This window comes from Rosa chinensis, chromosome 2 (genome assembly GCF_002994745.2).
Source record: "Rosa chinensis cultivar Old Blush chromosome 2, RchiOBHm-V2, whole genome shotgun sequence".
NCBI lineage: Eukaryota > Viridiplantae > Streptophyta > Magnoliopsida > Rosales > Rosaceae > Rosa > Rosa chinensis.
The window spans coordinates 8,630,354-8,702,442 of NC_037089.1; the positions used below are offsets into that span (position 1 = coordinate 8,630,354).

At 39.1% G+C, this 72,089-nt stretch overlaps 4 protein-coding genes and 1 long non-coding RNA gene across 7 annotated transcripts; 1 reads left to right on the forward strand and 4 right to left on the reverse strand.

Annotated features, from left to right (window-relative positions):
• The first annotated feature begins 18,882 nt into the window (after positions 1-18,882).
• Positions 18,883-21,478, forward strand: LOC121051436. Of its 2 annotated transcripts, XR_005805701.1 has the most exons (6): positions 18,883-19,027; positions 19,148-19,228; positions 20,450-20,519; positions 20,629-20,910; positions 21,011-21,046; positions 21,242-21,478. It is a non-coding gene; the product is annotated as an uncharacterized LOC121051436 (long non-coding RNA). The 2 variants fall into 2 exon arrangements; XR_005805700.1 differs by having other exon boundaries at positions 20,629-21,046.
• A 1,175-nt stretch (positions 21,479-22,653) lies between these two features.
• Positions 22,654-23,976, reverse strand: LOC112183620 (F-box protein At3g07870). The gene has a single exon (XM_024321989.1). The coding sequence runs from the start codon at positions 23,974-23,976 to the stop codon at positions 22,654-22,656; it is 1,323 nt and encodes a 440-aa protein (XP_024177757.1).
• An 8,544-nt stretch (positions 23,977-32,520) lies between these two features.
• On the reverse strand, positions 32,521-33,703 carry LOC112183622. Its single transcript, XM_040513231.1, has 4 exons — positions 33,515-33,703; positions 32,935-33,393; positions 32,579-32,760; positions 32,521-32,527 (listed from the first exon to the last, which is right to left on the reverse strand). Exons 2-4 carry the CDS (start codon positions 33,388-33,390, stop codon positions 32,521-32,523), a joined length of 645 nt encoding a protein of 214 aa, XP_040369165.1. The 5' UTR covers positions 33,391-33,393; positions 33,515-33,703.
• A 626-nt stretch (positions 33,704-34,329) lies between these two features.
• LOC112186603 (RRP12-like protein) lies at positions 34,330-42,122 on the reverse strand. 2 transcript variants are annotated; one of them, XM_024325066.2, is made up of 18 exons: positions 41,486-42,120; positions 40,747-41,266; positions 40,364-40,624; positions 40,152-40,243; positions 39,812-40,021; positions 39,337-39,741; positions 38,777-38,916; positions 38,561-38,654; positions 38,396-38,452; positions 37,946-38,080; positions 37,768-37,839; positions 37,226-37,339; positions 36,911-37,072; positions 36,625-36,753; positions 36,401-36,502; positions 36,230-36,312; positions 35,330-35,476; positions 34,330-35,155 (listed from the first exon to the last, which is right to left on the reverse strand). In XM_024325066.2, exons 1-18 carry the CDS (start codon positions 42,014-42,016, stop codon positions 34,576-34,578), a joined length of 3,834 nt encoding a protein of 1,277 aa, XP_024180834.1. In that variant the 5' UTR covers positions 42,017-42,120; the 3' UTR covers positions 34,330-34,575. The 2 variants fall into 2 exon arrangements, with proteins under 2 accessions (XP_024180834.1, XP_040370211.1); XM_040514277.1 differs by lacking the exon at positions 34,330-35,155 and having other exon boundaries at positions 35,344-35,476; positions 36,123-36,312; positions 41,486-42,122.
• Positions 42,123-61,984: 19,862 nt separating this feature from the next.
• Positions 61,985-62,888, reverse strand: LOC112188617 (pectinesterase inhibitor 3). The gene has a single exon (XM_024327770.2). The coding sequence runs from the start codon at positions 62,760-62,762 to the stop codon at positions 62,178-62,180; it is 585 nt and encodes a 194-aa protein (XP_024183538.1). The 5' UTR covers positions 62,763-62,888; the 3' UTR covers positions 61,985-62,177.
• Positions 62,889-72,089: the final 9,201 nt, after the last annotated feature.

A 72,089-nucleotide genomic window follows, 5' to 3' on the forward strand; every position in this document is an offset into this window, starting at 1 on the left:
GCCAACTGCCAGGCTATCCTCCTTCGTTGAGCTCACGACCACCGCTGACTAAGAGCTCCGCTGGCCAAACACCACCGCTTGTCAAAGCCTCCACCAGCCAATACCGCCGGTCAAAGCACCACTAACTTCCCTCTGCCACGCTTCATCGGCGGACCCGCTAGGCTCACCATCGAGCTTCCCCCAGCTAAGCTCTATTAGCGGCAACCGCTAGCCCATCACCACACCTACACTTTATCTGGGTTAGGCCGATCACCTGATCATCACCCTGATGCTTGTGGATCTCTATGGCAGCGTAGAGTCTTAACGCATGACTCCGGGCACTGAGATAAGTTCCCTCCAATGTCTAATCTTTGCTTTGTAAGTCAAAGCATGTTCAATATATCCTTATCAACGGCCTATCTAATACACATACTACTAAAGTGCACTTGTCATGTTTTAAGCACACATGGTCTGCCACATATAGACACTTGTCTGCTTTGCCTCTTAGTTTATTTACATATGGTCATTAAATAACTTGGACACATTTATACTCATGCACACCTTCACAGTTATGCTGCACGTGTGTTCATTTTATGCCACATGCATAGCCTCTCAGCTCGACCACTCATGTGTACACAGTTGCTTACAGCTATGGCTTATAATCCAAGGCCACCCATCAAATGCACGATGCCTACACCTGCCACTTTGCCTACACACTGTGAATTCCATATATACACATTACGTGTGTAGCTGTCACTCCTTATCTGTAGTTCATAATTGCTGAGCATTAAAAGTTACACTATGGCATGGTTAATCACACATTCATATGGTGTGGTTAATCACACATGCATATCTTTCTTGTCTTCTCCTGCCAACAGCAAACATGTTTAATTCATGTCTACTAGCCGCGTGTCCCAATGCCCAGTTCACAGACCCATAAGTTTGTTAGATAAGCACCATGTACCCCTACAAAGTGTGATATTATACATATTGCACCCACATCTATATGTTGCCTTATCAAATACAATGATCAATTTAATGCCATATATAAATCGATGTGCATGAACATGCTAATTAATATCCCTCCTGTTGTGTATTAGCTGCATGTGCCTTGTTAAACATGGACACCTATGCATGTGCTATTGAGGTAGTTATCACACATAAGTACGCATGTTTAACATCTTTGTCAATTGAGTCATGAGACTGGTAAACCCAACCTGTGCATACATCCTCCAACTCAACCGCTAGCATTACTTGCTTATCTGTACTTCTCCTACGTGATCTACTGCAAATAAACATAAATACTAGTGTTGATTTTACATACCCATGTACTAATCACCTATTTTCGTTGCAAGGAGACGTGATCACCGCTCACCTTCTAAATTAGCGAAATCATCATCCTTCGACTAAGGTGTTTCGCCGGAGCAATAGCGCGTCATGCTCCGCTAGCCCCCAAATCGGCACAAGATAAGTCACTATATCTTATCTCTTACGCTCTTACAATTAGAGCCTTTGCCATGACTATACATATCTCCATGACCCTTAAACATGCCTACACAATGTTATTAGCAACTTTACTACAAGTACATGCTATACACATATGCCATGCTTCTATATTAATTGCAACTCAATTAAATCAACATGTGACATTCATCTAGAAGCTTGTGACACTTACGACTTAGTTAAACATGCTCGGATAAACGACTTGTTCGGATTACGACTCACTTGGGTATCGAGTATGACCATGACTTGCGCTAGGGCTACCCCCCGCATGCTCGCACAACGCCTACACACTCAACTACACTCAACTTGCTCGATCATATCCAACATGCTTTACTTAAGCCCCAAGTTCCCAAACGCTTCATACTATGTCACCGGGACTACTCCCACAATTTTCTTTGGACACCCATTACATTTGTCACTATCTATTGTGCGTGTTATATGGCCATAAGATCCACATTTACAAAAACCAATATTTTACATGTTCATACACATTAATGGAATATTGAATTCTTCTACCATTTGTCGCTTGCAACAAATCGAATTCTTTTTGCGTTCCATTAATACGAGCGGTAACCAATACAACAAAGCATTCTACATATGCTCGTTTTTCGTCTCATTGTGCAGGTTAGACAAGTCCCTTCTTGCTTAAGGAGTTCGGGGACTTGTAGGGGCTAGGTGCCTCTCGGACATTGTTTATGTTTGATGACTTCATGATTATAACTCCCCAACCAAGAAGCTCCTCTCACTTAGGGACTTCGGGGACTTGTAGACACCTCTCACTATGAATGGATAGTTTGCTACCTCACCAAGCATAAACAACACCCTTATGAGATCCAACCACTACTTGCATCTTATAGCCCTATATTCAAGCTACGCTACGGTATCCGGAAGTGGCAAATACGTCGCCGGGAAGGTGGCAAGTTGCCCTCACAACTAGGCTTTTTAGACTACAAATGGTGGTTGCTTGTCCCACATCGAAAACCATGTAAAGGAGAAGCATTCCTTCACCTATAAAACGAATGCCTCCTCCCACAACTCAATTCGTTCCATATCATCCCATTACACACTTTGTAATCCCCTTGGGCCTCAAGGCCCAAACACACATAGTACAATATTCAAGTAGACGTAGTCTCCTGCTAAGGCGGGAGACGAACCACTATACTTCTTTTATGTGTGTCTCTCTCTCTCTCTAAAGCTAACTAGAGACCCCCGCGGACTCTAACGTTAACGCAAATAAATCACAAGATTCATCAACTAAAATAGAAAATACAGTATCTCCCATGTCTCTAATACAACATTAATTGTTCCAACCACACATGCATTTACAATATTTTTCTGGATCATCAGTGGATTCAATCTAAGATTTTTAGGAGCATTTTTCAAAGCAACAACTCTAACTTCTGCATTTTGATTAGTAACAAAAGTCAATAATTCAAGAAAGTTACCTTGGTTACTTAACTCTTTGGACTTATCATGACCATCAAATGCAAGACCTTGCCGTAAAAGAAATCGAATGCAATCAACTCATGCAATTAAGCGAATGTGGTAGCTAATTCATTCTCCAACGGTCTTCTTGATGACAATATTTTGAATATGTTGCTTTCATTCATTAAAGCTTCACACTTCTAGTAAGGCTGATTATGAGAACTTTTTTGATTACCAACATATTCTCTAGGTCTTTCGCTTTTCTTCCAGTTATTAAAACCTTTGCCAACAAATGACTTCCCACCAGCTTGTTCACTAATGTTTGGCTTGAAAAGACAGCAACACAAGCAAAATGCAAAATCTCGACCAATGCTATATTCTAACCAATTAAGAAATTTATCAAACCAAGCAGGGTTGAACCGCTGTTGCTCTTTCCCAAAAGTAGTATACAAAAATTCATGATCTTTTGGTTGACAAGGCCGTTGTTGTAAATAATGTCTTCAAATTTCATATCAAATATTTGGATCATAATATAAAATTGGAGTTCGTAAGCCAGGATCTAAAGGAAGATCTGCCATGTTGATTTCTATATGACTTCTCTTTGAACTACCAATATCTGTTTCTTTAGGCTATGGCCAACTTCGATACTCTTTTATAAAACCTTTCCATGTCTGATTCAAAAATAAATTTGATTATAAAACATGATAGTTTCATTAGTAAAACGACCTAAAATAAGACCACATAAACAAGTTAAAAATAAAATTAATCGATAAACAAATTCAACCAAAACCTTGACCATTCATGCAAATTGTAAATTGCTAACTAAAGGCTAATATTTTATAGGGGCCGTGACCACTTACGCAATTTCAGCCTAAAAATTACCCACTTACTCCACTAAGAGTTTTTTACTCCCATTTACCCAATATATCATATATTGACAGTATTGCCCTCATTTTAATTAATAACTACTCCCCTCAGCCTCTCTCTCTCTCTCTCTCTCTCTCTCTCTCCATCCATAGCACGACTCTTTCTCATCTCATTCATGTCGAAATTGAATCGCTCCGTCAGAACCAGTCTCGCCAGTGGACATAACATGAAGAACCCGAACACGTGGTCGTTGCCGTTAGCCTCAATCTACGATTGGCAGCGTGCTAGCTCAGTGCCCGTCGCCGTAGAGACCAGAGACCACGACAGAGTTGAGGTCCTGAGTCTCCGGAACGGGATCGGGAGTGATGCTGGAGAGGCAGCCGGAGTTCGAATTCGAGTCCGGGTTGGGTCCGAGATCGAGTTCGTTTTCGAGGGGTGAGGCAGCAGAGGTGGAAAATGAAAACGAGGGTCGCGGCTCAGTTCTCCAACCCAAGCAGGTCGCATCTTCCGCTATTCAATCTTGTCACGACCTCCAAACCGCCGCCGCCGAAGCACTGGGGAAAAAACGAGCCGGCCTCGCACTCCGGTGGGTGCCCAGAGCACTTTTTTTTTTTTTGCTATACTGTGAGCTCCGAGAATGGGGAAGGAAAAAAAAAAGTGAACGTGTACAATTGAACATAGAAATTGATCAGCTGTGTCTGTAGTGTATTCATTTTGGTTTTGGGAGTTTATGCAATTCACTTAAGGGCAATAATATGATTATTGGAGAGTAATAATATGATTATTGGGGTAATAATATGATTATTGGGAGGCAATAATATGATTATTGGGGGGCAATAATATGGTTACTGGATATTATTAGGGGGCAATAAATTCAGACGCCGGAATCCGGTCACCAGTCCAGTAGCAGGATTCGGGAGTCCAGTGACTGGTCGCCGAAGTCCGCGGCCGGCCACTGCTCACCGGAGTCCAGCAAGGTCTCCGATGACTTCTCTCTCTAAGTGACAAAGAAGAAGAGGGCAAAATTGTCCCAAAAATAAATAAAAATGAATAAAAAAAATACTTAATTGGGTATTAGGGAAATGATCTCTTAGAGTGTTTAGGTAAGTCGGGTTAATTAACCCCAAAATTGGGTAAATGATCATTTTTCTTATTTTATAATCCAATTAACTTATTAAAGCCTTAAAGCATACAATACAATAATAATCAACTTTTTTTTTTTGATGATAGAAAAGAGAAGTTTTAAATACACACCCCTAACTACTTAATACACACTCCCTACTCAATAATCACCCATTTAATTTCTCATTCTAGTGTTTTACTAAATACACAACCCAAAGTACCTAAAATATCTTTAATCTTAAAAACCATGAAATATCATTAAGGCTACTATTTAATATGATCTGTATGTATCCGTAAATTGACGTTTTGTAAATGGCCATATTGATTACTTATGTTAGTTATAGGAAAATCCATAAAGATTTTTTTGGTTCCCTTCAAATAGATCGATGCCTAGAAATAAGTTTTGTATTATTTCGTTCTCATCCACCAAACACCTTGTTGATCAATTATAAAATTATGAGTTGAACATTCAACCAAAACTATATCAGTCGTTTCTCCACAATGGCGGAAGTACGAACTTGTCATTGGAGGGGCCAAACAAACTAACAGTTACAAAGTTTTCTACCTGTGATATTTTATATTAGAAAATAAATTGATTAGTCATAGCTTTAGGGAAAAATAAAATTAAGTAAAAAATGGGAGTAAAGCAATCTGTTTTAAAAACATTTATTGTTATTGATTTCGAAATTCTAAATATTATGGTTTCTCACCCCATTTAATTACAATATATTTAAGAAAAATTAAATTAGATGGTTTCTAACTTTATTCTTGTATTAAATGGAGAGACCATGTATAGAAATTATCTAACTATTTATACATAATTCTATAATAATATAAAGAAATTATAATTTTTTTTTCTTCTAATGCATAGATGTCTGTTTTGGTTATTTAACCTACCTATAAAATATGATTTGAAATATAAAATAGGGCTAAATACTATTCACTACTATGTGATTTGGGTCCAACATCAATTCAGTACCTCGACTTTCAATTTCATCAAAAACACCCCCACACTATCATTTCTCGTCCAATAGGTCCATTCGTCATGATTTCGTCAAATTCAGCTGTTTAGCTGCTAACGTGGCATTCTGACTCAGCACAGGTGAGGCCCACATGGAAGACAAAATTTCAAAAATGTCCCTGACTAAATTTAATAATGGCTTCTTACTTGCCCAACTCGGTGAGGAACCTTCTCTCTCACAGCCCAGACCGACCTTGGTCTGGAGCAGTTTTGTAGCGAGCCCTTTCTCCGTCATTCGGTCGTCTCATGGCATCGAACCGGTGGCCACGGCTTCCTCTTGACGTCGCCGTCTTCCCTATGGTCTTGGTTTCTTCATACATGATTCGGTGAGAGAGAATCGAAGCAAAGTAGGAGTTTGGGGTTTCTGGCGAGTTTTCCCAATTCCGGCAATTTCGCGGCATCAAAACAGTGGCCATAGTTTCCTCTCGATGTTGCCGACATCTCTGGTTGTCTTGGTTTCTCAAATCGAGCTGTAGTGAGAGAGAACTGAGGATTCGAGGCTTCTGAGTTTCCGGCTATTTTCTGGGTGTTTTCTGGCGTCCTTCGATTTCTACTCAGTTATAGTTGGTCTATTTGTAGAGCTTCACATGATGATATACCTGAAATCGAGTTTTGGTTAGGATTGAAGAAATTGGAAATTTTGGGATATACATCTACTGCAAGTTATTGTTCAGAGTGGTAATGATGGCTGGTGCTAGCTTAATCTGGGTTTGATTATATATTGGATATTTGTTAACAATTGAATCATTGTCCAAAAAAAAAACTATATTTTTTTGGGTTAGGGGGGGAATAAATTGTGGTGATGAGAGAGAAACGAAGAAAGAGAAGAGGATCTAAGGGTCTCTATCTCCGTCGGCGCTGGCAGATGAACACTGCCGTGATTCAGCACTGTCATGAGTATTCCTTCCAAGCTCCGATCTACACGTCTATGGCCAACAGCACCTAACCAAGTCCCATATTCGATTTCTCAAGCAACACCCCTCAATGATATTCCTCCAAAGAGTCAGGGAAATTTTTGAAATTTTGTCTTCCATGTGGGCCCCACCTGTGCTAAGTCGGAATGCCAAATCATCAGCTAAATGACTGAATTTGACGGATGGATTTATTGGACGAGAAATGATAGTGTGGGAGTGTTTTTGATTAAATTGAAAGTTGAAGGACTGAATTGATGTTGGATCCAAACCACTAGGTTTTGAATTAGATTTTCGACTATTGTTTGCTAGGAACAGTGATCACTTTTGTGACATTGTTTTGAGTAGTTAACCCATAGTCCTCTGCAGGAAAGACCCTTGTTTACCCTTGTTACAATTGACAATCAAGTGTGAATAAGGAAAATCAATAGCCTATAAATTTAGCTATCAGAGAGTCATTCATCTTCGTGGGTTAGCTCAATTTCTAGAGGCTGAGATACCAATAACCACTACCCACATGAAAAAAAAAGTTATCTTCTTGGCCGGTGGAAGTTTCTTGATCCAAGTAATATGGCTCCCGATCCTCAAGAATCAAATAAATACCTGAAAACAAAATGCCAGCTGAATTGAATAGAAAGAATTGATGGGACCTAAGCTAACCATTGCACATTTCTCTTGGAAGCTCCAAAGCTTACATCTGTTGCACAACCTGAAATTTCGATCAGAGCGTTCCTAAGTTCTTCTTCTCTCTCGAATCAGTCTTCTCCTTCAGTTTGAGATTGGAAATCATATCCTTCTCTCTCTCTCTCTCTCTCTCTCTCTCTCTCTCTCTCGCTCTATGTCGGCAGAATCCAGAACCCACTATGCCAAAATGTGCTTCAGACGACATAAGTTTTGTTTTATGTCGTCTGATTTTTTCAGACGACATAATTTTTTTTTTTGTTGTCTGAATATAGACTAAAACCATACTCGTTCAATTTGAAAAAATGGTGAGCATTCAGACGACACATTTGTGTAGTTGTAAAAGATGATGATTTCCTATCTCAAAGATCGTTTCATTTTGAAAATATGGTTAGATACAGACAACACTTATATGTTGTTGTAAACTATGGGGATATTTCAAATCTAACCCTAAGAGAATATTTGGAGTTCCCTCCAAAAAGTTCTAATCCTTTCCCTCTCAAAATGCCGAGACCCTAGCTGACTAGTCAATGGGGTGATACTCAGACAACACAATTGTGTTGTGTGAAGAAGGTGAGTTTTGTTAAAGGAAAAACATATTGTGTGCCTTCGTCAAAGTGATTGACGGAGAGGGAATCAAGCAATTACCGATTAACATCAATCAGCATGGATTACGAACCAATCAGTAGTTAATGTCATCATTGTAATTGTTCTTTCCATTGTAATTCTCTCCCTATATAAAGGGACTATGAAATGAAATGAGTAGACCATTCCAATCTCAATTTACTTTTACACGTTATCAGCACGCTCAGAGCAAATAGCCAAGAAAAAATTCTAATTTTCTAATTTCTTTCTGTCAAAAAAAAAAAAAAAAAAACCCCGAGTTTCAAACGGAAAAAGTTTTTTTTCTCTCTTTCCACCGGCAAACCCCACCGGCCTCTTCTGCTTGCAGGTTCTCACCCCGTGCCCACCACAAAGCAGCTCATTGCCGGCAAACCCCATCAGCCTGAGCTAACTGCCCGCCTGCTCATCCTCCCTAGCAGCCCCGCCTGCTCATCCTCCCTCTGCACCCACAGCCCACTGCCCCAACGCAGCCCCTAGAAAAAAACAGATCGGCCTCCACAGACCGGCCTCATCTTTGCAATCCTCCAGCGCCGACCTGATCTGGAACCCGACCTCACAACCCGCCTGCGTAGCCCAAGCCACCTGCAGCGACGGGCCCGTGTGTGAGATCCCAGCAGCATCGTGGCCAACCTCGCATCCCCGCCGACCTACGCGCATCACCGATCCCAACCGCATGCAGCACCGCCTCCGCCTTGCACCAGAGCCTCACCTGCTCCCCTTCATAGGAGCGTCATCTGCAGCGCCGATCTGCAGCACCGCCTCCGCCTTGTCCGCACACACCTCTGGCCCAGAAGAAGAACAGAGAACCCAACGAAGACGAAGACGCGGAGAAGAGAGAGAGAGAAAGAAAAAAAAGAAAAAAAATTAAAAAAAAAAAAAAAAACTGGGACCCGGCCCAAAGTAAAGAGCCGGCCTGAGGTCCGAAAGAAAAGAAACAGGCCTGAGGCCCAATAAAAAAAGAAGAGAAACAGAAAAAAAAAAAAAAAGAGAAAACCTGACCCGGGCCGAAATAAAGACCCGGCCCAAGAAAAAAAAAAAAGCAAAGAAAAAAAAAGAAATAGGCCCTGCGGCCCAGAAAAGAAAGAAAAAGAGAAGGCTAATAAAAAGAAAAAAAAAAAACAAAGCCCACTGCTGAAAAGGGAGAGGAAGCGGTCTAGTTTCATAAGCCCAAAAACATCGCTACGCACGCCTGCATCAACACGCGCGTGCGCTAGGATTGTTTTATTTTTCGAAACCAAGTATGTTCTCTTTAATTTGTTTAATTTCATACTATGGTAAATTCTCATTATTTATTTTCTTGAGCATGCTATATATTTTATTGTTTATGCTTTTATTATAAATTTTTCGAGCATGCTTAGTTAGATTATATTAATTATTTTACACATGCTTTGTCATTTATGCTTTATATAATTATCTTTAAGCCATGATTATATATTTGATTTTTGAGCATGCCATATATATCTATATATATTGTTATATATTATGTATGAAATTTGAGCATGTTTTTATTTTATTCACGCTTATATAAATTATGTCTACGCATGCTTTGTATTTTACTATTGTTTACATTTTATTTTACGCATGCTATATTATTGCTATTATTATGTGTAGTATATAATTTGTTGTATATTTGTGAAATTTGAGCATGCCATGTAGTTTATTTTTATATGCTATATTTAAATGTGCTATGATTATTTTTAATGCAACATATGAATACCGTTTGGCCATGATAATGAAAATTCATGCGTATTATACACACATTTACTGTGATAAAGTATTTTCACATAGCATCGAAAAAAAATGTGACCATTACGAATCTTGGTCTTGAAATCTAATTCATACGTTTGGAAAATAATTTACGTGGATGTCTTTATGACTGCGTAATTTATTTCTTCTCTCTTGTTTATGTAGATGGCTGATCCAACTCGATCTGAGTTTGATATCTTGGACTCAGAAGGACTTGAGTACCATCGTTGGGTTTTCAATATGGAAACTGCCTTTGTGGCAAAAGACTACACTGCCACCATTACTGATCCCAAAGATGATGAACTATCTAATAAGGTGAAAGCAAATGCCTTAATTTTTCTGAGGCGACATATTGATCCTAGCCTACGCTGGGAGTACCTTCAGTTGAAGACACCCAAAGCACTGTGGGATGCCCTTAAAGGACGTTTTGGGAACATTCACGATACTTTGCTCTCAGAACTAGCTATTCAGTGGAATGGAATCCGCTTGCTTGACTATAGAAAGGTCAATGACTTCAACAAGGACATGTTGCGCTTAAAAGCACGTCTCAATTTTTGTGGAAGGGAAATCACAGAAGATGATATGATCTACAAGACTCTTACCACCTTTCCTAATTCAGCTTTTATACTAGCGAACCAGTATCAGTTGGATTATGACAACAAAAGAATCACAACCTTCAATAAGTTGATAAGCCTACTGCAAGTGGCTGAGAGACAAAATAAGATTCTCTTGAATAACAATGCCAGGCCCACTGGGACAAAGAAAATTTCCGAGGCTAATTATGGAAAAATGAAAGGTGGAAACAACTCCAATGCAAGGGGGTTTGGACGTGCTGATCCCTACCCACGTGGCAACAATGCACCACGTGGAAAGGGACATGGGGATCATGGAAACAAGATGCCAAAGGAAAGAGTTGACAAAGAACCATGCTATAGGTGTGGATTCATTGGGCATTGGTACAAGAACTGCCAAGCAAACAACAAAGTAGCAGCCAATTACAAGAGGTATAGAGAGTCTAAAGAACAAGAGACTCACTATATGGAAGAAGGAGGTCATGACCTAGACGTCAACCTTACAGTTGCAGACTCCAATGGCAAAGAGGAACTTGCTAAGTCAATGGATGCTCTCAATCTTGACTGATCTGCTTTATTCATTTTATTTTCCAAAGACAGTTGTGAAGGCATAATGCCCCATTTTTAATTAGACTATTGTTTGGTCTTAAAGTTTATTTTCAATCATGGATTGATGAATAAGATTTCTGAACAAGACCTTGATTTGATTATCGTTGGCTTATTAATAAATTTTGAATTTTATTCTGAAGCACTGAATTTATTCAAATTTATTTACTATACACATATTTACATGGTTCGACATAGCACTATAAAGATGTAAAGCAATACATCTAGAGAAAAATTATTAGAATGAAAAGAATACCATTCTACGCAAATAGAAATACTCTAAAGAACATGAGTTATATTTTCTGAATACCTCCCATTTATTTGTAGGAATGAATGGAGAGAACTTGAGTGCTTAATTAATAGTGGGACTACCCACACAATATTAAGACAGAGGCAATTATTCATTGAACTAATAGCCTATAATTCCTCTGTGACTACGATGATTGGATTATCACAACTAATAAAAGGGTGAAGAACTGCCAAATTTTTGCTGCCTAATGGCTCAACATTTCAAGTCACAGACGCTCTATATGCACCAAGAGCTAATCGAACCTTGTTAATGTTTCAAAGCTATTTGTGCCAACGGTTATCATGTAAAAATATACCGTGAGAATGGAACCGAATACCTTGATATTACATCTAATGACTGTGGAAGGAAACACATCTTAGAGAAACTTATGAGTCAATTTAGTGGACTGTACCTCACTACGATTCGGATCATTGAATCTTATACTATCACCAACAATGAAATGTGGGACACTGACTCATACAGGCTTTTGCATGACCGCCTATGGCACCGAGGTCGTGTCATGATGATCCGTATTTTTCAAGAACTCACATGGACATCCCTTCTTTCGAGTGAAAAAAATAGGAGAAAAATCCGCCACACTGTAAGGTGTCGGTTCTAGTATTGCTCAAATGCAGTCATTGCCTTCTGAAGTACCAGAAGCACTACCTCCCTCCCATTATGCCTCATTGACTATTTCAAAGGTACATCACTCGTTTTGCAAAGCCTGCTCTTTAGCAAAAACAGGATCGAGACCTTCCTATGCTAAAGATACAAAACAAAACATTCCATTCTTACAAAGGATACAAAGAGATGTCTGTGGACCTAGAATGTGGACCATTCAAGTACTTTATGGTTCTGGTGGATGCTTCGACAATCTGGTCACATGTCGTTTTATTGTCCACAAGAAATGCTGCAATACTCCTAGCACAGATTATACGTTTAAGGGCTCACCACCCTGATCACCCTATCAAGTCTATACGGCTTGATAATGCTGGAGAGTTAACATCAAAAGCATTTGATGATTATTGCATATCTATTTGGATCGATGTAGAGCATCCTGTACCCCATGTGCATACACAAAATGGTCTCACAGAAGCCACCATCCAAAAGGCTACAGATGGTGGCTAGGGCATTGGTTATGCGCACTAACCTGCCTATATCTTCATGGGGTTATGCAATATTGCACGCAGCTTTACTTATTCGTTTCAGACCCACAGCTAGCCAACCATTATCTGCGTACCAGTTGGTAACTGGATATGAGCCTGACATTTCACACTTACGCATATTTGGTTGAGCAGTATATGTGCCTATTGCGCCCCCACTGCGCACCAAAATGGGTCCTCAGAGACGATTAAGTATTTATGTTGGATACGAATCCCCAACAATTATACGCTATTTGGAAACCTTGACAGGCGATCTCTCTACCGCTAGATTTGCGGATTGTCACTTTGATGAGACAGTCTTCCCGTCGTTAGGGGGAGATAGGAAAAAGGATTTTCCAAGGGAACGACAGGAATTGTCGTGGTTTATCCCCACTCTGTCTCATTTTGATCCCCGCACTTCACAAAGTGAAAGTGAAGTGAAAAGAATAATCGATCTTCAGAACGTAGCAGATTCGATGCCTGATGCGTTTACTGATATCGTAAAAGTGACGAGATCACATATACTAGCTGCAAATGTGCCTGCAAGGTTAGAAGTCCCCAACAAGGAGCACGGTGCCGCAGATAGAGGCACTGCAATTGCACTTAGTGGAGGTGTGGTTGAGGCCGTGGCTCCCCAAGGAAGAGGGGGAGGTCACTTGGTTCGATTGACACTCACCCAAGGAAGAAGAGGGTGAGTAAGGCACAAACCAATCATCAATGTATAGAATCCCTCTCATGAGATTGTCTCTGATTATAGTTATGTCCATGAATCAATACTGGAGGACTCTCCGATGTTTGAAATGATTCCAAAGAACAAAGAAATCTCAAAGGATTACGAGAGTACGTATGAGTTGATAGAAAGATCTTCCATACACATTGATGATATATATTGTTGCTCAAGGAATCATGGAGCATGATGATATCGAACCACGCTATGTTGAAAAATGTCAACAAAGAGCAGATTAGCCTAAATGGAAAGAATCAATCCAGGTAGAATTAGATTCTCTGACAAAGAGACAGGTATTTGGTCAGGTAGTGCTAACCCCACCAAGTGTAAAGCCTGTAGGACATAAATGAGTATTTGTCAGAAAGCATAATGAGAAGAATGAAGTCCTGAGGTACAAGGCTCGCCTTGTGGTGCAAGGTTTCTCACAACGCCCTGGAATTGACTACGAGGAGACATACTCTCCCGTAATGGACGTTATAACATTCTGCTACTTAGTTAGCTTAGTAATTTCCGAAGGACTGGAAATGTAGCTCATGGATGTGGTTACTGCATATCTCTATGGGATCTAGATTCAGAGATATATATGAAAAGTGCCTAATGGCCTTACATTACCCAAGTCAAGTGACTCTAAACCACAGAGTGCGTTTGCAATTAAGTTGAAACGCTCACTTTACGGATTGAAACAATCCAGACGATGTGGTACACCCGTCTAAGTGACTACTTGATTGGGAAGGGATATAAGAACGATGAATTATGCCCCTGCGTATTCATAAAGAAAACAAGTTCCGGATTTGCAAATTGTAGTAGTATATGTCATAACTGGTACTCTTGATGAAATAAGAGAAACCGCAAGCTACTTGAAATCCGAATTTGAGATGAAGCATCTTGGGAAAACTCGATTCTATCTAGGTCTTGAACTAGAACACCGAGTTTGTGGAATATTAATCCACCAGTCTGCATATGTCCAAAAGTCAGGCGAAATAACATGGACAAAGCACATCCTGCTAGCACTCCCATGATCGGTCGAAGTTTGGATGCAAGGAAAGATTCATTTCGTCCAAAGGAAGATGACGAAAAGGTGTTGGGAGCTGAAATTCCCTATCTAAGTGCAATAGGCGCATTATTGTACTTAGCCTAATTTACTCGACCAGACATTGCATTCTCCGTGAACTTGTTAGCTAGATTTAGCTCAGTGCCAACGCAGCGTCACTGGAATGGTATCAAGAACATTTTCGATACCTAAAAGGAACCATTGACTTGGGACTGTTCTTTCCCTACAGAGAGACAAGAGGGACCACAGATGGAACTGCAATCCCTAAAGGAAATGTTGATGGCGAAAACGCCACTCACTACACTAAAACGCCATATGACGTTTTGGTCGGTTTTTGCTGATGCTGGATACGTATCTGACCCACATATCGTTCCCAAACTGGTTATGGATTTACCAATGGGAACACGACGATATCTTGGAGATCAACCAAGCAAACCTTTTTGGCTACCTCCTCGAACCACTCAGAGATCATTGTTCTACATGAGGCGGTTCTTGAGTGTGTATGGTTAAGAACTATCATTGCACATATTCGAGGGACTAGTGGTTTGAGTTCTACCACTGAAGAGCCTACTTGCATTTACGAACACAATGCAGCTTGCATCGAACAGATGAAGCTAGGTTATATTAAGGGTGATAACACAAAACACATATCGCCAAAAATTGTCCTACAATCAGCAACAACAGACTCTCCTCAAGATTCAAATGAATCAAGTAAGGTCTGAGGAGAATGTGGCAGATTTGTTCACCAAATCATTGCCTAAGGACACATTTGAGAAACATGTGAAAAGCATAGGAATGCGAAGATTTTCCAAGCTCCCTAGATTAATGTAAGTATCAGGGGGAGGTGTAGACGTCAGGGGGAGTCTAACACACACATGTCATACTCAAATGTAAAAGGTGTGTTGTGCTCTTTTCCTTCGACCAAGGTGTATTTTTGTCCCACAGGGTTTTTATTGTTACTTGGCAAGGTTTTTAGTGAGGCAACAACTCATGCACCATTTCGTCTTTGACTTGGCACAAGGGGGAGTGTTAAAGGAAAAACATATTGTGTGCCTTCGTCAAAGTGATTGACGGAGAGGGAATCAAGCAATTACCGATTAACATCAATCAGCATGGATTACGAACCAATCAGTAGTTAATGTCATCATTGTAATTGTTCTTTCCATTGTAATTCTCTCCCTATATAAAGGGACTATGAAATGAAATGAGTAGACCATTCCAATCTCAATTTACTTTTACAAGTTTCACTTTTTTTTTTCAAGTCGCTTTTGGCATTACTACACATTTACTCCTTCCCATCTCGGCTCACTCTTTCAGCCACATAAAATCCCCATTTTCTCTCTCCACCTCTCGTTTGCTTCCCCGAAACCCAAAATCCCTAGAATCTCTCAATTCAGAAATTTTGTTCAGATGCAGTCCCTGGAACCGTGAAATCAGTTGGAATAACACCATTAGTGAAATCAGAGGACTGAAAAGGAGCGTAAGACTGGCCTGTGAAATCAGTCCTCTGTATTCATGTCTATCTCTTAGAAGCCAATCTTTTCTTCTCTCATCTCCCCTCTCTCTTCCGCTCCCTCACTTCTCCCCCACTCCCCACCACCGATTCTCCCCACCCATCATCTCCGCTGTCCAATTCCGCCACCCTCACGCCCTCCCCGCCGTCCAATTTGAGGCGGACGAATGTTGAAAAGGTTTTGTTGTGAGTTGTGACTTATGAGTGAGTGGATTGAGTTTTGAGGGAGTGAGCAAATTGCAAATAATGTTTAGTGGTGGTGGCTCTTGTGTCTCAAATCACCTACGGCTGCGAGACCGCAACCTCCGCCACCGCCACCAACCCCAATTTGGTTTTGGGTTCATCTTTGGCTTTGGATTGGGTACTCGAATCGCTGGGCTACGAGTACGACGCTCTCTCAAATCCTTGTCTGCTCGTAGAATCTCATCCTTTCGCTCTATCATTCATTCCAAGTCTCCTCCCGATATTCCTACACTCTCCCACTGTTTCAGGTACTTAATTACTCCTCCATCCCTTTCCACTATTTCTGTTCCCATTCAACCTTTGCTATTATTTATTCTGATCTTTCTTCGATATATATAGTCTATCAAATAATGAAATTGACAACTTGTTTAGAGGTAAGACTAGTATTTGTTAAAATTAAACTATCAGAACATGTGGATATAGCTTCAAATTAAACTATCAGAACATTTTTTTTCTTCTCTGTTTCTGCTTTTGGAATTGCGTTCTTGACATTTCATATTTAGACATGGATGCCACTGCTAACGACTTCTCTTCTTCAGCTCTTTTTTTTTTTTGTTGGCTATTGCGAATGATTAAATAGCAGCACATGTAATTGGATTTCCCCTTTTAATCTGCAATGACACCACTCATTCATTCTTTTTTGTTTAGTTCACAAAATACTTTTGATTTCTTTGTGAACATAAAGACACTGCAGCCCAATTGTATTACAGAATACTGAAGGCTGTAGCTAACTGACCTCTTTTGTGCAGGTTTAAAACAGAATGTTAGCTAAAGTGTCAAAGCTCCAGAATTTAAAGTCAAGGGTGAGGCATTTTGTTTTATATTTCTTTCTTGCGCCTGTTGTTTTGTTTGTCTTAATCTTTAGAAAGGGAAACTATAGATTAGGACAAGTTTTAGCTATATGGTTTTGGGAATTTGGGGTCACCAGTATATGGTTTTGGTTTTGTTTGGTACTCTGGGTTTTAACTTTTCAATAGTTTCAAATCCAACGTTTTTTCGAAGATTCTGAGGGAAAAGGATTGGGTTGAAAAGAAATGGAATAGGTTTTGTTTTTAATCTTACTCATCTTTGTTATTGTTTAGTGAATTGTCACTGGCTTGCATGAGTAAAATATTTTCTTCTGCTGATAAGTGATAAGGTTGTGAGTTACAAGTAGTATATACTTTATAGTTAGCAACTGATGTATGAATATGACTGAAGAATGGATCAGAATATTGTGAAATTGTCTGATATATAGTCTAGCACACCTATTTCGATCAGCTTCTTGCTTCTCAGTTTGAGAGAGAAGAACTGTGGGCTGGAGAGTATGGTTGTTCAAAACACTATTACTGATCTCCAAATGTCGTGAAATTTTGATATATTTATGTTCTGCTAGTTAAAAAATGATCTGGAAAGTTTCACCTTATTTCGATGTATAATGAATCTTCAGTGATTTTTTTTTTTAGTCTGGTCTGCTTTGGTAAAGTTTCAGAATTTTTAGTGTACCCTCTAATTTTCTGCTGAGATTTGAACTTCTATTTGAATTATTTAACCTATGGTCTTTGTATATATTGAACTAGACATTCCAATAGTTGTTTCAAAATTGATTTCTTGTCAATTGGTCGTAAAATGACTTTTTGGTGGATTTTCTATTTTGACTTTGCTGCTGCTATATTTCTCTAAAACCTGACAGTTCAGTCTATTTGCATCCATCGTTTCCCTTACTTCTTGAACTTCGATTAGTGTGAAATTTTAGTATGTAGTACCTTGTTATGTCAGCTTTCATTCTGAAAAATTTCAACTCCATTGTTGCACAAATGAATTTTTCGAAAATCCTCAAAGCCAAACTGTTCTTGCCTAAATGTTACACTTTAAGTTGTGTCAAATTTGGTCATTTTCTGAATTTCTTTTGCACGAGATCATTGTGGAATGGAGCCTATGAATGCTGGGGCAAGCAGAGCTAAGGTGAGTCTAGTAATGGAGCCTTTTCCAAAATTGATGATGAACTGTTTGATTTATTGTCTTTGAAAAACTGTGCAGCCAAAAATTTATTATGGTTCAGTTTCATTGTTCTATATCCCAAACGGTGTGTTTTGATTCTCTTCCTTTGGTTGAATTTTGTTGCAGAAGGAGTGAAGCACCTAAAGGTTTTGAGGATGGCAGTGATTTACATGATGATGTATGTGCTGAATCTGTACGAGTACGCGAAGAAGAACTTGGGGCCTCTGAGATCGATTGTGTGGACTGTGGAGGTTGCTATGATCAATATTGTTGCTCCAATCTACTGGAGATTCAAAGGAGTGCCTGATGATTTCCTTCGTTTACTCAACATGAAGGTAAATCACTTTTATCCCTTCTTACAAGCAAAAGAAGAAATACAAATTGTATGGAAGTAAGGAACGAGAAGTTTCTCGGATTCATTAGTTTCTTTGGGATGAATTAAGTGCAGTGTTAGCTTTTCACACTTCTCCACGCTTTAGGCAAAACTAAAACCGGTGGTGAACTGTAATTTGCTGGACTTGATGTGAATGCTGCTATATGAGAATACTAATCAGTAACTAGTTTCATATTTACCGGCATAACAGAATTCAGCTTCCTCTACTTGTTAACCTCTTTGCTCAATCTGCCAGTTTAGATTTAAAGGTTGTTTTGTTGTAGGAAAGGATGTGCTTGTGACTGCTATGTTTGGATATAAAATTAGACCTGGATTATGCTTAATTGCAAAGTAGAAATGGGACATTGATTTTCGTTTGTAAATAAATTTTGGAGCATATTTCATTAACAAAAGTCTATTAGTCTATGTTTATTTAGTTTTTTTAAAATGTCGCCTATATATTCATTGCTTAAACTCTTTTACAGCCAAACACTCGGTTAACAAAAACGAAGCTACTTCTGTTCTCTTTCCATTCCACTCTCACTCTTCTCTTAAGCTCAGAAACACTTGAAACTGCTTGGTTCACTTTCATCAAAGGTTGAAAATCAGTAGGTACTATATCTCCAAGTCTTGCTTCTCATCATGTTAGGAGGTATGAAGCTAAGGGTCGATCAAACCTTCTACTGCACTTTTCCAATTTCGCAGCTCCAGGTCTTCTATTGCTTTGCATGTCATGTATACCTCCTCTAATTCATGCATTTCACTATGACAGAACAAATGGAAGACTTTGAGATTTCAAACCACTGAGCTTCTCTCTATTTTGCTTCAATGCTAGAAATTTTCTTTCATTTCGGTAGGAACTTCTACTTTCTATTAAATTCCAGTTCTTAAAGCTATTCAAGGTTGTAATGGATTGCACTTTTGATTATTATGTTTTGGTAAACCCATGAGGATGGATAGGACTAGAAAAGACCAAAGTTCAATTACTGCACTCCAAGTGTTTGATGTTATGCCTCAAAGACAACACCCAAGCTGAATTAGTGGGCTATTCCATGGTTTTCAAAAAACCTATACTCCTTGTTTTACTCTCAGTTTTTGACAGCTTAAAGTAGACTCTTCAATGATCATTTTGAACTTAGTTTCATGAAAAACGGAGTTACAATGAGATACTTGTGCTATTTTGAAGTTACTGCACTATTTCAGGATTTCTGCAGAATCAACATTTCTGTCAATTTTATATTCTTGTTTGACCCTCCATTTGAACTTCGATTAGCTTGAAACTTTGCAAAATAGTAGCTTTGCATGTCTACTTCAAATCTGGAAAGTTTTGCTTGAAATCACTGAAAGACTAATTGTTGGTGAAATTTTCTTGCTTGTTACCAGTTTTTTGAAACTTTCTCAAAACTGGCAGCTTATTGTTACAAACAATTGATTTGAGAACCTTTACACTTGTTTTCTGTCCTCGATCTTCAGTAAGTTAGATTAGACATGCAAAGCATGCCTTGAAACTTAACTTCAGTTCGAAAGGCTTAGAAAAGGTTTTGTCTTTGTTTGAAAGTGAGTACAAACCAGTGTTTTGTATGCATTCTGATCAAAATATTCTGATCAATGTTTTGTTTTCAGAATAAGCCCACGCAAGGTGAAGCTCTAGCTAGCTATTGCCCAGTCTCTAATTGAGTGATTTAGTCTAATGGAGAAATGTTATTAGGACTGAAAGTGAGTACAAAGTGTAGTCTGAAGCCTCAGATTTCAAACCTCTTTGAAGTCTATTTAGTTTAGCTACCTCGAGTTTATTTAACATCAGACTTCACTTGAGTTTATGTTGTTTCTTTTCTTTAACCAAAGGTTGAGACATGTTGATCCCAAATATCAAGTTTGCAGCTGCCCAAAAACTTAGTTTCGTTATCTTTAGCCTTGCGCATCTTAGGAAGTTCGAGTATTACTTTGTCAATACTTAAGCTTCATAAGATACACGGCGCTGTGACGTCAACCATTTTTGGGATGTTGTAGTAAGCCCTTATTCATGGTAATAAATAGGATTCATACTAAGTGTAATTTTCTGGTGATTGTATAGGTGATCAAGATGGAGGTTGACTATCTCTGAAATTTGAAATGGGAAATCCCATTGTTCATACATACTTGAGGTAATGATGGTTCTGAAAATCATACACTCACTTCTGGTTGGTTATTATAGCTGCTCAACAAGCCTCAGACTTTGACTGATTGTTGTTCATTTGACATATATTTTGGCAGAAAATTCATTGATCTTGCTCAAGAGAGTTACTAAAAACTAAGTTTCCTTTGTACCTTTCTCTTACATATTTGGATTTGCCAAGTTGATGTTATCTGATATTGACTGCTTGGCTTTTCTGTGTTTTCTGCAGAATCCTAATATGCAGTTTGAGGCTTTGATTTACTACCTCACAAATCTAAGTGAATTACAGATAGTTTTAGTTTTGGCTACTCTTTTGATTTTTCTGTGTTTTCGCTTTTGCTCTATTCCTCCCTGTAACACTACGTTACTCATCATTCAAGGTAAACTCATTCCTCACAATCTACACTTGACTAGAAATTTAACATTATAACCTACACTTGACTAGAAATTTTGCACTCCTCACAATCATTTTATCTGCAGGCTCACTAGCCATTCCCTTCAAATCATATTATGGAGGTAAGAAAATGTTGTTCTAGTTGTTGGCCTGTTGCAGTGATATTATTGTGTTCTTGTCCTGATTTCTGGTCTAGTTCTTCATAAAATTGAGTTAAATAATCTTTGCAACTTCAAGCAATGTGATAGTTATCTAGACATAAAGGTACTAAAAGCACTAGCAAATAATACCTCATTCTACGTGCATATTATCCGCAGGGTTATGCATATATGCTCACGCACCACGGAATACCTTCCGTTTTCTATGACCACTTCTATGATTCGGATGATTTCATTCATGATTAGATCGTGAAACTGGTACAGCAGTACAGCTAGCTAGTTCCTTTATTGACTTGTGTCTAGTAGAAGTTTTTCCTTCATTAAGCATTTGGACTTCCAGATTAGTATATATGGGCCATTTTGAACTGATGCTCATGATTAGGTTTGTGTACATGAGACGATGGTGGATTAATGGAAATTGCAATGAATGATTTTGGATGTCGATTTTATGGTTTCATGAATGGGCAATTTTAATTTCCAAAATGAATGCATACCAATTGTAACAGAGGACTACTAATATATGTTATCTCAAATTGCAAGCTACAACAAAAGCACACTAATGTGTGGTTGCAGCTGCACAAAAGCAACACAAAAACCAATTAGAAGTCTATTGTCTTTTTGGCATTGGGACGACAAAAATTGTAGTCTAAATGGTAAAACAACAACATAAGTTAGATGGAATTGTTGGCTAAAGCGTATAACAACAACAAATAAGTGTGGTTGGACTTGATCACAGACAATATAAAACACGTACTATTAGTGGTCCTTTTTATATTCAGACCACAAATATTTGTCGTCTTAATAACCTCAAACGACAATAAATTGTCGTTGTAATGAGACTGACATAACAGAAAGAATATGATATCTATTGTTTAAACCATTTCCCAACATCACATAAGTACAATTTCAAAACCTTTCATACAACACTTAAATGTCATATAAACCTACCATAGAACGACACTTAATTGTCCTCTGATGCACTTTACGACCACAGATAATTGTTGTTTAAAGTCAATTTGCACAACATTTAATTGTTGTTGTATGCTAGAAGACACAATAGTATTTACAAAAGACTATGGTTGTTTTGTTTATCAGACAATACAAAACTGTTGTTTGAATGCTTTTAAAGATACATATCACAATGTTCCCAAAATGCAAAACTCATCAGACAACACAAGACTTTTATTTTTTTATGTCGTCTGATGCCCCCAAGAGACGACACCGTACTAGACGACATATTTTTGTTCGTTCAGACGACAGAACAGTTCTGTCGTCTGAAGGCCTTTTTGGCATAGTGACCATCCGTCTCCTTTCTGTTTCTTTGTAAATCATGGGCACAAACAGGGGCAAAATCGGAAGTTTGAAAGTTTCCCCCAACATGGACAACATAAACAGTAAACGGCTGCTCGCTTTATTAATAGAGATAGAGATGAACAAAATACTATGAAGCCAATTCTTTCAACAAACAAAAAAAAAAAACAATGAAGCCAATAACACAAAGGGGGAAGCTATTTGACTTGTAGACTTCAAAAACTTGCAGTCTAAAAAAGAAGTAAATGAAAAGAAAATAATCAATCAGAAGTTGAACAGGAACGACATGGACATTTGTCTATATATCCTAGCACTCTCTTCATGTCTGGAGTCATGACGAAGGGAAAGTCTTCAACTACTATTTCAAAATCATTTCGTGCATTCCCTGTCACTGAAACTAGGCTCTCTGAGTAGATACAAGATCGGATCAATTGAAGCCCTTGACCAAAACAAAGCTGCTCCATCTTTCCGGCGCTTGGGTCGTAAGTGATAGTGCGCCCCGAACCATCTTGTATGAGAAACTCGCCATTTCGCCAAAAACCTAGTAGTATGTCAGCAAATGCAACTGGTCCAACTGTGAATTGCTTAGTCCAAGATCTGTCATCACCGTAGTCTTTCATAACCCATATGTCAAAACATTTGGTGTCACTTTCTTCCAAGAAAGAAACTAGCGTCTTTGGATAAACAATAAGAGAAAGAGATTCATTAAACAGTGCAACGACATATGCAGTTTCGCGACTAGTAATCCTCAATTCTGGAAGCTCTATCTTTGCAAACACTTCACCAACCATGTCAAAAGAAAGAATATGCCAATCACTGCCACTAGGGACGCCATCATCATAAGCCAACCAGTGAGCATTTCCGTTGACATTGGTGTCAGTAATACAATCTTGAAGATCTAGAGTAACATGGTCAAGCAAAGGATCACTAAGCTTTTTCCATGAATTAGAACTTACATGATATATTGCAGCCTGGCGTTCACGTTCCCTGGGAAAAGTGCAATCCTTAAAAAAAAACACCATGTAATCGTTGGTTTTAGGATCAAAACCAATTTCGACAAATTGTCGTGATAGAGAACCTGTATGCCAAATAATCGATTGTTCTGGTTTTGGAACTAGCTTGAATTCTCTCAACGAAACATTCATCAGCCCAATTACATCGCCGTGAACTCTAGATGATTCATGGAGGCAATATATGCCATTGCGTGGACCAAAAATTATCACATCTTTAGTCCAATAATTTGAAAACTTGTTTTCTTGGTCTGAATTATCCGAAAGCTTAAGCCAGTCGATAGAAACAATATCATCTGTGGTTTCGTCTAAATTGACCAAGCTGAAACAAGTGTCTTTTCGTTGATCAATGGGCAACTCATTAATATAACGGAGATCCAGGGAGTGAGAAAGCAGGAAGGAACGAGTATTCTTCTTCTGTCCGCTGTGAAAGTGGAGGTGTTTGGTGACAAAACTTGGGTGCATAAATAGAGCATACCAAGATTTGCACACACATTGGAATCTCTTCAAAGATTTGACACGCAATCTACAAAGAATGTCCCACAACACATCTTGGGAGCATGTTCTCGCCATATATATGTACTCAGTCCGATCCTCGGCTCACAAATCTAAACTGATCGAGGCAAATAAAATAAAAATCACAAGAGGTACTTTATCATCTTTGAATGAAATCATTCGTAATATGTGTGCGCATGACAATGTAATTGTGTTCTTCAATCCGACACATTACTTCCTCGTTTCTCAGTGCTCAGAGTTTGCAACGATCATGATAGGTAATGAATATAAAATAATTTTATGTATATTTCTCATTGTCAGAGATAAAAAAAAAGTCAAAACCTTAAATAAACAATATTAACAAGAAAATTACTTTCATAAACTAACTACCCACTTCTCCGCACCCTATGCCAACGGAAACTCATCAGCTGTGGTCTTTGAAACATTCTTTTCCGACTAATAAGCGTTAGCGTTGCCGAAGTTCTCCAAACTAAAGAAGCGCTTCTTGCCGATGAATGTCTTTGCCGAAGAAGTCTCAAATAAAAAATGCTTATAGGACAACGAAAATTCTTCCACCCACCTAGGTGGGTGGTCACCTCATGTGCTGTCAAGAGATCTGGCCTCCTTACGCGACTAGCCAATGTCGGCCATTGGATCAGTCGTTAGTTAATAGACGGAGATATGTTCACGGTTTCGAATATTGTTGGCCAAAAACTCTTCAATAAATGCGGTAAAAAATCAATGAATGGGTCACGATTAATTCGGGTCTCTGTTTCTTCTTCCTTGTTTACAAAGAGGTCACGAAAAGTTTTGGGTGAATCCAAGCGTGAGCAGCGAGAGCTTTGAAAGAACCCAGGAGAGAGGCTGCCAGCATGGTGAAGTGTCTGAGACCAACCAATGCGGTGATCCTCCTCCACAGTCGCTACGCCGGCCGCAAGGCCTTCATCGTCGAGGGCGTCGACTACACTGCCTCATCGCCGGAATCAAGAAGTAGCCAAACAAGAAACAAATCGTGTTTGATTTAGAATATATGGGTTTAGGAACTAAATTTCAATCGTGTTAATTGATAGGGAAGTCAACATATAATCACCATTGCCGCCTGCAAACCTAACCAAAAATTTCTTGTGCAGCCAAGCAATTTAGCGTTTCAAACTTTCAATCATTAGATTCAACTGTTTCGAATTTGTCTGCACCTAATTAGATGAGATTGACCTGGAAGTTATAGTTTTTCAACCTCCTTTTTCATTCATAATCCCAAGGTGGAATTGATTTTCTTTTGTTGTCGAGTTTGGGTCTGAGAATGAGAAGAGCTGCAGAGAGGGGGAACAGAGACAAAGCGAGAGGATATAAATGTTTAGAGTGAAATAATTAGCTAATGAGCTTTACTACTTCATTTCGATTGCTGTATCTATGAAAGGTAAGGAAAAAGAGGAAAACATGGCCGTTACCAGAGCCAAAGAGCACCGCCAATGGTGACTGAGTCGCCGGAAAACTGAATCGTAGAACCACCGGAGCTGCGGAAGTTTTCAGCCTTCGATTCTCCCTCCAAACTCGACCGATGGACAAACTAAAGACCATAGAGACATCGGCGATCAAGAGGCAGGTCGGAAGGGACTGGTTCCCCGCCACAACATGACCTAACCTGGGAGATACAGTTGTTGCTTCGCGGGTCAAGAAAACGGGTCAACAGGCTCGATGCTTCTTGGCTCTTCGATCTGAATTGGGTATATACAGCCAAGAATTATATTTTGGTCAATGGCTCATGTCAAGCGGTGAGTTTATAGACGGCTCAGATTGCACCGTGTTGATTTCCTTTTCTTTAAATATTTTTATATAATTTTTGAAAATTGTAATAAATAGCTCAAGTTCCGAAAAATTTTCAGAAAATTCTCACGGATTCGTCACGTCACGTCTTTTATTATCGAACCTATAAAATGGAGATTTTACATCAAGAAAAATTTAGAAAATATTTCCGAGATCTCTAAACAATCACCGAAACCATATACTCAATTTCTAATAATTCCTCTTTAATTCGTTAATTTTTTTTCGAGTAGTGATATGTACCCATTATTTGACAGTAGTAATATTTGATATTACCTTACTCATGTATTCCACCTTAAATTTTTCCTAGTAGTAATAAACTTTTTGTTAAATTTATCGATTTTCAATTTCATTCTTAAAAAATGAAATTAATAAATTTGACATTATCCATCTATTTATAATGTATTAGTACGTCCTGTGTGCAAAATTAACCTGATCCACGTTATTTCGGCATCAAACAAAACCATCAACCCTTTGAACACTTATACTTCCCTAAGGGAAACAATACCACGAGGAGATAAACTTTCCAAAATTTTTACATTAATTGATATAGCTCAAACCCAGAAGAGTGTGAGAGCTGATAGATAAAAAAAAATTAAAAAAAAAAATTGTGAATGACTGGTTATGGGCATATTAGTTTTTGTGGTATTTATGGTTTAGGGTAGACCTAGTAAATCGAGATCCAAACGATAACGAAAATAGCTGAAATTTTGACGATACCCATTTCTTCTTATCATGATAAAATCAGACGGTCGATTTTAATAAAGTTGATTTCCTCCACCTTGTTGCTTGTGAAAGGTTTATATTTTTATACACATAATAAACATGTTGGACCACATTTGTAGGCATATATAAGGATTTTGTGCGATCCAAAAAATCTAAACTAGAAAATCGATAAATGTGACATTACTCATCTATTTATAGTATATGAATAGGTATTATGTAAGAAAAGTATCCCGATCCACTGTCATTTTGACATCAAACAAAGCAGTCAACTCTTTACACACTTACACTTCCATAAGGGGAGGTATACCACGAGAAGATAAATTTCTCGAAAGTTTTACATTGGTTGATATATTTCATGCCCACGAGAGTGTGAGAGCTGGTAGATTGAAGAAAAAAAAATTGCGAATGACCGGTTACAAGCATATTAGTTTTATGTGGTATTTCTGGTTTAAAGTTGACCTAGTAGATCGAGACCCAAACGATGACGAAAATAGCTGAAATTTTGACCATATCTTTTTCTTCTTATCATGATAAAATCTAACGGTCTATTTTAATAAATTCTATTTCCTCCACCTTGTTGCTTGTGAAAGGTTTATATTTTTATACACATAATAAACAAGTTGGACCACATTAGAAGTCATATAAGGATTTTGTACGATCCAAAAAATCAAAACTAGGAATCGATAAATGTGACATTACCTATCTATTTATAGCGTATCAATAGGTACTGAGTAAAAAAATTAATCCGATCCACCGTCATTTCGATATCAAACAAAGCGATCAACTCTTTACACACTTATACATCCCTAAGGGGAGCTATACCACGAAGAGATAAACTTCCTGAAAAGTTTTATATTGGTTGATATATCTCATACCCACAAGAGTGTGATAGCTGACAGATCGAAAAAAGAAATTGCGAATGACTGGTTATGAGCATATTAATTTTATGTAGTATTTATGGTTTAGAGTTGACCTAGTAGATCGAGGCCCAAACGATGAGGAAAATTGCTGAAATTTTGACCATAACCATTTCTTCTTATCATGGTAACATCTAACGGTCGATTTTGATCATTTCTATTTACTCCACCAGTCCACCTTGTTGCTCATGGAAGGTTTACTTCTCGATATAACTACTAAACAAGTTAGATCACATTAGTATGCATATAAGGATTTTGTGCAATCCATATAATCAAAATTGGGAATCAAAAAAATGTAATCCACTCATCCAATGGTCGGCTTCTCGAAATTAAGTTTTCACCACGCAATCGATTTTGAAAGTCATATTCCTATATGTAATGAACAAGTTATATATACAACAGTACTAGGCGTATTGATATTATTTTCTAATAACTAAATCAGTTGATAAAGTTTGTTTTCAACTCTTTAGATGTATCCATCGAGTAGTTACATATGTCGTGTGAAATTAATGGCATGGTTGTTGGTGGATACATCATTAATCAACATAATAGTTACAAAACTTACATCGGTTACAAACCTAATAGTGACATCTTAAATTTTTCAAAATTTTTATTGAGGAGAAATCTCAAATTTAAAAGTTTGAAAATAAATTGTGTGATGAGCTCATGGGAATTTTTGGAAACACATAAAATATTTATTATGAATTTATGAAACTTAAAATTATAAAAATTGATTTAAAAAAATATAGAAAAGTGAGGTTGGAGAAATCTCATCCCCTTTTGGTTTTCACTTTGTTTTGTTTTTTTTGTTTTTTGGTTCAATTTATAATAAACTGAATTTATTATCTCAAATTTGGTGGCAATTAGTGACATGAAAATCAAATGGATTTAATTTGAAAAATATAAATAGGGTTTAGGGTTTAGGGTTTACCGTTGACCACAAAAATCGAGACCCAAACGAAGACAAAAATAGTTGAAATTTTGATCATAACCATTTCTTCATGTCATGAAAACATCCAACGGTTGAATTTCATGAATTCTATTTCCTCAGCCTTTTTGGTTATGAGATGTATAAATTGATAAATTTGAGATTACACATATATTAATAGCGTCTTAGTAGGTATTGTGTAAAATTATCAACTTGAGCTATTCATTTACTATATTAATACATTATTCAAATGATTATTACCTCCACTTGAAAAATAACTTAACAATATATTTTCACAAATTTTTTTGGGGTTAATTGGTCTTTTTTTTGACATGCAAATGTTTATGTGACTAATGTTAATTATTGACATAAATGTTGAGGTATAACTTACTAAAAAGATTTCAATAAAAAAAAATAAATATGAGGTAACTTAGTGGTAGTGGCTTGGGAGGACTGAAGCCCACCGGAAGAATTTGGGCTTGATTTTTTTTTTTTTGGTTTTACCAATTTGGTGTAGGATTGTCAAGCCCACCCCAAGTAATAAACTGCCGAAGTGGCGAACTGGAACCCCGTGTGGCCTAGTGTATGACCTATTCGCCGGACGATTCCTTTCACTTCTTCTCAGTCTTTCAGACTTTTACCTTCTCTACTTCTGTCAGTCTCCCTCTTCAAAAGCAGCTGAAGAAAAGGAACAAAAGCAAAGCACCGATGATCTGACCACAATTACCTTGATCAAAATCCAAATTCGCAAATCGCAAGCAATAAAGCTCCGTCTGATGCCAAAAAAGAATTACAAAACCCCAGAAAAAAAAATGGTGAGAAAGAGCTTGCAAAGTTGCAAGAATAACAGAACTAGAAAAACAACACACCAATCACAAAACCACTCACCCAAACCACAAATCAAACCGGGAACAACTGCAAATACAGAGAACTACAAATCGGAAGTACTACACTCACAAAGTGTTGGAATAATAGCAGTTGAAAATCCATACCTATTGATATACCCGGTGAGATGCAGCGGCAAGAGTCCATATATACCTATTGATGAATAACAACGCCTGGGAGCAGGAACTTACTGCTGAGTCACTTCTTCTTCCTCTAGTCCCTTTGCTCTCTCTCTCTCTCTCTCTCTCTCTCTCTCTCTCTCTCTCTCTCTCTCTCTCTCTCTCTCTGTGTGCAGAGGAAAGAAGAAGACCCTATATCTCACCATCAATCAATGTCTACCTCTATTTGATCAATTACCCCTAATCTTCTTGAAGGATGAAGTTCCCTCTTTAGTCCAATATTAAAGTTACAATTTTTATTTTTAAGTCAACTAAGGAACCTAATCAATTCAACCAAGTCATCTCCAGTTCTCAACAAAAACAAAAACTTAGAAGCAATAAGCAATGTGCAAACGTACTGAATTCTGCTTGGTCAAGAAAACCCAAGTAAATAAACGAAAATGGAACCCAGAAAACAGAGGAATATCTGATCCTATATTGTTTAGGACTTCACCAGAGAAGTGATATACATTTATAAAATTATAGTAAAAGAGTTTCAAGTCAATTGCGTAAAGTAAGAGTCAATATCAATTTCCAAAGTCCAAACAAACAAAACAGTGAAAAAGCTCCAACCCAGACCACCTTATCAACCTAAATTAAAATGGAAACAGGGAATACTAATGAAGTTGTAAAAATTGCAAGATTATATGCAGATTAGCATCACCTTAAAAACTGGAAACCTTAACTTCTGACGGAATTCCTATATTACTATTTACATCGTCTTAAAGCTTTGTAGTAGTGCTATCCTTGACTCATACTTCTCCTAACTTCAATAGCTATATATAGTACCTAAACATAACCCAAACAGTTCCATTATCAAACCCAAACTGTTATATCAGATTATTCACAATACAAAGAGACAGAAAATGCACAAAAAATGGAAAAGCAGAAATACTAAAAGCAAGAACCTAAGAAGATTGTTCCTTCCAAAGTCCATGAAGCATCAGTATTTATTTTTATCTGGGAAGGCAAAGGAGGGGACCATTTTGGTTTGGGAGGGGGACGCAAAGACACTAACTGATTATCCATTTGAAGAGAAGGATCCATATACTGATCCAAAAACTCTGAAGATGCATTGAAAGAAAGAGAGGCCACTAAGAAAGAGAGGTCACTGATTATCAATAGCAGTAAGATCCCAAGTGAGAGAATTCCAGTTAATTAAAGAGTCAACATGAAGTTGAACATCAATTGGTGTATGGTGGATCAGATGCATACCAGGGAGATGTGGAATCCAATTACAATGCCAAACTGGAACATGAAGGCCATTCCCAATTTGCCAAGCAACATTGCTAGTGAGAAGGTCCCTTCCATGAAGAAGAATTGACCATAGCCAAGGAGGTGAAGAAGGTCCCTTCCAATTCGTATAAGCTAGTAAGATGTGTCGACTTTAGTTGGACAATGGGTTTGCTGCAAAATTGCTACCTATATTGGTACACGCCACCAAAGAAATAACCACCAACCAAACAAATTGCTGCCAAACAAACAAACAAAAATTACGAAGACTAGACCATGGAAACAAAAATAATACACTAGGATACCACAAAGTCTATGAAAACAGTAGCACTAGATAAACTGATAAAGTGATGCCAAAACTGAAAATATGACTACCGCAACAACCAAACAAAAACAAAATAAAAACGACCCTGTTTTGGGTATGGGCTCTCACAATAAATTACTCAAACTGTCATTTAATTAATACTTAAGACCAAGATATAACCTAGATGTCCTTCGACACATGATCTCACCGCTTACGGTGGCTATGAAACTTTCTTCCGGTTGGTGGAAGAGGAATATTTTTGAATAGCTCACTTTCACCTATTGGCGGCATCGAAGCTCCTGCTGCTGCTCCAATCAATATTTGACGGTGTTCATTCCTTGGATGAAGAACAACTTCAAGTGCCAATCGAGTACGCTGGTCCTCCGAATGAAACTGACACCAAAGTACAAAAAGTAAATATTTAATCAGTCTATTGCATCAAAAAAGTCGTTAGGTAAGTTGCAGTACTAACCGTTGTTGACCACATGCCACGGTAGTACTGCATGTGCCTTATAACAAATACCACGCTCTCAGATTTTTGTTCATGCGTTGGGTTAAAGTCTGAAAAGTTAAGAGTGAATGATGGAAAATGATAAAATTTGGAGTTTGACCATGTTGTTTCAGTACCAAATACCTTCTGCAACATTGCCATCTGCCCACATTGATATCACATCATAATCATAGACAAAGAATGCAATTAATAAAAAGGGGCATTGTCTATGTGGAACTAACCACGTCTCTTGCATGATTCATTCGCCTCTCACGTGACCTTACATCAGGGAAGCTGTCCAGTACCTCTGCCTTTCTTTCAGGGAGGTGCATGACCAACAGAATCCAGTGCTCTTCCATATTGTCGTGCAAGGGAATGAATATCTACATCATAGTCCTCAATACGGTAAAGAATATACATTCAATAAAATTTCAAGTATAATGGAACTATGGTTGCATAAATTTACCTTGGAGCATTGTTGGAGACGGCGATGAAACCTCTTAAGACCACACATCTCAATGGTTGATGTGAGGCACTTAGCATAGCTACATGATTCATCTTTTACCCTCGCTCGTTCCTGCGATATGAAATGATTTGTTAGCCAAACCATGTGGATGCAATAATTTCAAATTTTCTAGCAATGTTTTGGGCAACAGATGTTCATACCCAAAAAAAGGAAGGGATAAACCAATGTTCTGACTCCGACTCATTCAAATACGCCGCATAAATGTTTATGACCTGGTTATAATAAGTGGACATTAAATGAGTGTGAAAATAAATATCTAATCAATTATATGTACAATGGGAAATAGATGAGAGTCTAGCCTTGCAAGATAGTGGAGTTGCTGGAGAGACACACTGAAATTCCTTTCTACTAACGGCGTAGTCACCATAACTAGCTACTACTTCACTGCACGAATATTTAAGAGTGTTTAGTTAGGAATATAAATCTGACCCTGTATTGATTAACTGAAGGCCCCTACTCCTACTTTCAGTATGATAACATGACCGGGTTCCAACATACACATATGAACTTAGATATAGTATTATGCTATTAAAACCAATATTAGTTTGACAACAATGGATAAAATTTCATGAATAAAGAGATAACCAGGTTCATATCAGACTAAACTACAATTACAATAACTTAGGAACGTATATCAGAGCCTGCAATTATAATGATAAGTAATTACACAAAATAATAGCATAATTTTTTACCTCCACTTGTCTTCTCCAATTCCATTCTTCCTAAATAAAAATTTCATGAGATGTGCATTCTCAGGTGTGATGAGACCGCTTATTGCAAAAATTGGGGCTTTGGGTTTACCCCTTTGTTGCTTCCGAGAACGAATAGTCTTTTGTGGCTGCTGTTTAACCCTCGTAACGGGGTCAGGTTTGTGCTGTGTTCACCAACAAATAGAGTTTGCAAGTTAGAGCGGCGTTGATATGATGGTGGTGACAATATAATTTTCTAATAGTATCACATAATTTTAGTTGAAAAATAGCTTAAAAAGAATATAGCATTCTGTACATTAATCAGTTTATCAAGGGGGTGGGAGTGTTCACGAAGCTACCTCATCATGTATGAGTTCCTCATGGGGTCCCTCATCAGCATAGCCATCCAACACTGGTGACTTGGTCAATTTTTTTAGTGGGTCTTGACTGCTTCTCCCATGTTCACCAAACAAATCCTCATCCATTTGCTCCACAAAGGTTGTACCAACAGTTCGACTCAACAGATTATGAGTCTTATTGGCCTTTAAACTCACAATTTCGACAACCTCAGAAACAATTTCCTCAATACAATCACCATTCAATATTTCAAGCATCGCATGTTCTAAGTTAAATACATGTAATCTTAAATCCTCCAGCTTGGGTTCCATGCAATCAACTGTGTATGTCAACCTCCCAATTTCTGTTTCTAAACATGCGACATCCAAATTAGCCGAATCCACCAAATGTACCCCTTTTGGTCCTGAGTTGGACTCTTCAAAATTCTTCTGATTATGCTCCTCCATCATGAAGCCCATCACCTGTTCAGTAATTCTGGTGATACATTCTGGTAAAACTCGAATTCACTATTCAATATTTATGATATGCAGGAACAAATATAAACAAAAACAATTGACTACACAAAAATCACAGATGAATAACCTGCTAATGTTGTTCTGGTCTGGAAAGCGCAGCCCCAAAGATCAAATCGCCCAAAACCCAGTAACCCAAATAATGGAATCCTTCACGATTCCAGTGACTCGAACTCACTCGGATTTAATTTTCGCCAACTTGCGATTATTGCCGACGACTATACCATTGACATAGGATCACACCAGACCGACAGGCTATCTTATGAGCGATGGCGAAGCCTAGAGGCGGTTCGATTGAGTTGCTCAACCGCCCATTAGCCCGATGCTCATGACGAAGTAGCCGGAAAGGGGAGGTCCTGATTCCGGAACGGCGTCGACTTCAACAAAAAGAGGGGAATCGGCGGAAGGCACTGAAGTAGCCGGAAAGGGGAGGTCCTGATTCCGGAACGGCGTCGACTTCAACAAAAAGAGGGGAATCGGCGGAAGGCACCGAAGTAGCCGGAAAGGGGAGGTCCTGATTCCGGAACGGCGTCGACCTCAAGAAAGAGGAGAATCGGCAGAAGGCACCGATGCTGAGGTTTAATCAGCTTGATTCAATCTCTCCTTCCCAATTTCTGTGTCTCCTATTCTCATTTGGGTTCTAACCATTCTATGCGGCTGAAAATACTCTCATTTCTTTTTGTTTTAGGTTATCTCATATATCACATGCGTGCAGGGGTGAGTGTAGTAAAACAAGTTTTACTGCAACCTTGACTTTTTTTGGCTTAGGATCCTAACAGCGCGTGTATTGCACGCACCGTTGAAGACCCTAGGTGAGCACCCACCTGGGTGGGTAGAAGAAGCTCCGATAGGACAAATGATTTTCTCCAAAATAGGTCTCATATATGTCTCCTACAAGAAATTGTGGTCCATTTTATCAACTTCGGCAAAAACACTAATTCAGCAAAATTGCGTGTTCATAGCAAGCCTTATGAACATGAGCTCGTCCAAGCATCAGGGATTACTTACAATAATTATAATAACTTAACTGTGGTCTCATCAGCGTTGCATTTAAGAAAGGGACAAGAAAAGAAAAAAACTGAAGTCATTTTCCTTTAATGCGTTGAAACACCGAACAAATTACTCGGTTCTTCACTTACTTTTTCTCTTGCTGCCCTTCTTCTGGACCCTTTTAAACTTCAAGCCTTTACTGGTGAGTATACTTGAGGCACTCTTCCCTTCAAGCTTCTTTGTCATCCTAACCACACTTGATATCCCTTTCCTGGCAGCAGCCCTATGCTCTGGTCTGCGGCTCATCATCTTGCGATCAAGTGGCCAATACGCGTATGGTTCAAGCTTGTCCTTCTTTTTCAAATCCCCACCAGCCTTCTTGCTGGCATACTCATTGCCAGTTGAAGCCCATCCAGATTCTGATGTCTTCCTTCGCTTCTGTATTTTCTTTGTATTCACAGACAAGTGACTTCCTGCTTCGCTCCTTGCATCTGAATCAGGATGAGATGGCTTTTTGTTGTACGAGTTTGGTTCTTCATGAATTATGAGGCGCCCATCAGGGTCTATCTCTGGCCCTTCATCAGACTCCATTTTACGTTTTAAATTCTCTGATGATCGAAGTGCGGACCTTGTTCTTTGCCGATCAAGTAAGTCAAGAGGCTCGTCTTCTAGTTGATTAAATAAGTGGTCAGGCAAGTTCTGATTTGTTCTACTCTTGGCCCTGCTCATATTGAAAACAGTTGTGGTTAGAGCAATTTAACTCTGCCAGATATAACAAACAGAAACCCAATTGAACCAGACTGAAAGTTTCTATTCTGGACATAAATTAGCATACGGAGTGGACTGTAATCAAATATCAAATTTATGTGCAGTCATGAATACTAAAACAACTAACCGTGATGAAGATGCTTTAGATTTGAAGTGTGAAGCTTTGCCACACCGGCCAGTGACTGTTTGGGAATCCATATAATCCGTATTACTATCATCAGTTTCTTCATCACCGAAATCAGAAAATACTTTTGAATGGTTCCATCTGCTTAGCCTGAAAGAAAAGAACAGGAGTTACAGAAAATAGGGAAGATGAATTAATTGAAAGTTGCAAGGATATGAACATAGCCACAGAAATCTCACGGGTCATAAGTTTTAAATATAGGAAAAAGTAATAAAACATTTTTTATATGGATTTGATGTTGTCATAACAAACAGAATGAGATCCAACAGCTCCAAGGCATATTTCTCTAGGTACTAAAGGGCTTCTGTAGGTTGGAAATTATGGAGGATTCTACCCCTTAAAATGCTACAGCTTTGTCAATTATGTTTTTTTTTACTAGTTAATCCTCTCCCCTTTCTATATACTCTGGTCAACCCAATAACACTTCTTCAGCTCTTTCAGAAGTAAAGAGGTAACACTACGCTGTACTGATAACTCATGGATCCATCAGGCACAAAGGGTTAAGTACATTTCATGCTGCTTATGCAGCATGTCACCAGGATTCAAAGAGGCAGGAACAAAACCCCAACATTGACAAAGAAAAAATCAAGACCTTTAGTAAAGCGTTAAATCTTATGTAGAGCATTAATTACATATAAGCTTCATTTGCAGACAAGAATGTAGGTAGACCTACATACGCACAGATGCTGTGTTGTTCATATGCATATATAATTCTAATACTGTGAAATAGAGAGACCTGGCTGTAGTTGCTTTGGAAGACAAGAATGTAGGTAGACCTACATACGCACAGATGCTGTGTTGTTCATATGCATATATAATTCTAATACTGTGAAATAGAGAGACCTGGCTGTAGTTGCTTTGGATGCATGAGATTTAGCTTCCTCCGATCTAGAACCCTGTTGTTTCTTATCTTTTCGTTCCTTAATCTGTGCTCAACAAAAGATATAAAGATCAGCAATGAGTAGTGAAAACCCTGGCTATTCTAATTCTAGCACAGAATCTTTGGCAACAAACCTTCCGAATGTTGGTAAGTAGTTTCATGTGCTCTTGAGGCATGACAGCCTTAACAGCATCCAGCCCACATTTCTTGACGAGCATTTCTAGTAGAAGCTTAATCTGAAAACAATTCAGGTTTCACCAGTAAGAGATAAGAAACTGACTATCAAAAGCACAGCTACCACACAGACTGAAGTCGTGTAGGAATAAAATCACAAAAAAATGTTAATTAAAGCACCAACCTTGCTTTTGAAATGAGTTTTAGTATCATCTTGCCACTTCAACAAGGCTTCAACCATGCTTTTCAAGTGCAATTGCAACCCCTCAGCTTGTGATTTGGCAACCAATACCTTCAGCAAGCCTAAATTAGCCTGCAATAAAGGAAATGTTCATATAAGAATCAAAAGTAAAATGACTATTTCATGCAAGATCAAATGAATAACAAATAACAGAATGATATATCAAGCAATTTGCACAAAAAATTCAAAATGACTGTTGAACGCTGATATAAAAAGAGAGGGAACAAACTTTAATTATTTCTCTGTTCTTTCTCTGGAGGAGCAGAAATGTTGATGGAAGCAAATTGGTAGCAGACGACACAAGGTCAGAAAACTCATAAGCCAACCTAGCTAAGCCTCTCATTGCAGCACTGATTATAACAGGGGTTTCGCCAGCCAGGCCTCCAGCTACCTGTGACCATAAGATAAGCTCAGATAGAGATGATTGTAGCCGATCATAATCAAGGGAAGAAAGAACCATAAATGCACTTAAAATAATAGCATGGACTTCCGGTCAATAGACTAATTAAAGTAATAACGAGTAGCCTGAAACAGTGTCAAGTACCATGTTAAAGAATTGATACAGGTTCTCTTTCTTCCCGCCTTTCTCCTCATCCCCACAAGCATGACCAATCTGGACAAGGATATCATATGCTTTGTTTCTTGTTTTCTTGTTAGCCTGCATCGAAAGAAATCTCTATCAACAAAATTCATATAAACGACAAAGTACAAAAGGTTTTTCATTAATATTCCTCACAGTAACCGACTGACTGTAGATGTAGTGTGGAAAAAAAACATTTCAAAAAGAGAAATCAGCATTCAAAGTTTATTTCTTCAAGCAACTCTAGAGTCGGTTTCCTCGTGAAAGATGAAGTTCTACAATTAAGGTAGTCTGCAAATTGTTTGGCATGTTTAGAAATTTTCTCTACCTCAACCTAATATGGCAAATCAAACAACTCTGAATTGGTAGATCATAGACGTTGGCACGATTGCAAATTTCATGAGGAATTGAGTTAAGTAATGTAAAGCCGAGAATAATCAAGCACCAGTACAACAAGATAGATAATGATATATTCACCAAATATTGCAGCTGGAATACCGCCTTACCTCTTTAAGCCCAAGAATTATCTCTGTTAGGAAAGAACTTATGATGTCAAGCCACCTCTGCTCTGTCTCGCTCTACAAAAAGAGTAAAGCTTTTACATATTGAATCCCATACATCCCGACTCCTTAATAAAATAACGACATAATTTTGAGACTAAGATGAGTATTTGTTTACATATACCTTTGAAACATGGACTATTAGGAGGTACAAGCAGTCAAGTCTATGCCGTCTAGCTGAAAAATGGCATGAAGGCAGCAATTCCACCATCAGTCTAAGCAAATCCTCGAGCTTCGAAGAGATAAACCCCTCAAAGTCCTGCCATACATAGAGCAAAGAGAGCCATAAATAAATCAGTCCATTCCAGACATGATTTACTTTCATTAAAGAAAAAATATAAAGCCACTGCAAAATGGAAGGGATATGGCCCATCACTGCATAATAATTCCACCTTAATGTTTCTCATCCTTTTTCTTATATGAGAGACGTCAGGGACTATCTCTTAATTAACAAAGACATTAGTCATATACCATATCAATTAGAACCATTATACCATGTTTCTGCATATTCCACAGAACAGTGAAGATGATCTATTAACAATTAATAGAGATTCCACAACTTTCTTTTGCATACCCGAAGAATAATTGAAAGAACTTTGTACGCCTTCTTCTGTATCAAACCTTCATCATCCTGAAGTCAGGAAACCCTTAGTTGGTTCAACCTTTCCTTTCTCATAAGTTACAGGAAAAGCTTAAAAACAAAGTAAATGAGCAGATGGAAAGAGAGAGGGTTTCAGACCTGTAATGCAGGCTTTATTGCGTTAAACAACACATCAACCTCATCAGCATTTAAACCAGGTAAAAATGAAACTGACAAGTCAAATAGTAGTGCCCTGAAGTTAAGATGAAGAAATGAATAAAATGTAAGATATCACACAGAGAAACAATAACAACTGTTATGTCCAAGACCCAAGCACTGATTCTGAAAATCATAAGCAAACTGAATATGACATACCTCTGCCTGGAATTAGAATCACTAGAACTTGCAGCTGCCCTGGCCTCTTTAGTGACCCTCAAAAGCTTGTGCATATTACTTAGAAACAACCTTGACACAACTGCTTTATCTGATATTGACGCAAACTCACCAATTGTGGACTGAAAATGGTACAAGCATAATTATTCTCCATTTCACAAAACAAAATTATATAGAACTTACACTGGAATAAAAAGGACAGAGAATATCCACATAAAGATCAGTTTAATACGATAAAGTTGTTTCAACCTCTACAGTCCTCCCCTAGTAACCCTCTTAAATGAATAAGACTTATTATAGTATAATCTAACCCAACTTCATCTCATCACTTGTAAATTTGTAATGCATATTCTCTACCACTTCTTAATTCACGTTGTGAGTAACTTAAATATAATATGCCTTCTCAAAGGCTACATATACCTAAAGATATATCATTGTGAAATGCATTACAAATTTGTACATATTTACATGACATATGTAATGACTGAGTGTGTGTTAAATAAAATTTTGAGCCCGGTCTGCAGGGCAAGTTTGGAGGATACCTGCAAACAACCTCCATCATCTTTTGTAGAATTCAAGAAGACACCTGATAGAACAGTCAAGATCTCACACGCACTTGATTTGAGCACGCTCAAGTTATCTGTCATAACCTGAGGGGTATAATTAGCCATAGCTCTCTGTTTGGCAGTACCTACTTCGCTATCAGACAGATCATTCACTTCTTCCACAATATTCTTATTTTGTTGAACAAGAATTTGCAAGCTCAAGCATATTATTCCACGAATCTCAGGTTCATCACGAAGGGCGTTGCACAAAGCTTGCTTCAGATCATTGAAACTCTCAGCAGTATCAGAAGGGAAGTTGCAAAATGAAGGTAACAGTGACCACAAAGAGTATATAAGTGCGTCTGTACTCCTTGATGAAAAAATACGACCTTGTGACTCAAGCTGCCAAATATAATAAGTTAACGATAATTGCCAAATAAAATAACTCATTCCATCAGTATATGATTAATACCTGTCGAGATTTATTCCGTATCACTTCAACCATACCCAAAATTGACTCCATAAAAAAGCTCAATCGCGCACCAATTGTATACTGCTTCAATATAGGAAAAAGCCAAACGTTCACCTCACTAAGGTCTTCAGCCTCCAAATTAAGAGGCAGAAAGCCTATAAAAGTTTCAGGTCCCATAGCAACAAGAGCCGTTCCGAGGCATTCATGCAGCTATACATTAATAAAATTATTATGTTAGAAAGTGCTCAAGTGAAAAATAGACATACCAATTTATACTCATAATTTCAAAAGAACAAAGTACAGACAACAAAATCAGGGATTCATTAGATAGGAAAAGGACCTCTTTCCTGAAAGGAAAATCTTCATCAGGCAGCTTTTCCATGTCTGCCAAGCTCTTCAGTGTCCCCCTCATGAAATAAGAAGAGTATACCCCTGCATATAACAGCTGTTACACTTCTTGTACAATGAAAAATAAATGCATGGACTGATAGAAGTAATCAAACCTATTAATTTGGAGGAGGGGGCATCAATGCATACAGAAGAGATTAATACCTAATCTATCAAACATCGCTGAAACAACTTGAAATACAAGGTCCAAGACAGGAGTGTAGTTGTATCCAAGCAAGCTTTCAATAATAGCACACACTTTTTCAATTACAGTTGGCCCAGACCTCCGTTCATCCATATTTCCATTCTTCACAATCTGGTCAACCCCCTGTTTGATCAAGCTTTCATCAATGCAAGCATGAATAAGACTCTTAAATGCGTTCACTGCTGCATGAATGGCCTCTTCATGCTCAGATCCCAATATATCTAGAAAACACAAAGAAATACATTTTCAGTATTCAGAAATAAACAGGAAAGTAGAGGCCTCTGTATTTAATGTATTGAAAAAGCTTATTGTAACTAAAGTTGGATAAACGGGAAAACAATACCTCGTAGTGCACTGAATACAGTAGGGAGTTTAATCACGCACAACTGCCTGTTGAGTGAATAAACCTTTGTCATTCCAATATTGAGCAAACGAGCCGTAAATGTCATGTCATCCACAGATGTCTTATTGTTGGAGACAGAAAGAGATAATAAGCATAGTTGATCAAGCAATATCTGAGGAGAAACATCTGGACATGGTTCGAGACAAAGCCTATACAAACCATCCGTTATGCGCCTTGTAACAACAGGGTTTTGCAGTCCCAAGAGAGGTTTAAAGAGCTCGAGGATCTCGTTTTTATTCTTGGTTGACATAAGAGCAAGACATTCTTTAAAAGCATCCAAAAGATATAAAACCTCGAGACTCCCCTTTGGCCCTTCACTAGCAGCTGGTTTTGTTCCACCGGCAAGCAGAATAAACCTTTTGAATAAATCAGTAATGCCTTGACTTGCCGGTGAGTGCAGCGAAGTCCCTTGGAAACTTTGTAGTACATCATGTAACCGCAAATGTGATTGCCTTTTCACCTGTTTTAGATTACAGCCCCGGTCAATTATCAATTTCTACCTCTACAACTCTTTACTTTGTACACCTAATAATTTCGCAATCAAATCACTACTATATAGCATTGATCAACTACCATACTCAATCAAAATTGTCATAAACTGTGCTGTAGCAGCTGAACTAAACAATGCAATGCATTTGAACTAATATCCGAAACAAAAACAATATGATGAGTCATTCACCTTAGGGCGGGAATCGGTAGCGAAGCTCAGTAAGAAGCCATAGGGCTGAGAAATGTCTGACCAGTTGTTGTGGTTGACCCGGCTGCCGACGATGAGCAAATGCGCTATACATTTCAACCCGGAGACGGCTCCGGCGACGGTCAAAGAGCTGGAGAGGAGAGCACGAACCAGGAGTCCGTTAACGAGGTCGCTCTTCTTCACGAGAATCGCTGGCGAGACTTTCCGGACGGCAACGGAGAGAATTGTGAGGAGCGCGTCGATCATGTGACCGGAGGGCTCCGGCTCCGATAAGATTCGATCGAGAGACGAGCACGCCGCGCCGAAGTAGGCGACCGGAGACGGAGGGAGGTTCTGGTCTTTGAAACCCTGGGCCATGCCGCCGATGACGGCGCAGAGGTGCTGGTGGTCCTCGCGCGTGGAGTTGCCGAAGCGCGTGAGGATTGAGGTGCAGATGTCGGCGTCGGCGTCGTCGTCGAAGGCGGTGGTGCTGGTGGGGGTTAGCGGCGGCTCTTCCATTTCAATGGCTTCCATGTTGGGCGGAATTGGGAGGTTGCAGAAAAACCCTAGCTGCAACCAATTTTAACGGCAAGGGTTTATCGAAAAAAGACTCTAGAGAGTGGAGCCAGCCAGCCAGGTATGGTTTTGTAGACGGGTCAAAACGGATTAGTTTTATGGGCGGACCCGAGTCCGTGACCGCGAACCTTTCTTTCTGGGCCGGTTCGGAGCCGTACCCATCTTTTAATAGGTTTTTCTTTTTCTTTTTCTTTTTTTGAAACGTTTAATAGGTTTTTCTTAGGGTCGTTTAAATTTTCGCCCCATTTTTGTGGCCCAAAACACCATTTTACTCCTATTAAACAAAAAAAAAAAACGGGACCCTGCATAGTCTCATAGCCCCATTCTCACTCACCTCATTAAGTGTCAAATGACGGTTTTATCCTTCTATATCATACACGACCGTAAATTTGAGTCTTTGACCAAACACCTAAATTTGAATTAACATGAACTCACTTACTCCAGTAAGAGATTAGTATACCCACTTACCCAGTTTAAAAGTAAAAAGACTGTTTTGGACAAAACTCAATTAAAAAATTCCAACTGTGTCACTCTCTCTTCCCTATCTTGGACGCCGACGACGTCGTATCCTCCAGACTTGACCCAGAACTCCGGCGACTCAGACCACGATCTCAGACGGGCAGATCTCTACTTGCGTCTCCTCCCAAGAGCCCAAATCATGCTGAAATACCGACCCAGTAGAATAAAGAACTCAGCTTGACCTACCAGAGCTCGAACGCAGTTGGAAAATTTGAGCGTTGTGATCTTGATCATCTATTGAGGATGAGTACTGCCAAGTCACCAAGGATGAGGAACCGGGTCAGGAAGTACGAGCTGGGCAAGACTCTTAGGGAGGGTACCAAGGTCAAGTTCGCCAAGAACACCGAAACCGAGCAATGCGTCGCCATCAAAATATTTGATTGTGAGCAAATCCTTGATGCTTTGCTTTATATATGATTACGTATGTACATGATGAAGCCTCATCGTCATTATGAATGAAGGATTATTAATTGAGCTGGTGATTCATGGAAACCGAGCTCTCTGGGTTTGGTATTGGAGGGTAGATTGATTGAGTTTGTCAGGGAAAATGGTTTTTTTTAATGGGTCCTTGACCCAAAGCACCAAAATGAACAAAAACTATCCTAGTTACCCCAGCAACAGAATTTTATTCCCACTTACCTTGTTTAAAACAAAATAACAGTTTTGCCCTCTCCTTAATTAATTAATTAATTACAAGAGAGACTCTCTCCTCTTTTCCCAATCTGCAGCACCTCTCTCTCTCATCCTCCATTATTGGATCTACACCATCTCTCTCTCTCTCTCTCTCTCTCTCTCTCTCTCTCTCTCTCTCTCTCTCTCCGGTGAAGGACTGGGACCGCGACAGCTAAGGCGGGCATAATTCTGACGCTCACTTTAATCCATCGCATGGCAGAGGTGGCAGAGAAGGTTTCAGCAGCAGAGGAAGTTCCGGTGTTGTGGCTCCGGCGCCGACTCAAGGCTTTCGAGTCGTCGACCTATGATCAATTCGAGTCATCCAGTTTTCGCTTCAACGACACACCGCCTGGCTCGGGCTTTCGCTGCCACTGCCGAGCGGGCAATCGACAACGGGGCTCTTGCCTGACATTTACAGGTGGGCCCTTAAAAGGTCTAACCGGGTCGAGGAGCCGCCCCAAGTTGACTCACTGATGAGAAAGGGCCAGGTCTTCACGTCTCATAGTCGGAGAAGATGTGTGGGTGCCCAGAGCATTTCTGGGTGCCCAAGTCAATTTTTTTTTTTCTTTTAGTAATGGGACAGAAGGAAAGAAAAAAAAAATTTGAATGTCTATTGGGGGGCAATAGACATCTATTGGAGGACAATAGACGTTTTGAATTTATACAATCTCTTCGTTTTTTTCTTTAATCAAAGTTTTATTTGTCGAATTTTATGAAGATTAGTTCCCATTCCGGCGACCGAAAATTCTATTGAGGGGCAATAGATGTCCATTAGGGGGTAATACATGGCTGATAGATGTCTATTATGGGGCAATAGACGTCTATTGGGGGGCAATAAGCGTCTATTGGGGGGCAATAAACTATCGGGCAATAGAAGTCTATTGGGGGCAAAAAAACATTTCCGGTGAGATTTTTAGCAAATTCCGGTGGTCCGGTCGCGAAAGTTGGCCGGTGACCGGACCGGCCACCGGCGAAATCTCTTATGGTCACCGGTCACCGGCGAAATCTTCTATGGTTTCTCTCTCTTCCATTTTCTTTCTCTCTCTCTTTAAGTTTCAAAATGGTGAGGGTAAAATGGTATTAAAAAAATTAAAAAAAAAACAAAAAAAAAATCTTAATGGGGTATTAGGGAAGACATCCTTAGAGTATTTTAAGTAAGAGGGAATTAAAAAAACTTAATGGGGTAAGGGGGGAAAAATCTCTAAAAATGGGGTAAATGGACAAAAACCCTTTTTTAATCAATTAGTGTTTGATTGACTATATTAGTTGTAGATTTGGTATATGGAGTATAGGGGATTTTGTTTCGTTAAATTTATTTTATTGGAAATAATAAACTTTTTATTGGGGGCAATAAAAAGTTTATTGGGGGGTAATAAAACCGGACTCCTATTACCAAATTCCGGCGGCCGGTCACCGGTCAAGGACTCCAGCGGCCGATCGCTGGAATTCGATGAAGTCTCCGATAACTTCTCTCTCTAAGTGACAAACAGGAAAAGGGAAAAATTGTCCTAAAAATAAACAAAAAATAATAAAAATATACTTAATTGGGTATTAAGGCAAAATATATGTTATTTATTGGGTAAGTGGGCAATCTCATAAGATGTTTGGGTAAGTGGGGTTAGTGTAACTCAAATTTGGGTAAATGGACATTTTCCCAATAAATTATAGTCACTTTCTCCTCGCGTCTCTCTCCCTCTCTCTCACGCTCTCGACCATATTCTCGGTCCCCGGGTCCCCGCCAATCATCCTCGTCGGCGTCGTCGCTGGTCGACGGGAAAGAAGATGACAGCGAGATCGAGCAGGTCGGCGTCATGCACCACTCCCATACTCAAGCGCTGACGACGACTTTGATGGCCTTGTGTTCCTTCTCCAATTTTTCTTCTCGGTGGTCCAACGGTGAGACCATCGGGTGACTGTTGCAGCACGCCGACAATTATGCTTCACTTCTGGGTTGGTTTAGAGCAGTGCACCAGTTGTGCTTCGCTTCTAGGCTTCATGGTGTGAGGCCGCAAAGCAAGTTTCTCATTTTCTTCTTCCACACCATTCCGCCTTGAGTTTTGTTCGCACTGTAAATTCACCATTGAATTCTATTGGGTTGGTGAGGAAGGATACCTGAGTATTGTTTAAATTCTATTCACTTAAAATTTTGGATTTCTTATTATTGAAATTTTTTGGCTTTAACGAGCTAGGTGCTCCCAATTTAGGATTTTAGTTCAATTTCATCATTGATGATTGTAGATAGTGATGTTTTGAACTTACCAAAGAATCAATTATATCACATCAAATATGTATAATGAAGTTGAGTGTTTCGTAAATTGAGAGAGAGAGAGAGAGAGAGAGAGAGAGATTTTGCAAGATTTTATAGGCAAAGCTAGAGACTTGATGAGTTGCTCAAAGAAATGGTAGCTAGGGATGCAGAAAAAGCCATGTTGCCAGCCGCTCAAATGAGCCTTGATGAGTTTTTTTATGCTAGTGAATTATGCTTCAGGTGCTCTGGATGTTGGATGGGTTTCTGAGCTGGTGAATTGCATGTCCTTCAGTTGTATCCAAAAAAAAAAAAACCATGTCCTTCAACTGTAACCAAATGCCTACCCTCTCTCTCTATGTTTTTTTTTTTTGGTAAAATGGGGGCAGAAGACCCATAAGAAAAGAAAAAAAAATTATTGGGGGGCAATAAATGTTTTGAATTGATGTAATTTCCTCGTTTTTTTTCTTTAATTAAAGTTTGTTGAAGTAAAATGACAATTGGAATAGTCTACTCATTTCATTTCATAGTCCCTTTATATAGGGATAGAGTTACAACGGAAATATTAATTACATTAAATACATTGAATACTGATTGATCTATAATTGTGCTGATTGATGGTAATCACTGATTCCTTGATTCCCTCTCCGTCAGTTGCTTTGACGAAGGCACACAATATGTTTTTCCTTTAACACTCCCCCTTGTGCCAAGTCAAAGACGAAATGGTGCATGAGTTGTTGCCTCACTAAAAACCTTGCCAAGTAACAATAAAAACCCTGTGGGACAAAAATACACCTTGGTCGAAGGAAAAGAGCACAACGCACCTTTTACATTTGAGTATGACATGTGTGTGTTAGACTCCCCCTGACGTCTACACCTCCCCCTGATACTTACATTAATCTAGAGAGCTTGGAAAGTCTTCGCATTCCTATGTTTTTCACATTTTTCTCAAATGTGTCCTTAGGCAATGATTTGGTGGACAAATCTGCCACATTCTCCTCAGACCTTACTTGATTCATTTGAATCTTGAGGAGAGTCTGTTGTTGCTGATTGTAGGACAACTTTGGCGATATGTGTTTTGTGTTATCACCCTTAATATAACCTAGCTTCATCAGTTCGATGCAAGCTGCATTGTGTTCGTAAATGCAAGTAGGCTCTTCAGTGGTATAACTCAAACCACTAGTCCCTCGAATATGTGCAATGATAGTTCTTAACCATACACACTCAAGAACCGCCTCATGTAGAACAATGATCTCTGAGTGGTTCGAGGAGGTAGCCACAAAGGTTTGCTTGGTTGATCTCCAAGATATCGCCGTGTTCCCATTGGTAAATACATAACCAGTTTGGGAACGATATGTGGGTCAGATACGTATCCAATATCAGCAAAACAATTCAAAACGTCATTTGACGTTTTAGTATAATGAGTGACTTTTTCGCCATCAACATTTCCTTTAGGGATTGCAGTTCCATCTGCGGTCCCTCTTGTCTCTCTGTAGGGAAAGAACAGTCTCAAGTCAATGGTTCCTTTTAGGTATCGAAAATGTTCTTGATACCATTCCAGTGACGCTGCGTTGGCGCTGAGCTAAATCTAGCTAACAAGTTCACTGAGAATGCAATGTCTGGTCGAGTAAATTGGACTAAGTACAATAATGCGCCTATTGCACTTAGATAGGGAATTTCAGCTCCCAACACTTGTTCGTCATCTTCCTTTGGACGAAATGGATCTTTCCTTGCATCCAAACTTCGACCGATCATGGGAGTGCTAGCAGGATGTGCTTTGTCCATGTTATATCACCTAACTTTTGGACATATGTAGACTGGTGCATTAATATTCCACAAACTCGGTGTTCTAGTTCAAGACCTAGATGGAATCTAGTTTTCCCAAGATCCTTCATCTCAAATTCGGATTTCAAGTAGCTCGCGGTTTCTCTTATTTCATCAAGAGTACCAGTTATGACGTATACTACTACAATTTGCAAATCCGGAACTTGTTTTCTTTATGAATACGCAGGGGCATAATTCATCGTTCTTATATCCCTTCCCAATCAAGTAGTCACTTAGACGGGTATACCACATCCGCCTGGATTGTTTCAATCCGTAAAGTGAGCGTTTCAACCTAGTTGCAAACGCACTCCGTGGTTTAGAATCACTTGGCTTGGGTAATGTAAGGCCATCTGGCACTTTCTTATATATCTCTGAATCTAGATCCCCATAGAGATATGCAGTAACCACATCTATGAGCTGCATTTCTAGTCCTTTGGAAACTACTAAGCTAACTAAGTAGCGGAACGTTATACGTCCATTACGGGAGAGTATGTCTCCTCGTAGTCAATTCCAGGGCGTTGTGAGAAACCTTGCGCCACAAGGCGAGCCTTGTACCTTAGGACTTCATTCTTCTCATTACGCTTTCTGACAAAGACTCATTTATGTCCTACAGGCTTTACACTTGGTGGAGTTAGCACTACCAGACCAAATGCCTGTCTCTTTGTCAGAGAATCTAATTCTAACTGGATTGATTCATTCCATTTAGGCCAATCTGCTCTTTGTTGACATTTTTCAACAGAGCGTGGTTCGATATCATCGTGCTCTATGATTCCTTGAGCAACAGTATATATCATCAATGTGTATGGAAGATCTTTCTATCAACTCATACGTACTCTCGTAATCCTTTGAGATTTCTTTATTCTCTGGAATCATTTCAAACATCGGAGCGTCTTCCAGTATTGATTCATGGACATAACTATAATCAGAGACAATCTCATGAGAGGAATTCTATACATTGATGATTGGTTTGTGCCTTATCCACCCTCTTCTTCCTTGGGTGAGTGTCAATCGAACCAAGTGACCTCCCCCTCTTCCTTGGGGAGCCACGGCCTCAACCACACCTCCACTAAGTGCGGTTGCAGTGCCTCTATCTGCGGCACCGTGCCCCTTGTTGGGGACTTCTAACCTTGCAGGCATATTTGCAGCTGGTATATATGATCTCGTCACTTTTACGATATCAGTAAACGCATCAGGCATCAAATCTACTACGTTCTGAAGATCGATTATTCTTTTCACTTCACTTTCACTTTGTGAAGTGCGGGGATCAAAATGAGACAGAGTGGGGACAAACCACGACAATTCCTGTCGTTCCCTTGGAAAATCCTTTTTCCTATCTCCCCCTAACGACGGGAAGACTGTCTCATCAAAGTGACAATCCGCAAATCTAGCGGTAGAGAGATCGCCTATCAAGGATTCCAAATAGCAGATAATTGTTGGGGATTCGTATCCAACATAAATACTTAATCGTCTCTGAGGACCCATTGTGGTGCGCTGTGGGGGCGCAATAGGCACATATACTGCTCAACCAAATATGCGTAAGTGTGAGGTGTCAGGATCATATCCAGTTACCAACTGGTACGCAGAAAATGGTTAGCTAGCTGTGGGTCTTAAACGAATAAGTAAAGCTGCGTGCAATATTGCATAACCCCAGGCAAATATAGGCAAGTTGGGGTGCATAACCAAAGCCCTAGCCACCATCTGTAGCCTTTCGATGGTGGTTTTTGAGAGACCATTTTGTGTATGCACATGGGGTATAGGATGCTCTACATCAATCTTGATAGACATGCAATAATCATCAAATGCTTTTGATGTAAACTCTAGCGTTATCAAGCCTTATAGACTTGATAAGGTGATCAGGGTGGTGAGCCTTTAAACGTATAATCTGTGCTAGGAGTGTTGCAGCATTTCTTGTGGACAATAAAACGACATGTGACCAGATTGTCGAAGCATCTACCAGAACCATAAAGTACTTGAATGGTCTGCATTCTGGATGGATAGGTCCACAGACATTTTTTTTGTATCCTTTGTAAGAATGGAATGTTTTGTTTTGTATCTTTAGCATAGGAAGGTCTCGATCCTGTTTTTGCTAAAGAGCAGGCTTTGCAAAACGAGTGATGTGCCTTTGAAATAGTCAATGAGGCATAATGGGAGGGAGGTAGTGCTTCTGGTACTTCAGAAGTCAATGACTGCATTTGAGCAATACTAGAACCGACACCTTGCAGTGTGGCGGATTTTTCTCCCATTTTTCACTCGAAAGAAGGGATATCCATGTGAGTTCTTGAAAAATACGGATCATCATGTCACGACCTCGGTGCCATAGGCGGTCATGCAAAAAGCCTGTATGAGTCAGTGTCCCATATTTTATTGTTGGTGACAGTATAGGATTCAATGATCCGAATCGTAATGAGGTACAGTCCACTAAATTGACTCAAAAGTTTCTCTAAGATGTGTTTCCTTCCACAGTCATTAGATGTAATATCAAGGTATTCAGTTCCATTCTCACGGTGTGTTTTTACATGATAATCGTTGGCACAAATTGCTTTGAAACATTAACAAGGTTCGATTAGCTCTTGGTGCATATAGAGAGTCTGTGACTTGAAATGTTGCGCGACTTGAAATGTTGCGCCATTAGGCAGCAAAAATTTGGCAGTTCCTTGCCCTTTTACTAGTTGTGATAATCCAATCATCGTAGTCACAGAAAAATTATAGGCTATTAGTTCAATGAATAATTGCCTATTTCTTAATATTGTGTGGGTAGTCCCACTATCATCTAAGCACTCAATTTCTCCTCCATTCATTCCTATAAATAAATTGGAGGTATTTAGAAAATATAACTCATATTCTTTAGAGTATTTCTATTTGCGTAGAATGGTATTCTTTTCATTCTAATAATTTTTTCTCTAGATGTATTGCTTTACATCTTTATAGTGCTATGTTGAACCATGTAAATATGTGTATAGTAAATAAATTTGAATAAATTCAGTGCTTCAGAATAAAATTCAAAATTTATTAATAAGCCAACGATAATCAAATCAAGGTCTTGTTCAAAAAGCTTATTCATCAATCCATGATTGAAAATAAACTTTAAGACTTAAACAATAGTCTAATTAAAAATGAGGCATCATGCCTTCGCAACTGTTTTTGGAAAATAAAATGAATAAAGCAGATCAGTCAAGATTGAGAGCATCCATTGACTTAGCAAGTTCCTCTTTGCCATTGGAGTCGACAACTGTAAGGTTGACGTCTAGGTCATGACCTCCTTCTTCCATATAGTGAGCCTCTTGTTCTTTAGACTTTCTATACCTCTTGTAATTGGCTACTACTCGGTTGTTTGCTTGGCAGTTCTTGTACCAATGCTCAATGAATCCACACCTATAGCATGGTTCATTGTTAACGCTTTCCTTTTGCATATTGTTTCCACGATCCCCATGTCCCTTTCCACGTGGTGCATGGTTGCCACGTGGGTAGGGATCAGCACGTCTAAACCCCCTTGCATTGGAGTTATTTCCACCTTTCAATTTTCCATAATTGGCCTCGGGAATTTTCTTTGTCCCAGTGGGCCTGGCATTGTTATTCAAGAGAATCTTATTTTGTCTCTCAGCCACTTGCAGTAGGCTTATTAACTTATTGAAGGTTGTGATTCTTTTGTTGTCATAATCCAACTGATACTGGTTCGCTAGTATAAAAGCTGAATTAGGAAAGGTGGTAAGAGTCTTGTAGATCATATCATCTTCTGTGATTTCCCTTCCACAGAAATTGAGACGTGCCTTTAAGCGCAACATGTCCTTGTTGAAGTCATTGACATTTTTATAGTCAAGCAAGCGGATTCCATTCCACTGAACAGCCAGTCCTGGGAGCAAAGTATCGTGAATGTTCCCAAAACGTCCCTTAAGGGCATCCCACAGTGCTTTGGGTGTCTTCAACTGAAGGTACTCCTAGCGTAGACTAGGATCAATATGTCACCTCAGAAAAATTAAGGCATCTGCTTTCACCTTATTGGATAGTTCATCATCTTTGGGATCAGTAATGGTGGTAGTGTAGTCTTTTGCCACAAAGGCAGTTTCCATATCGGAAACCCAACGATGGTACTCAAGTCCTTCTGAGTCCAAGACGTCAAACTCAGGTCGAGTTGGATCAGCCATCTACATCAACAAGAGAGAAGATATAAATTACGCAGTCACAAAAGACATCCACGTGTATTATTTTCCAAACAATATGAATTAGATTTCAAGACCAAGATTCATAATGGTCACAGTTTTTTTTTTTTCGATGCTATGTGAAAATATTTTATCACAGTAAGTGTGTGTGTAATGCGCATGAATTTTCATTATCATGGCCAAATGGTATTGATATGTTGCATTAAAAATAATCATAGCATATTGAAATATAGCATATAAAAATAAACTACATGGCATGCTCAAATTTCACAAATATACAACAAATTATATACTACACATAATAATGGCAATAATATATCATGCGTAAAATAAAATGTAAACAATAGCATAATATAAAGGCATGCTTAGGAATAATTATATAAGAGTAAATAAAATTCACAAAACATGCTCACAATTGAATAATAAAAACATAAGCAATAAAATATAAAGCATGCTTAAACATAATTATAAATCATGCTTAAATATAATGATATAAAACATAAATAATAAGGCATGCTTAAAACAAAAATTATCTAATTAAACATTCTTAATAACAAAATAAAATAAAAGCATAAACAATAAAGTATAAAGCATGCTTTGTTAAAATCATAAAATAAAATAAAGAAAACATACTTGATTTCGAGAAAATAAAACAATCCTAGCGCACACGCGTGTTGATGCAGGCGTGCGTAGCGATGTTTTTGGGCTTATGAAACTAGGCCGCTTCCTCTCCCTTTTCAGCGGTGGGCTTTGTTTTTTTTTTTATAATCTTTTTATTAGCCTGCTTTTTTTTTTCTTTTCTTTATCTGGGCCGCAGGGCCTGTTTCTTTTTTTCTTTGCCTTTTTTTTTTTTTTTTTTTTTTTCTGGGCTGCAGAGGCCTGCTCTTTTTTTCTTCTTGGGCTGCAGGGCCTCTCTTTTTTTCTCTGGGCCGCAGAGGCCCCTTTTTTTTTTTTTTTTCCTTTCTCGCGTCTTCTTCTTTCTTTCGTTTTTTTTTTTTTTTCTTCTTCTTCTTCTTCGTTTTTCTTTTCTCTTCTGGTTTTCTGGTTTTTTCTTTCTTTCTGGCAGACTGCTGCGTCGAGCTGGGGCTGAGACTGGGTAGTGCTGCAGCGCGCGGCCTAGTGTGATGGGTGAGAGCGGGCTGCTAGCGAGACGCACGACAGAAGACCTAAGGCTGGGCAGGACACGGGGATGCTGCTTTCGGATGTGCGGGCTGTTGCAGACGGGCTGGGCCTCTCGAGACTGTTGCAAGGAGGGATCTTCTGCAAGCTGGGATCTGCAGGTGGGAGGGCGCGATGATGCAGCGCTGGGAGGTGGCCTGGCTTGCGGGCTGGATCTGCAGGCGCAAGGAAGGATGGCAGGTGCTAGGCCAGGCGGGGAGGGCTGTTGCAAGGCGTGTGTGCTGGCAGCGTGTTGCAGATGGCTTGGTTGCAGGGGCCGATCTGATGCACGCAGAGGCGCGTGGTGGGGTGGCGCTGGGCTGCAGATCTGCTGGTGATCTGTTGCGACTGGGCGGGGTGAGGCCTGTCGTTGCAGACTTGCAGGCAGGTTGAGGCCGGGACGAATTTTTTATTTATTTAAGGTGGCGGCAGAAAAAGAAGAAAATATATATTTTTTTTTTCTAGGGTTTTTATTAGGATTTTTTTCTTAGCTATTGGCTCTGAGCGTGCTGATAACGTGTTGAAGTAAAATGACAATTGGAATAGTCTACTCATTTCATTTCATAGTCCCTTTATATAGGGATAGAGTTACAATGGAAATATTAATTACATTAAATACATTGAATGCTGATTGATCTATAATTGTGCTGATTGATGGTAATCACTGATTCCTTGATTCCCTCTCCGTCAGTTGCTTTGACGAAGGCACACAATATGTTTTTCCTTTAACAAAGTTTTATTTGTTTAATTTTAGGGAGATTAGTTCTCATTCTGGCGACCGAAATGTTTACTGGGGGGCAATAAATGTTTATTGGGGGGAGGCAATAAATGTCTCCAGCCTCCTATAAGATCTCTTTGGACCTCTTTGGGGGCCTCCGGTAAGGTTTCATAAGCCTTTGTTGCCTCCCAATAAAGGTCTATTAGGGGCAATAAAGGTTTATTGGAGGGACAATAAACATCTCTGGTGACCAATGAGATCTCTGATGACTTCTTTGGGGACCTCCTGCTAGGTTTTTAGAGAAGTTTGGTGGGCTGCTGCCATTGATCGGATTCCAGTGGCGTAACTATCAGATTAGTGTACAAAGTTTGCTTCATCCTTTCATTTCGGTATACACCGTTAACTTTTCCATTAACCTTTCCGTTATCTTCAAAAAAAAAAAAAAAAAACTGACAAAGCGTAGTAGGCCCATACTTGGTGTTTATTTATTTGACAATATTGCAGCTATAAATCTATCCTCTGCACTCGAAGGTAAGCAGTTAAAATTCACTATTCATAATTTCGATTGTTGACAGACTTTAGTTAAATGCTATATGTAAAAGCACTAGCAAAGAATTAAGAGAAGAGAAAGAAAAGCTGAGAAAATTGAAAATTTTTAGAGAAAGTCTTAACAAAGAAATTCTCAATTACTGGGATATTATCTTTAGACTTCAAACAAGAATCTATAAAGTTGAGCGAGATATTGAAAATATCTTATATATACTTAAAGAGGAACAAAACCCTCTTGATTATTTGAGTATCGGTTAGATCCGTAAATCACTGGTATAAAAGCTTGTAAAGAGCTCAAAAGGGGAATCCCCAATGGGGATAATGTCTCATTTAATATTAGAGAAGTTAAATTCTCTACTTATATCTTCTGATGAGAAACATCAGAAACTACTAAAGAAACGGCCAAATCGAATATCTATGCTCTCAAAATTTGTGACATGAGATATTTTGAGGAATACTTGAATGAATTTCAAGAATATTACTGTACGATTGGTGAACTAGCGAATACTGATCTAGTCAACCTGTTGCACAGGAAACTCCTTGAACCATGGAGAACAGCTATGAGAGAAAGCATAGCTGAAAAACCAATTGAAAGATTTTCAGTTGGAGGAATTGCCGATAGAATAAGACAATTACTAAAAGAACAGTGCAAAGCCAATCTTAGAGCTAAGATGGCCAAGAAACAACTCAAAGGAGTTGAAAATTTCTGCTATGGAATACTGGATATGCCAACCAACTGGGGATGTCATGAATCCAAGTTCCACAGAAAAAAAAAAAAAAGGTATTACTCTAAAAGATTCAAAAGGAGTAATAAGAAAAGGGATTGGAAATTTAAGAAAAGTTCCAACTTCAAACAACAGGATGAAAATCCAAAAAAGAAATTCTTCAAGAAAAAGAAGAATAACAGAGTCAACCATCAGAATACGCAACCAGGCAAGAAAGCTTGCAGATGCTAGTTATGCAAAGCTGAAGGGCACTATGCCAATGAATGCCCAAAAAAGGGTAAAAGATCTACTAAAGCTCTATTTGAAGCATATGAGCCTACAGTAGAAACGGCAAATATGAAAGGCTACGAAATAGCCTATTCTGATGATGAAGAAGATGACAGGTCAGTCTACTCTGCCTGGTCTGAAGAAGAAGAATCATCAGATTCTGAAGTAGAGTACTTGGAATCTAGACAGATGAACGTTCTACACGTCAAAAACTGGGAAGAAAGTAAGACGGAAGCAATATCGTCTGCTTACCAGGTGAACCTTGGTACATTCGTATGTGACTACTGCTTATGTCATGAAAAGAATGGCCTTCCTATGTTCTGTGAAACGTCTAAAAAGACTTATCACAAAGAATGCTTCATAGCTGAAGCAAGAAGAAAAACCAAGAATGGCCTTGTCAGCCAATTTGCAGAACAAGAATATGAAGAATATTTCTCTGAGAAAAAAGAGAAAGAATTAGAAAAAAATGTTCCAAGAAGCTATGGAATCATCTTCCTCAAAAATAAAGGAGGAAAAAGCCGAGGAAGAAAAACTCGATACAACCATTGAACTGGTTGAAATACCATAAAATAGTCCAGAAGAATGTAAACCATTCATACCTCAGGAACAAGCTCAAGAAAATGAGCTTCAACAATCAAAAGTCGTCTCTACTAGTAGATACAGCAACTACATAGAGATCAGACTCAAATTCTCTGATCATAAAAAATATCATCTACATGCTTTTGTAGATAATGGATCAGGATTCACAGTTGCAAAGAGATTTGCCATTCCAGAAGAACTCTGGAAAGAAGATAAGAAAAGAATAGCTACTGGTGTCCAGTTTGATGGAAGCCACCTAACCATGAACAAGGTAGCTAGAAATGTTCATATCACTATTGGTGGAGGAACATTTATTATCAACACTCTTTGGCAATCCGAAGGCCAAGGATCTGATTTCTTGTTGGGAAATGATTTTATTCTCCAACAGAGGTTCATCCAAGATGAAGAAGCGATAGGCTTCAGGAAAGGAGAACGGGTGTTCTGGGCAGACAGGCTTACTCAAGCCAAAAGTGTAGTAGGTCCAAATTTTACTACACAATATCAGAGATCGCAACAGAATAGTGGTGATCTTACCCCCTACAAACCCAAATTTGAAACCATCCTCCAAATTAAACAACAAGACTTGTTGAAGAATCATCTTATGAAGATGAAAAAGAAGAAACAACTAACACAAATGAAGAAGTTAGGTTCATCCACGAGCACAACCTTAAGCACTTCCAGAATAAACTTGAGTCTCAGAAAATTCTCACTCTTGATAAAATCAAGAAACTACTCGAGCAGAATATCGATATAGACCCTCAGAAGTTTTGGGAAAAAGACCTAGTGGTCTGTGAATTAAGATTACATGATATGAATGCCATCTGTCATGTCAAAGCCATTGCTCAATACAAAGAGGAAGATAAAAAAGAATTCAGAAAAGATATTGAAGATCTCCTGAACAAGAGATTAATTCAACCTTTCACAAGCCCTCATCATGCTCCAGCATTCTACGTGAGAAATCATGCAGAAAACCTTAGAGGAAAAGCTAGAATGGTGATTGACTACAAAGACGTCAACAAGAAGACTGTCAAAGACTGTTATCAAATTGCTCAAGTAAGAGTACTGATCAACCAGCTCAGAGGAGCTAAAGTCTTTTCAAAATTCCATGCAAAGTCAGGTTTTTGGCAGGTCAAAATGCATCCTGAGAGTGTTCCTCTCACAGCATTCGGAACACCACAAGGCCATTACGAATGGTTAGTAATGCCTTTTGGTCTAAAATAAGCCCCTCAATCTTCCAAAGACAGATGGACAACATCTTCAAACATGTGGCTGAATTTTGTGTCGTCTATATTGATGACATCCTTGTCTTCTCCAAAAACATAGAAGAATACATGAAACACCTTCATGAGGTTGTAAAGCTGATAGTTCAGCATGGAATTATCCTAGGTGAAAAGAAAATCTTCTTTATCCTCGATGAAGTTGATTTCCTAGAAATAAATATCAAGAATGGAGTAATAAAACTCCAACCTCACATCCTTGAGAAAATCTGGAAGTTCCCAGATAGAATTCATGATGCTAAGAGTCTAGAGAGATTCTTAGGAGTCATAAACTATGGGAGAGATTTCATTCCCAAAATCTCAGGACTAACAGCAATGTTATCTCCTAAAACAAGTTCCAAGAGAAAATGGAACTTCATTGAAGATGATGAAAAAATTGTGTAGCGGATAAAAAATCTCTGCAAAAACCTTCCTCCTCTACAACAACCAGAGGAACATGATGAAATTATCCTCCAAACAGATGCGAGTGATAATTACTGGTCCAGTGTTGTTCTGGCAAAAACGTCTAAAACCAACATTGAAAAGATTTGCAAATTTTGTAGTGGCAAGTTCAGCCATGCAGAACTGAATTATCCCACAGGGGAAAAAGAAATTTTGGCTGTCAAAAAAATGATTTTAAATTCTCCAGCTTTTCTTGGAAAACTCTTTACTGTCTGCACCGATTGTGCTAGAGTAAAGAATTTCAAAAATTTTAAACTTGATAAAGCTGCTGATAGAGGAAGATTAGTCAACTGGCAATTATTTCTTAACCAATATGATTATATTGTTGAGTTGATTGCAGGAAACAAGAATTATCTTCCAGACGCCCTAACCAGGGAAATGGCGATGTTCAGCCTAAAAGATGACGACGAAGGTCGTAATCCCAGAAGCAGAAGAACTGGGAAAGAACATGAAACCATCGAGGATCCCAAAGAAAAAATCCTCAAAAGGTTCTTGCTAAGTCCAAAAGGACTAGCCACAACTGATCAATCTCAAGGGAAATGATTGGCTAGCCTGTCTCAAACGGCAGACGGTAAAGGCTCATCAAGACCGTTGACGGCTGCTGCTTTGCCAAAAAGCAAACATACTCCAACTGGAGTAATAAATGTTTTTAATTTTGAATTAAGAACCTTTGCTGATCCTGTGTTCAGAACTGGCAGGAGGCTAGCTTACCACCAAAAGGAAATCCTGGATAATCTCTTATTTTCCTTTCAGGAAAGAAACAGTGGTATCATGTTCCCAGCTTTGTTTGCATTAGCTGAAGAACTCCACGAAAATGCTAGACCACAGCATGAAGAAGTTAATATACAGCAGAGTGCTGTTAGAAGTGAAAAAATTCACTATCTCGAAGATCCAGAAAGTGCTAAAGTTCCTATCATAGCACTAAAAGAATGAGATTGGTTTGAATTCCATAATCTAATTGGAAGCCATAATTCTGAAAACTGTATTCCTCCAACCCTCTTCATTGTTGCAGGACCATATGTTGAAAGATACGGAGTTAATGTTCAAAGTGAACATCCTCAAGAACACAAGCTTTGACTTGTTGAAAATGGTTTTGTCCATAATCTATGGACCAAAACAAATGATGATCTCAAAGGCCTGCCCCCTATCATCGTCAACACAGTCAAAAATATCAGAAAAAATGACTGTACGCTCAAACTGAAGTTCAGATCTACTCCACCAGAATGGATTCATAGAACAAACGGTGAAGTTGAATACATTTCTCCTTATCATTATGTGAGAATTATTCAAAAAAGATATCTTCAGCCCGTCTGTGTTGGATACAATGGCCAGCAAAATTCAAGCATTTCCTGGATGAAGGCCATGTCTCTTGAATACATCAAAAAGATCATCCAAGAAGATACAAGAAATACTTTCCTGGTAGCAGGAGAAAAAACAATTATCACTGCTTATGATCATCTTAAAGTAATCAGCAGTGACCTCTTCATATCTCTTACTAGAAATGAGATAGACTCGACACTGGCATGCTTACAGTGGGTTGAAAAGCTTGGAAAAGACAACCACTACAAGATGTATGTAGATACAGATGTCGAAGATAATGCAACTACTGCCAGAATGGCTAGGATGGATGACAACTCCTTTATCCTTGGCCACAACTCAGAAACGGACGAGAACATGTGAAGCAGCAGCACCGAAAGCAACTTTGGACTTTTCCCAAAGGCTGCTTTTGCTTTTCAAAAAGAAAGCAGGTGAAAAACATTTCACCTAAAGGAATATGCTTTTCACCATCCGACCTCCATCATCAGGAGCACTCACGAAAGCAAAATTTCACAGAGTTGTCCTGTACATTTTTATGTTTTGAATTCTAGTTTGGAATCCGCTCCCTATATAAGGAGCGTTAGGTCTCAGTTGTAAGACATTCAAAAATTGGGAAGAATCATATTCTCTCAAGAAAGAAAGCCATAGTAGCAGTGTGCTCTTTCCTTTCTGTCTAGTAGAAGTAGTGTGCTTTCATTACAAGTAAGTCAGTCTTATCATTATGAATAACTAAATAGCTGCTTTAGTTGTTTACCTAAGAGTGAGGCTCTGGGTCTATCAGCCTGTATTTATGTTTAATAAATAAATTCTGACAGTGTGTGCCCAATATATTTTGTCACAAAATTTGTTCTATTATTTTCCTATTTTTATCTATTTTATCTGTTACGAGACCTGCATTTTATTTTGAGTATCTTGCTTAGTCCAGAATTATTTTTCAACTAAGGCAGCAGTGATTCCGCCATAAGAGTAACCACTTATACAAGAGCTCATTAGGTGAAATGTGGCATGTTGAAGGCTAGTCTTTAGGAGAAAGTTTTTTTGTCCTTATGCATGATATAATAAATATTTGCAGAATCTTCCAACAGTAGCCTAAATCAGTAGCCTAAATAGTAGTCTAAAACAGTAGAACTTAACAGTCATACCTAACGGTGTTAGTCCCATACACCAAAATGATGTTGAAATCCAAAGTTCATACACCATTATGATAGTTTTAGAAGTTCGTACACCAAAGTGTAGAATCCCTCATACTTCATGCACTATTTGTGATAAAATCCCTATATATATATATATATATATATATATATAACAAAGGGCTGAGAGCAAAATAGTCTAAAAAATAAATAAATAACAAAATAAAAAAACTCAATTGGGTATTAGGGAATACTTTATTAGAGTTTTCATGGGTAAATGAGGAAGAAAATAAGTGTAAGGGGGAAAAATCCTTAAAATTAGGGTAAATGGTCAAAATTCCAAAATAAAAAACTATTTTAATGTGTATGCTCCAGAGAATGATAGAATTTTATTGGACTAAATTAAGTTTGCCCCCTCAAACTTTAGGACAAACATCAATTTGGTCTCTGATTTTTTTTTTAATCATGATGATCCTTGCACTTTTATTTTCCATCACGCGAGTCCAAAATTCAAATTTGGCTCAAAAAGTGACGTCAGGTGCTGAGTTGGCCCCGACATGGGGGCCTACTTTTCAGACTTTGACTCTCAATAAGGATAAAATGTCCAAACTACCATCCTCTCCTCTCTTCTCCTAAATCCCACGACCCTTTCTCAAACCCAAAAAACGCAGCTCCGCTCAACCACCACCACCAGCTCAACCGCCACCATGAGCGCAACCACACCCTTCTCACCATCTCTAACAGCTCCAATATCACCCACTTAGCCTAATCAAGTGCACCAATCCTCTTCTCCCTTCTCTCCATGCAATCCCACCCAACCCTCCTCTCCTACCTCACTTTCTGCTCTCAATCTTCACCATCGCAGCCCATCTCTGATTGCACATTCTCTCATCTCCATTATATCTCAATCTCCCCACAGCCACTCTCTCCTCCTCTCCTACAGCTTCCTCTTCACCTCCTTCAAAATCCCACACAACCCCAACTCCTTCCAAGTCTCCCCCAAATAATTGAACCCATTTTCTTATTTTTCCCCCAAATTGCCGACTCCAAAAACGCCTAGATCTTAGATCTTCATGGCATTTAAACTAGAGTCTCTCAGCCGGAACCACCGACTAGGTGTACAAGACCGTCAAGGTGAAGCCGTGCTAGGCGCTAGTGAGTCAAGTGGACCGCAGGTGGAGGAAGACGGTGGACAACCTCACCAAGGACAAGACATGCTAGTTCAAGATAGATTGGAAGTGAAATTGAAGAAAAGACGACGCATGTGTTGCGGTGGCTTCCGAAGGCACAGGTGGTGCCGTGGCTTACTATTGAAGCACTGGACTAAAGAAAGACTATAACATATTTGAGATCCAGGGGATCACCGGACAACACAAAACGCTTGCTGTGGTGTCGATTTGCTTTAGTGCTTTCTCCGTTTTCACCTTGGTTGGATTTGCGAGGCATGAGGGGTGGAGATCCGGATCAGATCGGATTTTTGGTTTTCGAGAGTTTGGGATCCAATCACAGTTTCTATGTGTTTACTGAAATTCGAAGGGTGAAAAAAGAAAGATTGATAGAATCACACCTGATGATGTTGGTCGGAGTAAGGTGAAGGCTTGCTGTTTAGTCGGTGGTTGCTTTGTTGTTGGGTAATAGAGTAAGGAAGAAAAGACGAAGATGAAAAGACGAAATTGCCCTTCCTAAGTGGTCAAAGTCTGAAAAGTGGGCCTCCGTATTGGGACCAACTCAGCACCTAACGTCACTCTTCGAGTCAAATTTGAATTTTGGACTCGCGTGATGAAAAATAAAAATGCAAGGACCATATAATTATAAAAAAAAAAATCAGGGACCAAATTGATATTTGCCTCAAATTTTAAGGGGGCAACTTGAATTTAGTCCAATTTTATTTAAGAATAAAAATCTGAAGAATTTCGATAAATGCTCACATGACTAGGCCCAAAGAAAAGTTGCAAAAATGATTGGGTAAAAGGCGAGTGAGGCATGTGTTTGTATACATTTTGCCACTAAATGAGTAGGAGCAATCCTGAGTTCCACTTCAATTTATCTCACTGTGGTATTTGATTTTGCACTGTTAATGTATAGTTCGAAATCTTTTACCTTGCTCAAATAGTCAAATGTTATCCTTGAAATTTTGTCGTAATTTGAAAAACTATTACATGAGTTGTTGATTGCGGAAAGTTCATACGATGACACATCATTAGCTTTCGCTTTCAGTTTTTCAGTTGATCATTTTGGTTTCCACCTTTGATTCTAAGTATCTCTAGTCACAGTAAAAACGCGTACTATTGCAAAGTCTGTGCAATAGGTACATGATCGATGTTTAGTTTGAAATGAGAAACATGTCATTTCTGATGGATCAACACAGTCACGTAGCATTATATACTATTATACGACTTGGATAAGATGATAATATTATACAACTTGAAGAACACACAAATAGTAAATAGTAAAAACTACACTTACTAGAACAAGCACATTACAGGCCATAACGGCTAGATATCAAGTACATCAGGCAAGCAGCGTCCATCATCACCCTCGTCAAGGTTTAGATCTGGGCCGTCCGCGGCTCTCGTCGAGCCGATTGATCATGTAGAGCGCGTTACTGGTAACCCTAGCAGCATTGGTAATCTTCCTCTTGACGTCCGCCTTCACCTTGCCGTCGACCTCCTGGAACCCGTCGAGACACGTGTCGTCGTTCGTGAGGGCGGCGCTGACCCACGTCTGGGCGTTGCTCATCTGCCACCGGAACGTCTCCTCGTGGAGGTGGTGGAGCTCCTCCAGCGTGCGGCTCAGATCGTCGACGGAGTCCGAGACCTGCTCCACGCAGTCGCCGACCGCCACGCGCTGCCGCTTCGGGGAGGAGGAATGGGAAAGCTGGGAGAGGAAGGCGGAGACTTTACGGGCGCGTGAGAGGGAGACGCCGACGGCAGCCTGGGCCAGGTCGCGAGGGGTCTGGGCCGGGGAGGCGGAGAGCGTGTGGAGGCAGAGGTTGGGGTAGCTGGCGTGTTGGCATGACGTACGGACGAGGTGGGAGGAGGAGGTGGTGGCGTTGTGGGAGCTTGGTTTACGTGCGGCGGCGGAGTATGAGAGAAGGAGGAGGAGAGGGAGGAGAGTGAAACGCATGGTTTTGGGTGGTGGAGATCTGAGTGAGGATGGAAGAGGAGTGAAGGTGAGCAGAGTGAAGAGAGTGAGTAGGTTATTTATGAATTAGAATAAATGAGGCTGGTGCGCCAGCAAAGGTGGTGGGTTGGTTTTATAGGGAAGTGTGATATTGGGGGAGGGTAGGCAAACGACTGGCTGCCTAGCAGCCTAGGTGTATATGACTATGTTATATGTGGTGATGTGATTGGTGAAGAAAATGTCGAAACAAAAACCAATTATTGAGATTTGTAGGTATTTATAATTAAAAAAAATTCAATTCACCTGTTAGATTTTTATCAAAGAGAGTATCACTTATTAGATTTTTATTAATGTGATTTACAAATGTGTTGTATGATCACGTCAGAGTTAAGGTTTATTCGACATTAATTATTACAGTGTTAGAGCTCATGTTTTTTGTCTCTAGGAACAGTCCTTAACTAGATAAGCCAACAGTCTAATCTCATTGTTTCAAACAAGATGTTAATGGATGATTAGAACTTATCAGGGCTAGATGCATATATATCAGTCATCTGAAAAAAAAGTAGACAGCTTGACTTCTATGTGATCTTAGAGGCCGGTCTAATTTTTCGCATTTATGCGCCTCCCATATGAGCAAATTGTCTTATGTTTCTGATTAAAAATCGCGTTTTCTCAGAGAGAGGAGATCGGAGATCATGGCAAATTGTTGAAGACAAAGTAAGGACCTAACATAAATGCCCCACAAGTTCTAGCAACATCTCATACCGCAATATGTCCCCCTCTCAGCCCATCTCTAACCAGAAATCAAACACCCATTAATTTATTATCCGATAACGAAATTCTCTAAAGACAGTGCCGACTGCCGACCGTTTACTCCTCTCTAATGCCCTCCATTGACAAGATAAATGCGGTATCATGTTAAACACCGACAAATGATACTAAATAGTAATCGCCATCAAGTTCAAGCTAATTCACCATAAGATATTAAGCATTGAAGGTTAGTTTGGGAGTTGGGGGCCTGAGATAATGCGCTGCACCAGCGGAACCGATTATATGTCAGAAGAGAAGAACCTCAAAAAGGCACGTGCACGTCCATATATGCATGAAGATTAGGGCTAGAATATGGAGTGGGAGTTTTGATTGGCAAACATGGGTCCCCTAAGACGATAAGGAGAGCAGTTTCATCGAGCCCACACTGAGCTGTGAAACAACGCATGTGAAATTAACAGTCTGGAATGGTCTACAATCTATGCATGTATTAGCCCACAGTGTCACGAAATTCACATGTGTTTTCATACTGGGAGAATCTCTGAGGATTCGAGACTAACTGAATGGAACCCAACTGTGAAAATGGTGAAGAAATTTGATGGCATTAGGCTCCAGCAATAGGGGCCAATTTGAAATAGGTGGGGTGCCTATAATGTGTTTGATAAAATGTTGAAAAGAGGCCGGACGAGTATATGCCAGTTCTGTGGTAAGGGGTGCGCGCGCCCATGTGAGGGTATGTGGGTGGAACTGTCCCCAATTGGGATAGGTAGGCTTCACAAGCAGAAGCTGGAGCCCCTACCTTTTAATGGTTGATGCGCGCGTCATCTCTATTCTTCCATGGAAGCTCAATTATTTGTAACACCATGGCAAAACTAAAGGGACAGCATGTACATTCTCAAGTGAATTCTCCATTGATCAGTTTTTACAAGCAGTAGTGCATTTTTGTAAACGATGAAGCCGGCCGTGATGGAAAGGAGATTTAACAGTTGAGAACTTTCTATTGAGAAAGATCAACTTTTGAATAGACGCTGATGTTACGGATCTCTTTACAAACACTTTTGTTGTTCACCGATTCTCTCATATATCGTGCAAGACACAAGAGAACAAAAACAATGTTACAAGAAAAAGCTTCTCTCATCATCCCTTCTTTCTATTCAAGCTTCTCTCTTTTCTGCATCAAGAACATCTGAACTCTGCTCAGAAGGCTGCATTTAGTCCATGAGCCTCACAAGCTATGATGAAAGAGTTGAGAAGTAGCTGATCCTTTCACTATTCTCAGGTACTGTATGTGGACTTGAGTGACCTCCCATATGTGTAGCTAAAAGTCACAAACAAAAAACAAAGTAACAAATCATGAAATTGTGTCTTGAAAGGTCTGCTGTATGACCCTAGCATGTGGTTTTCAAACTATCCAACATGGGGGCTAGATAGGCGGTACGTATGTTTATGTTGGTGTTTATGTATGTTATTATTAGTGATTGGTAAAATGTCCCATGGAGCAATTAAGTAGTTCCGTGGATAGTACAGGATCACATGTGTGCATCCGAAGCTAGCTGACTTGCAATCAATGGGGGAACTAGCCTAATTGGTAGTTTGTCTAAGAATATTTGTAGCAAGACAAAGGGTATCAATTCCATCGATCGCACATCATCAGGTAACTGAAAAGTAGACTTTGCATATACAAGTCCCAAATTGCATGATCTAGAGTGAAGGTAAAGAATGAAGATCAAATTATTGATTGATGGTATTAGAGAGATTGTTGGTGATGGTATTAGATGAAGCCGGCGGTGATCAAAGGAGATTGAATAGTTGCAGACTTTTGACGAGAAAAAAACACATGCAGGCTGGTATTCATGTCTCTTTACGTACAGTTTGTTGTTGTTCACTGATTCTCTCAAATATCGAGGAAGATACAAGAGAACAGAAAACAATGGTACAAGAAAAAGCCTTTTGATGAAAATAAAGTCATCGTTTCTTTGTAGTCAAGCTTCTCCCATTTTCTATATCAAGAACTACAAAACTCTATGCTCAAAGGGTTGAATGGATCCTTGAGATTCATAAGCTATTATGAAAGAGTTTATCCACTGACAGTGGAGGTTCACCAGCGGGTAAATCACTACCAAAACAAGTGAATTCGATGGCGTTGGCTTCGTTTCTACCTAGTTTATAACTTTCATAACTTGAGCCTAGTCCAAATATGAACGAGGAACGATGAATTTACCTCAAAAGTTTTTCGGCCAAAAATTTTCATTTATACTTTCTCCCTCCATAGTCAAATTTGCTGTGTATTACTCTGGTGGTGTTGAAACCATAAGGAAGAGAATAACTGATACAAGCATATTTATGCGCTATTAATAACGTTAATCTCTATACTTTGTTTGTTAGTTTAGTGTATTTTCTAGTTATTTACTTTATTTATTTGTTTTATAGGTATTTGGAGCAAAGAAGACGAAAAGAAGCAAAAGAGGGATTGAAAGGCAAAATCGGCAAATCTGCCTGTGCAGATCAGTCAACTTCGACGGATTATTGAGACCAACTCACGACAAACCAGGTGATAATCTTTATATTGATGAAAAGCCTAGAATGTCTAGTTTCCATAGCTTTTTCTGGTTCATCAATATCATTTTTCTAGAAGAAGTTAATACAAGAATGTCAGGCTGGCGTGAATCTGAGGTTGGACGAGAATTTATGTTTCAAGGCCCAAATCACAGCGGGAAGCCCGAGGCTAAGTTTGTGCTTCATATTCCAACTTAATATGGACAAATGGCGTGATGTGAATGGTTGGAATAAGTCATCAAGTTCAAGAGCCAATAGGAAAACTCCACCTAAGCACGCTAACCCTAATTCTTTTAGGTTTTGGATTTCCTACACAACAAAAAAGATAAAGGCAACCTCTAAGCATATAAAAGGAGATCAATATGTAGTAGCTTGCTCTCTCTCTCTCTCCCCCTTCATTATTTTGTGTTTTTGATTCCGACTATGTGTAGCTAATTTTTCAGTAGTTAGGGGGCAGTTGAAGCCCTAGACATGATCCATAACATGCTTTAACTGTCAATTTGTTTTCCAATTAATGAAGTTGAAGTTTTGTTTACCGTTTTCTCATTGATGAATTCTATGTTTGTGTACTTTGGAGACCTACTTAGTATGCATGCTAGGGTTCTAATACTTTGATTGTTTGATGCCTGGATCAATAGTTGGATTCCTCAAATTATCTAGAGAAGTAATTGGTAGTTTTCACTAGCAAGTAAACAAAATCCTAGGTTTAGCGAGGCGCTAAGTTATTTCGCGATGCCTAATGATTGCTCGAACTCTTTTCAAAATTAATGATCTCTACATGTTTAATCTAATAAATGTACCTTTAGGTTGCATTGCTTAGGAATACCTAGTCTGGGTATAGAGCACTTGCTGCCTAGCGTACAAAGTAAGAAAGGGTAATAGGTTGTGTTCAAGCATACCGAGCCAATATGAGCGTCTTCAACTGAGTTAATTGGTGACAAATTGGACAAAGTGTGTTGTGTGTGATCGTTGGTGGTTGATACTTTTTTCCTAGCTAATTTCATCGTCTTGATATCAACCAATTCCAAATCAGTTTCAGTTTCGTTTTACTTTCTATTTCCTGTTTTTACGTATTTTATTTCCATATAAAAAAAAACTCTAAAAATCACCAAATTTGTGTTCTGGATGCTCTATGTGTCTAGTATATTTCTGTAAATTTTCATATTTTTATGAGTTGTTTTGGTTAGGTTTTTAATTTAGTTTTCGAATGCTGTTCAGTAGGAACTACAATCACATTTTGTGACTTTTGTTAAAGTTTTTAGTTTAATTTAATCCTCTATGGGAGACCCTTATTTCTGTACACTACAATTGACATATTTACAGGAGAATAAGGAAAATCAATAGCTTATAAATTTAGCTATCAATAACACAACCAAAGTGGTGACAGAGCTCGAGATGGCCAGATGAGGAAAAACCTAGTTGCAACCAGTTTCGATTTCTATTTCTCCTCTTTGATACTCCGCTGTGGGATTGATTCGATATGCATGGTTGGTGGGGTTAGAACCACGATGAAAAAAGGAACACAATCCAAGTGGTAGCGGAACTTGATCAAGGTGGCCGAAGAAGGAACAGAATTACAACCCCATTTGGGTTCCCCTTTTTGATACACCACTGTAGGCGGTAATGGAGGGTGGTTGAGCTCAGGCAGCAACTGATTGGATGGGAGTCACGGGACCATGCGGTCCTTTTGGGACCCGTTCCATGACCACAGCTGGCGCATGAGCAGAGAAAAAATCGGGTGATTCGTTTTGGTGGTATAACCCGCTAGTAGACCTCCGTTGTCGGTAGACTCATATACTCACTATTCTCAAATATTCAACTACTATATGAGGACTTGAATGACCCCATATTTTTGGCTAAAAGTCACGTACATAAAAACAGACTATCAAATTATGAAATTGTACCTTCTTGTTGAAAGGTTCGTACACATGTGGTTTGCAAACTATCAAACAGGGGGCTAGATAGACATATCGTTGTTTATGTATGTTATTTAACTTGTTACTTATCGGTGTATAATAAAATGCCTCATAGAGCAATAAGTAAAGAAGAAGGTCAAAGCAACACAACGCCAACAGAAGTGTGTGTCCTATTGGGCTGACTACGGGCTGATACAATTTCCCTTGAGTTTTGGTCATCTTAGAACTTCTCTTACTCTGGGCTTATAGTATCATTTCATCATTAAATTTTATATCACTCACTGTTTGCCGTGACATTCGTTAAAAATGAGTGCGTATCTCTGTTTTTATAGTTTTGGACCAGATTAGCGGTGTGTGTATTTATGCGAACACCGTTCTCACACTCCTTTCATGGTGACTCAAACTCATGACTTCGTATATAGATAGTGGGTGCTCTAACCACTCAATTTAAATACAACAATTTGTTATACAACCAAAATAAAAATGTTATAACAGCAGAGCTAGTGGGCACAAAGCGATGGAAGGGTCCAGGCTAAGGATGCTAATGTAATGCTAATAGCATTTACGCACAGCGTCAAATAATTGAAAATACAACCAGAAACAAGAAAAGAGGCATCATTAGTAGCAAAGCCATATATCCCCACGAATTTCAGATCTGAATTCAACTTGGTGTACCTACTTGTATATATGTGGTAATTATACATTTATGTACATGTCATGGATAATGTCTTTCTGATATATCATATATTTCTAATTATACATTTATGTACATGTCGTGCAAAATTGTCGATTATATATGGCAACAAATAACACGACCATGAACTCTAGACATCTTGCCTGATCCACCTTTGATCACTATAGCAGTTAGTATATAGATTTAATGACCAAAATATCGGTGATTAAGAAAATATTAATGAATATACTAAAAAGAATTTTAAAATCGATGAAATTGTATGAAATTTTTGTCTAAATGATCCCCTAAAAATTTAAAATTTCATCAATGTTATCAAAATTTTGGACTTTAAAGTTGATACTATTTGATGCCACCATATCTTCGGGTTCATTTGATGAGCAATGGTTGTTGCTTATAAATGATATTTTATCATAGTAGGCTTAACTAGTAGCATAACGAATCACTTAATGATATATTGTTGTACATGCATATGTATTATGTATGCACACCTGACCAACCAAACTCTTCCACTATATCATTAACATATATAATTTTTTTTTTTTTTTGTATTGATTAACATATATAATAGACTGTTGCCTGAAACTTATATCGTCATTAAGGATTTTATATATACCTAAACTTTTGTATGATGGAAGGAGAAGAAGTGGATGCTTTTTATCTGTGTCTTTTATATAGGCATTATCTCACCAATGTAAGAATCAAAGAGATAAAAGAATCACAAACTAATCCACCATGTCCCCTACTTTTATTTCTCTGATATGATGTTTGCTCCCATGAAATGATCAATCATTGATCCTTTACAGTGAATTTATACTTTTTCTCAAGGACATATCAATGAACAATATCAAATGGCACTCGAAAAGATGATATCTACTGAAATGAGTGTTTGACACTAATTAGTTCTCTTTCCTCATCAAATTTTTTTGTTATTCTCACTACAAAAAAAAAACACATTATTTGTGACAGGAGGCACGGCCGTCCCAAATGTCTTTAATTGCAGGCAGAATTACGCGCCCAAAGTTGGCGCCAATATATTTGCGTCCCCTATTAAGTGCCGTCGCACAATTGTCTTAAATAGGTATAAAACAAAGAGGGTTTGCGACACATTGTGAAATACGTCATATCAACAAAAAAAAAAAAAAAACTACATCGACCTAAAGTCAGTTCCTATCACGTCTCCTATAGCTAGACGGCAAGACTCCCTCTCCCTTTCGCCCTCTCGCTTGCTCAAAGCTAGTTCTTAGCAAGCTTTGTTGTCACGACTGCAGAATCAAGCAAGATCATTCAATTGAAATCATTCTCTTCGTCTCTATCATGTAAGGTCATTCAAAGTATCGCATTTTTTGTTTTCTATGAACAGGGTGCGTCTTCCTTTTGTGATTTCTCTACTATGAATTGATTAGGGTTTAGTTATTTTGAAATGGAATACAATGTCGCAAAAAAAATATGCCGACACCAGTATCTACGACGGACACAGATCATCGCAAACCCGTCGCAAAAGATTTTTTGCAACAGGAGAAAAACGTCGCAAAAGCCTATAGAGTATTTGTTACCCATTTTTTGCCGACGCCTTGTTATCTGTCGCAACCCCGTCATAAAAGATTTTTTGCGACGGTTTTTTCATTATTTGTGACTCTTTTGTTCCGTCGCAAAAGATCTCTTTTTTTATAGTGTCTTCTGTTCATACATCACTTTCTCCCACCAAACACCACACATAAAACTTTAATTGTTAATCCACTACAAAGCCTCTAAAATTTTGTAAGATTAGGGTCATGGGTTGTTGTAACTTAATGCATCTGGTCTACAACAATCAACAACTGTTAGTCATTAGCATATTCGACAAAAATATTATGCTATTAATAGAATAATGACTATCATCAAAACATTATAGGGGATAAATCTGATCGAATCCTAATCAATCGAACTAACATAATTGTGTGTTTCAAAAAAAAAAAAACATAATTGTGATTGTTAATGTTTGGATCCGTGGGGATCTAATTAACGTGAGAGAGAGAGAGAGAGAAGACACAAGAAGTATAGTAGTTCGTCTCCCGCCTTAGCGGGAGACTACGTCCACTTGAAAGCTTAACTATGTGTGTTGGGCCTTGCGGCCCAAGAGGATTACATGAGATGTAATGGGATGATGTTTAAGTGGGAGGAGGGTTCCCTTTTATAGGTAAGGGAACCCTTCTCATTTACATTTTCTTAGATGTGGGATGCAAGACCACTATTCTAGTCTAGAAAGCCATATTGTGAGGGCATGTTGGCAAGGCCGGGAAGGTGGCTTCCAGGCGAGGTATTGGCCGTTTCCCACTACCGTGGCGTAGCTTAGACATCGGGCTATGGGATGCATATCTCAGTTGGGCCCCACCATGGCTTGTGGGGCCCCCAAGAGGGTGTTATTTATGCTTGGTGATGTAGTAAATCCTCCATATTGTTAGAGGTATGTACAAGTCCCCAAGTAAGAGGAGCTTCTTGGTTGGGGAGTTATACACATGATGTCATCAAGCATAAATAACGTCCGAGAGGCGCCTAGCCCCTATAAGTCCCCGAACTCCTTAAGCAAGAAGGGACTCGTTAACCTGCACAACAAAGACAAAAGCACGCATATGTAGAATGCTTGTTGTATTGGGCAACAAATGTGAGTTGCATTGATATGCGTTGGCATATACGAATGTACGAGGTGCATGATACATGTTGATGTATACATGTGAATGGCGCCGAGTATGATCGAGTATGACGTATAAACTCGAGCACGCATGTGGTTGTGTGAACATATGAATTGCATATGATAAATGCGTGATGCGCGCAAGAAAACGAACGAGGTCAAGTTGACGAGGTTACACTCAGTTTAGGTTGCATGAGTTCCATGAAGGCAAGCGTTTGTAATTCGTGAATGATGAATACATGAACGCTTATGTTTGTTTGGTTTTCTCTCGTATTAATGGAAAGCGAAAAGAATTCGATTTGTTGCAAATGACAAATGGTAGAAGAATTCAATGTTCCATTAATGTGTATGATGTCGAGGGGATGTGAGTGTAAAGCTTGGGAATGCCGGAAGGCAAGAGTGTGAAAGCTCGGGGGTGCCGGGAAAGCTTGAGTGGGAAGCTCGAGGGTTGCCGGGAAGGCATGAACGGGATGCTCGATGGGTGCCGGGAAGGCATGAGCGGGATGCTCGATGGGTGTCAGGAAGGCGTGAGCGGGATGCTTGATGGGTGTCAGGAAGGCGTGAGAGGGATGCTCGGGGGTGCCGTAAAGGCGTGAGCTTGAAAGCTCGGGGGTGTCGGGAAGGCGTGAGCGGGATGCTCGATGGGTGCTGGGAAGGCGTGAGTGGGAAGCTCGGGGGTGCCGTAGAGGCGTGAGCGTGAAAGCTCGGGGGTGCGGGGAAGGCGTGAG

Coding starts and splice junctions, on each gene's coding strand:
- LOC112183620 (XM_024321989.1), bottom strand. CDS start 23,976: ATGGCGAGAACATGCTCCCAAGATGTGTTGTGGGACATTCTTTGTAGA.
- LOC112183622 (XM_040513231.1), bottom strand. CDS start 33,390: ATGGGCTTCATGATGGAGGAGCATAATCAGAAGAATTTTGAAGAGTCC. Junction 32,761..32,934: donor AGGAACTCATACATGATGAG/GTAGCTTCGTGA, acceptor TGGTGAACACAG/CACAAACCTGACCCCGTTAC.
- LOC112186603 (XM_024325066.2), bottom strand. CDS start 42,016: ATGGAAGCCATTGAAATGGAAGAGCCGCCGCTAACCCCCACCAGCACC. Junction 39,742..39,811: donor TACGGAATAAATCTCGACAG/GTATTAATCATA, acceptor TATATTTGGCAG/CTTGAGTCACAAGGTCGTAT. Junction 38,081..38,395: donor TTCTTTCAATTATTCTTCGG/GTATGCAAAAGA, acceptor TATGTATGGCAG/GACTTTGAGGGGTTTATCTC.
- LOC112188617 (XM_024327770.2), bottom strand. CDS start 62,762: ATGCGTTTCACTCTCCTCCCTCTCCTCCTCCTTCTCTCATACTCCGCC.